Source organism: Musa acuminata, chromosome BXJ1-6, assembly GCF_036884655.1.
Source record: "Musa acuminata AAA Group cultivar baxijiao chromosome BXJ1-6, Cavendish_Baxijiao_AAA, whole genome shotgun sequence".
Lineage (NCBI taxonomy): Eukaryota > Viridiplantae > Streptophyta > Magnoliopsida > Zingiberales > Musaceae > Musa > Musa acuminata.
The window spans coordinates 16,837,302-16,909,390 of record NC_088332.1 but is presented as its reverse complement, the minus strand read 5'-3'; the positions used below and the strand labels follow the sequence as shown (position 1 = coordinate 16,909,390).

General features: G+C 35.2%; 4 protein-coding genes and 1 long non-coding RNA gene across 9 annotated transcripts; 3 read left to right on the top strand and 2 right to left on the bottom strand.

Moving 5' to 3' along the window:
- Positions 1-4,856: 4,856 nt before the first annotated feature.
- LOC103988549 (protein PAT1 homolog 2) lies at positions 4,857-14,702 on the top strand. Of its 2 annotated transcripts, none has more exons than XM_009407107.3 (5): positions 4,857-5,453; positions 6,244-6,361; positions 7,023-7,079; positions 10,904-10,973; positions 12,049-14,702. In XM_009407107.3, the coding sequence occupies exons 2-5, from the start codon at positions 6,248-6,250 to the stop codon at positions 14,079-14,081; spliced, it is 2,274 nt and encodes a 757-aa protein (XP_009405382.2). In that variant the 5' UTR covers positions 4,857-5,453; positions 6,244-6,247; the 3' UTR covers positions 14,082-14,702. The 2 variants fall into 2 exon arrangements, with proteins under 2 accessions (XP_009405382.2, XP_009405381.2); XM_009407106.3 differs by having other exon boundaries at positions 6,198-6,361.
- An 18,886-nt stretch (positions 14,703-33,588) lies between these two features.
- Positions 33,589-42,767, top strand: LOC135584546 (WD repeat-containing protein 26 homolog). 4 transcript variants are annotated; one of them, XM_065187838.1, is made up of 6 exons: positions 33,589-34,021; positions 34,120-34,211; positions 35,213-36,116; positions 38,980-39,081; positions 39,866-40,495; positions 42,291-42,767. In XM_065187838.1, exons 3-6 carry the CDS (start codon positions 35,322-35,324, stop codon positions 42,510-42,512), a joined length of 1,749 nt encoding a protein of 582 aa, XP_065043910.1. In that variant the 5' UTR covers positions 33,589-34,021; positions 34,120-34,211; positions 35,213-35,321; the 3' UTR covers positions 42,513-42,767. The 4 variants fall into 4 exon arrangements, with proteins under 4 accessions (XP_065043910.1, XP_065043911.1, XP_065043909.1 ...); XM_065187839.1 differs by lacking the exon at positions 34,120-34,211; XM_065187837.1 differs by having other exon boundaries at positions 33,589-34,211.
- A 1,206-nt stretch (positions 42,768-43,973) lies between these two features.
- LOC103988546 (3-isopropylmalate dehydrogenase 2, chloroplastic) lies at positions 43,974-56,358 on the top strand. The gene is made up of 11 exons (XM_009407100.3): positions 43,974-44,243; positions 44,344-44,473; positions 44,555-44,666; positions 51,523-51,598; positions 51,703-51,791; positions 54,444-54,530; positions 54,958-55,074; positions 55,176-55,283; positions 55,387-55,440; positions 55,532-55,684; positions 56,098-56,358. Exons 1-11 carry the CDS (start codon positions 44,024-44,026, stop codon positions 56,176-56,178), a joined length of 1,227 nt encoding a protein of 408 aa, XP_009405375.2. The 5' UTR covers positions 43,974-44,023; the 3' UTR covers positions 56,179-56,358.
- Positions 56,359-56,697: 339 nt separating this feature from the next.
- On the bottom strand, positions 56,698-59,314 carry LOC103988545 (uncharacterized). Its single transcript, XR_671958.3, has 2 exons — positions 59,179-59,314; positions 56,698-56,940 (listed from the first exon to the last, which is right to left on the bottom strand). It is a non-coding gene; the product is annotated as an uncharacterized LOC103988545 (long non-coding RNA).
- A 557-nt stretch (positions 59,315-59,871) lies between these two features.
- On the bottom strand, positions 59,872-65,094 carry LOC135676538 (uncharacterized). Its single transcript, XM_065187836.1, has 5 exons — positions 64,089-65,094; positions 61,425-61,504; positions 61,014-61,278; positions 60,602-60,909; positions 59,872-60,484 (listed from the first exon to the last, which is right to left on the bottom strand). Exons 1-4 carry the CDS (start codon positions 64,957-64,959, stop codon positions 60,623-60,625), a joined length of 1,503 nt encoding a protein of 500 aa, XP_065043908.1. The 5' UTR covers positions 64,960-65,094; the 3' UTR covers positions 59,872-60,484; positions 60,602-60,622.
- Positions 65,095-72,089: the final 6,995 nt, after the last annotated feature.

The following is a 72,089-nucleotide window of genomic DNA, read 5'->3' as shown; positions in this document are numbered from 1 at the left end:
CCGAGCCAAACCCACTTTTTGCTCTGATTAATGGGTGTTAGGAACTATTAATCTAATAATAATGTGCCCAATTCACTTACTAGATATCGAGGGTACGATGCAATTTAGGTTATAATATGAATACTCATGGAGATTACTAGGAAAGATCAAAGTTGATATGTTAGCTAGAGGTAGAAATCAATCAAGCACGGCTGGCAGTTAGGTTCTTAATCTTAGTGAATAGTCAAGATTAGCCAGTTAAATAATTGAAGTCAAAATTAATTAACCCTATATTTTGGTAGAATAAGCCAAATGCTGATGGCGCAGCACACATACGTAAACATATATGCACCTACATGCATGTACGTTAATGCACGTACGTACGTTGACATATAAATGTGCGTATATATATACATGCATGCTGCACTCAATTCATCAGAGAATGCTCAGAGTGGGAGAACCCCCCCAGAAGCTCCAACTCTCGTGAACCTCTCTTTGGCCTTTTCTCCTTGCTCGATCCAAGCTATTTTCTCTTTGTCTACAGCCAACTTCTCTCTCTCTCTCTCTCTCTCTCTCTCTCTCTACTCCTGTGGCTTTCACCCCCCCCCCCCCAAAAAGAAATCCTGTGATAACAGTATAAATCATCCACGAACACCAATCATTCTTGTTGATAGAATCTGCCAAACTGGTTGATTAGGCAATTGGCTCAACCACTGATGCATTACTGTGCATCAATAGGAATCCAAAAGATGTATGTTTACTAATATATATTTAGAACATGTCCCTGAATTTGGTATCTGTAACTCGCAGAACTGCTATAATTAAGCAGGATGAACATGACTGCTACAAGTGCAGCTCCAAAGTTGGACTGGTAGTGACTACCTTCTCCAGAATTCTAGGGTGATGTTATGATGCCATTGAACCAGGGTGCTCGATCATAACATCACCATAACATCTCTTCAGAATCTTAACACATGGCGGCATGCAGGTTATGTTGCATGTAGACAGATTTGTGGGAACACTTGCAGAACTGGAAGTGTAAGACACACATGTAGTAACAAAGGTTAGAAAGTGTAGAAGAATGACAAGCCCAATCGCTCTCCCCGCAAAGCTCAGCTCCACAGGACCACGGCATTCGCCACTCCTTAAATTCTTCCACAACTAGCAGTTGTTTCAGAAACCCAGCTCTCATATGTCTTTATCATTTTAACTGGGCAAATCTGTTCGATGACTACCAACAGCTCGAACACCAATCAAAGTCTGCAAGGAAGCTTCAGTTCTATCATCTTCTCTTGATCCGAGATCTTATCATCGTCATTTCATCCACACACCATCAGATCAGAATTAACTAATCTTAATGCATGAAAAGCTCCAAAAAAAGACTAACGCAAAGTTCTACAGGACTTACCTCTGTAATTGCATGCAGTGTATGCTTTTATGTAGCTTTAATTACGTTGTCCACAGTAATATGAAGAAATGGTACATTGCACTTGTGACCATCAATTGTTCTTTCCGTCGCCTTTGATGTAGCAATTCAAATAGCTAATATTGTTAGATTTGACAGCGACCAATCAAGAGTTGACATGTCTTGTCAAGTTGGTTATGAGAGTTCACTTAGTCAGGACACTGACGTAACACCATCTAAGAAGTATAATTATTAGTATGGTGATGTTATGATGCCACCTAACAAGGGTGCCCGATCAACCTAACATGTAAAAGGAGATCATTCTGCGCTAACACATAGGGGTTACACCTGAGGCCCTACAAACTAAGAGTCTCTCCAGATATATATTCACTGTAACATAAAACCTAAATGTTGCTAGTTTTAGTTTTATTTTTATATCCTATAACAGGAAAAATCACTCCTTCATGGATATCTCATTACTAGAATATAATTTTCTTACAAAAATATATATTCAAACTAAACAAGCATACAAGTGTAGTTTTGTAGGATTATTCGACCTTGAAAAGGTGTGTCATTAAGAAAGTGATAGTAGAAAAAAAATCAATTCCATCTTATCCAGAGGCATTCGATTCTCAATCATGAAAGGGATAGTATCCCAAAAAAAAAAGGATTATATCAAATCAAATTCGTCATATGGGGCAAAATCTGAGTCAAATAAGCGCCGTAGCTCGCTGAACATAATAATAAACCCACGAGTCTCAGACTACATTGGCTGCTTTCTGGATGGTTCTCGTATAATTAAAGCTGATGGGATGTGAACAAGGTGAGGTGGTGTCTTGAAAGAGACATCTTGTTTCTGGGTGGGGCTCCCAACCATGAGAAGGGCTGAGTTGTAGCATTCACTTCATGTGGACATGCACTTGCTCTGAACGTCTTTCTTTTAACTCTTCCGAGCAAGCCTGCATGATCTCCATGGGCCGCAGGTCCCTTTAATCATGCAGGAGGATCCACTGCTTTATCAATCCATGTCTTTTTCTGCTTAACGAAACACAAAAGACAGACTCGGTATCGAATGATAGATTGCACAATGCTCCAACAAACACAGTCATAAATAATCTAAACGTGCCAATGGCAATATAGTGAGAGCATCGACTCAGGGAATGGAGAAACTGCAAGGGAGGAAGGGAGGAAAAGATAAATGCTCTGAGACTGGGTTGAGAGTGGATCTAAGGTCCGGAGACCGAATCACCCATCAAAGATTAGAATTCCACCAAACACGATAAGTTTTGGACAAAAGATCATATCGATTTTGATATATCGGATTGAAGATGTGGATCAAATTTGACATTAATAGTATGGATGCTGACCAATGGATCATCAACAGCCAAGTTTCAGATTACAAGATCACATGATTGTCTGAAATTATTGTGTTGAAACAAAATCATCCTCTTTGAGTTTAACAACCATTTAATTTTTTTTTTTGCCATACTATTATAAGTTATGGATGTGCGCTGTTCATCAACTCTTTTATATATATATATATATATATTATTCATTCGACTCTTTTATTAAAGTTGACTATTTAGCTCATGTTCCCACATCAATTATTTTTCTAAAAATACTAACATGACAAAAAGTCGGAAGGTTTGACATTAGGCTTGTGAAGCATGCATCACTTTTCGAGTCAAACAAGAATACGAAAGTAGCTTCTTTTCTCTTTGGTTTCACTCTCATTCCTCTGGACACAAGGATTCAATCAGGCTCCTCTGATATTAGATCGGTTTTGACGTCATTTGTTATGATTCGTTTGACATGATAATATTAAATTTCCATTAATTTATAGAGCATGAAATCACTAGCTGAAGACGATATCTCCATGGGGCTCAGCTCGCGTGAATGCATGCAGTGGACCACGACCATGCCGATCCATCCTGAATAGAATGGCGAACGGATCGACTTGGCACCAAATGGTGGTTCCGAGTTCAGTGGCGTGTATCTTGCATGGACCCTGGAGGAGATGGTAAACCTGATTCCTCTACAGTTTCTCCAGTCTTCCGTCTCTCGATCTGCCAAATGCAATGAGTCGTGTCGTCAGAGAGTTTATGTGATCCATCGTTGACAAATGGCCATGAATCCAAGTCTCATATCCACGGACTGCTGCTGCAAAGTCTGAGAAGAAAAGGTTGCTTCAACCATCATTCATTCTTCTTCTGCTGTATTAAAGAAAGAGAGAAGACCTCGATGATCGTTGATTAGAGCAGCAGGTGTTTGCTTTCGGGCCCTCCTTCCCGAGCATCTCCTTTAATTTCCGTACTCAATTCCTGCGCTAGACGAGACGTGGATAAGAGGTTGACCTGAGCTGCGACATCTGGAGAACATCGAGTGCACCGACCTAATATATATAGACTTGTCCTCTTCCAGTCCATGAAGCCCACAAGATTTATCTTTCTTCTTCTTCTTCCATAAGCATGCATTACTAATAGTAGACGTAGGCAAGAGGCAAGTATTTAGCAAGTGGCATTTACTTTGGGATCTGACATTTAGGTTTCAAGCGAAACATTCTGTAGGATCTGTCCAGTGATTGGATCCAAGCCAGCAGCCAATTCAGTGACTTGTGTGGAGAATGCAGGAGGATGCAGAGGGCCATACTTGGGTTGGTGGATTATCTCATGTCTCATAAAATAATCCTACTGACTAAATCTTAAATTTATGTTGTTGAAATTAATAATTATATTTAAATTGAAAAAGTCTGTGCAAGATTATACCCACAGGAGAAGATTAAATTATAAATTTCATTCAATTAATATAAATAAATATGCTTATACATATTCTTTTATATCTTTTCTCTCACTTTCTGTAGAGAAAATCCAAGACTATTTTTCTCTTCATCTAGAGATATATAAAATATTTTATAAAATAATCGTATATTAATTTTTAAGATTTATTTCCTTAAAAAAATCATACTTTAATTTCTTCTCTTCCAAAAACACTAGTTTTAGGAATTAAAAAATACAACGAATTTGGTGATGCAATAATGATTATCTAAATATACATATGAGATATGATAAGAAAGAACTTAGGTGGAATTAATAACCCATCATACCTATTTTATAAATAGATCCATTTTGAATATATTATTATGTAATTAGGTACTTAAAATAAATAAATATATATATATATATATATATATATATATATATCATGCTACCATAGTAGTTAAAATTTATTATATAGGAATATATGACATATAAAAAAAGATACATAGAAAACTGTTTTAGGACCTTAAAAAAAAGGAATCATAAAAGTTTTGTAATAGGACAACCCAATTTTCTCACTTTTTTCCTTTACCTCTAAAAAACAAAAAAGCCAAAAAAAAAAAGACTATTATTATTATTATTATTATTATTATTATTATTATTATTTATACCAGGTTTTTTGTCCTCACGCCTCATGCCCACTCGATTCGTCCTCACCCTCTCCGCCACATAATCCCACATCTCTCTCTCTCTGGGATCCGATCATTAATCCTACTGCTAAAACCACAAGTGTTGGCTTATGATTGTTGGGGAGGCAGAGTTTAATCCAAAGATCGATGTCATTAGTCTAAATTAACATGAATAAAAATTAAGAATATTTTTCTCTTTCTCTCTCTTTCACCACCGCCACGGCCTTATATCTGTTCATCCGTCGATGGACATTACAAGCTGCATAAAGACGATCATAGAATTATATACCCATTAAAACCCTCTCACCTTCACTCTCCTTATAAATATTTCTTTTGGAGTAGTTTTAGGTTCTTATTCTGTTATTATTTCTTTTCATCGGACTTCTTTTTTTAGTCTTCCGGCCATCGAGGTTGGATCTTTTTTGCAGCCAGATCTCAGTTCTCGCCAAACAACCTTAGGGTAGATTCGAATTCGGGGCCTTGCTTTTTTTTTTTCCTTGTCTTTGTGGTCGTGATTTCCGATACTAGGGCTCTCGTTTATGGCGGTGATCGATGGAGAAGGCGGGGGCTCGGAGGACGCAGGCGCCGGTGATGGGATTGGAGGACACGGCGGCGGTGTCTCTGGTGAGATCTCTCTTTTCTTTTTCTCTTCTCGTTTTTCATCGAGATCTCGGTCTATATGGTGCTGTAGATTTGGTTTTGTGGGTTGATTTGGTGGAAAGATTGGTTCTTGATGGAGTCGTACTGTTGAATTGGGTTTAAGGGATGTGGGATGCCGCTTTCTCGTCGGGTTTTTCTTCTGTATCTTTTGCACGAGGTCTTCAGGTGATCGTAAAGTGACTTGGACAAGTGGTTGGCCTTCTAGTGGCGGATCCATCTTTTGTCTTAATGCCAAAATGACGAACTTGTTCTTTTTTTTTCTCGTATCAGGAAAACGATGCCTATATTATTTTTTTTAGTCGGATGTTGATTTCTGTTTCTTCCTTCTCTGGGTACTTGCTCTCTGATCTTGTTGGTCTACGTGGCCTTGGATTTGAAATGGTCAGCTAGCCCTCTTAGTGGGCACCTGGACATGAAAACCTGACTTCTTGTATATGGTGATTAAACTAAGCTAATTGTTCAAACTTAGAACGTTTAGTTGTGACTAGGTACGAGATCTTTCAAACAAGGCACATGCGACACGGTCTTCCCGTATTTTTTACGATTTCATTGAGTTTCAATGTTTGCATGTGTAATGCCTCCATGAATTCTGTTCCTTACTCTACGTCAGCTGTTAAGCAAGGATGATGGTACTGAAATTGCTATGTTTAGCTAATAAATCTTGGTTCGTATTTAACTTCATCTCATGCCTTCTTACTCTCGATGCAGATATAGCTCAATTTGATGCTTCACAATATGCATTTTTTGGAAATAGTGTCATGGAGGAAGTTGAGCTAGGGGGATTGGAAGATGATGATGTTGGTGACGATTCTGGCTTTCTTGGGATTGATGATGAGGATTATCAATTTTCTTACCTGGGGGATAGAATAGAAGTAAGTCTCTTCAACAGGAATACACAATTACTTGATATTGTCATCATTCATATCCTAATTATGCTTCCTAGTTTATTTTAATTTGGTTTATATCAACATTGCTGGAGTCAATCTTCACTACTGATTTTCACTCATATCTATTCCATTGTATCTGGTAGCTTGGTTTCGTCTGTTAACACTTTGATACCAATGTGGATTCTTATGTTTACCATGAATGTCTTGATATTGATATTTTGCTTTGTACATGCTTTCAAGCTTGCTGCTGCTCCACTCCATAGTTTTGTGTGCAACTTTAATATACAATATTAGCTTATCTTTATTATGTCAACATTGGATACATTATGATCAAAACTGACAGAGTATTAAATTTGTTATATTTTGGTTAAAGTCATTCTAATCAGCAAACTTTCCTGTTTCTTGTGCTGTTCCCTTTTAACCATTAATCTCTATTAAGCAGCTATTCATCTTTTTCCTATCTTGTTCTTCTGAATTATTGTTCTTGCATGCAAAGATGCATGAATATACTTTTTTATGCTAATATCGCATATATGAGTTTTGCACCTATGATGTTGGTTCATTTGAGCACATATCTTGCTCTGACAGTATGGAAGTGGTTTTATGAAGCCCTGTTCTTAATAAAACAATCTTACCATATTTACAGGGGGAAGGCATTGGATCCATCACTGATATTGATGACCTTGCAAGTACCTTTTCAAAGGTTAGTTTTTTTCCCCATGTTTTATTCATATAGATATTTTCCAGTAAAGTGTTATGGATCACAAGTCTATAGAATTACTAGATATAGTAAAGACCTAATGGGCCTGGAAGCTATTAGCTTCCTTGATGGTACGGGAAGTAATTGAAGCTTGAAGGTGTGGAGTATGCATAAGACATATGCATCATGTTACCTATGTTATCTTGAACTTTAAGAATCAAATACATGTTCTTGATCGACCGCCATGCTAATGCCTCTTGGAGTTGAGATATTTTCTTTTATCATTTTATTTTAGGACTTTTAATGAGGTTAGTTGGTGATGACTAATGATTTCATGACAGTATTGGAGTAGCAATAAGTGAAAATTGTCCAGTTAATGTCTTGGTAGAATATGATAAAGTACCAATCTGAGGCACATATTTGTCTCATTTGGTTTAATACAGGTGCTATCTTTCTGCTGGATAATTGACATATATAGTGCTATCTGAATTTACATATTCTTGAGTCAAATGCTTGCTAGACTGTTTGCCTATAGAATATATACTATTAACTTACAGTGGCTTTCCCTATCATCATGACATGAAGTAAGTTATTTTGGATTTTGAGGCTTATTATATCTTCTATTATTTCACATTCTGCCATTAGCTGGTATCATATTAATAGCTTGAAAATTCCTATATACCTTGGTTTCTTGGTTTTATTTGGCATTCTGATAACTCTATCATTAAGCTTTAGGAAAGAGTTATTGAAAGCAGGATAAGACTTGAAACAAATATCTCTGAAAGTCAATTTGGTTTTATGACACGAAGATCAACCATAGAATTTATTTATTTATTAAGATACTTAACGAAAAAGTATAGGGAAAAAAAGAAAGATTTGTATATGATTTTTATTGATTTAGAGAAAACCTATGATGGAGTTCATAGAGATTTATTATGGTCGGTTTTTAAAAAAGATATATCCATCAATTATATTAATGTTATTAAGGATATGCATAATAATGGAACCATTAGTGTTAGAACTAAAGGGAGTGTGTCTAGTGAGTTTCCTATTAGCATAAGATTACATCAATGTTTCGCATTAAGTCCCTACCTTTTCACATTGATAATGGATGACTTTTCTAGTTATTTACATAATAGACCTCTTTGGTATATGTTATTTGTTGATGAAATTGTCTTAGTTGATGAGAGTCTAGGTGAAATTAATTATAAACTTCAGTTATGGAGATGATTCTTATAAACTAAAGGTTTTAGATTAAGTAAGACTAAAACTGAATATACGAGACATAATTTAAGTAATATTAGGAATAGACAGGAGAATATGGTTAAGTTGGATGAACAAGAAGTTTCTTCAAGTAAAGGCTTTAGGCATATTTTGAATCAATTATTCAACAAGATGAAGAGATCGATAAAATATTATTCATAGAGTAAAATAGGATGGTTAAGATGACGAGGGACGTAAGGAGTTTTGTGTGATCATTGGATAGATACCTTTCAGATTAAAAGAAAGAAGACAGTTGTGAGACCAACAATGCTTTATGGATTTGAGTGTTGGGTAGTTAAGAAACAATATATACAAAAAGTTAGTGTTGCTGAGATGGATGTGTGAAGTTACTAGAAAAGATAATAAAGAAAATATTTTTATCCGTGAATAATTAGGTATCATTGTATTGTATTAATAGAGGATAAGATGAGAGAGAATTATTTAAGATGGTATAGACATGTGCTTAGGAGGCATATGGATGTCATAATCAGAAGAGGTGAAATGATTAATATTAGTGGTACGAGGAAAGGTAGAGGAAGACCTAAAAAGAGCTTAATAGAAATTATAAATAAAGATTAAGTATTCTAAAGTTAACATATGACTTTTTATAGATCTCAACGGTGGCAAAAGATCCATGTAGGAGACCCTAATAGTTGTGATTTATAGCTTTGTTGTTGTTGCTATTGTTGTTATTGTACCTTAGTGTCGTTGTATCTTCTGTTTTATTCTTCTTGCCGCATTAGATGCTCACATATGCATCCATATTTAGTTCTCATGATTGGTTCATTCTTATGCAACTTTTGGTAAACGAAAATTAATAAAGTGAAGATTGCGTATAACCTGGTGCAGTCTGATGCTTTCAGCATGCCTTAGTGTTGTTGTAAACCAGACTTTGAAATATCGATGACTAGTTGAGAGTTACAAGATTTCACCTTGAGGGCATCGATTTTTTGTAACGTGTTTCCTAAAAATTAACACCTTAAGGCTTTGTCAGTTGACCAAAATTTGGTCTAGGTTTCTAGAATCTATGACTTCCAACTAAAGGCTCCTTAGATATTGCTTCTCCTAAAGCTTTAAGATTTAAATTTTTCATGTATTGGCGTTCATGAATATGTCATATTAGTCAAGGGCCTGACGCATCTGCTTGATGCTTACATTAGATGTGTGCCTGGTGCATGATCTCATGCCTTAAATGGAACACAAATATGTTACATAGTCCTTCCACAACCAGTAGAGGGAAAGTTTGATTTCTTTTCTTTCTTGTTATGGACTGAAATGGCAAGCTTTCTGAATTTTTGCTATAGAAGCTCTTGTCATTAAAGAAGCTTAAGCATGCAATTTATGTAGCTCTGTTGTTTTTCTATTAACATGATCTTATATAATTTTCAAAGACTGTACGAGTTTGGGGCTTAAGACATAGATCTCACCTTATCAAGATACTGGATGTGATACCTTGGCCATCCTCTTTTTTAGAATTGTTTTCTGTGGTTGACTTTCCTATATGACAACATGCGGCCATTATATGATAATACAGCTGGAATATGTTGAAAGATTTTGCTCTCCACAGCAGGAAGGAGGAATGTTTTTTCAACATAATCTGTATAAATTTTTTTGCCTTTTTTTATAGATTAAACTGTACGAACAACCTCTTTTGCTATATATTTGCTTGAATGACTGTTTTATGAGGATGAGAAGGCACCACCTATCATGGTTTGATGTTTTGGGTATCAGGCCCATGCCTGTCCCCAAATGGACCGATACAGGTTCGGCATGTGCCAGCATACTGATACACGATATGCTGCACATGCCACAGAACTTTTTTTAAGATTCGAGAACATTTGAAGAGGTATGTGCCATGGTCCATGCCGTCTATCGTACAGGACATACCAGTCTAGGAGAAATGTAGAACTATGTACCTATTCTATGTTGAAACAAGCAACAATGCATGTACTTCCAACTCTTCTATGTTCAAAATGGAAGCATTTATGTTCCTTGGAGGCCTATTGTGGGTAATTTTTCTATGATTGGATATTAGCAAAATATTGTGATGGGTTTAAAAAGACTATGCATTATGGTACTCCACTTCTATATTTGCTACAAATTTTTATCTTGTAAGTTTCTTCCCCTTGTTTAGTTCTAATTGATGGTTATGACTCGTGGATTTTGGTTCCTTTTTTTTGTTTCTTTAGTGCCATATAGTTAGCACAACTTAGGCATGTTCAGATAGGCTACGATTCATTACATTCAGTTGTCTTGGATTTGAAGACCAATGAGATATATGCATTTCATTCGAATGATTACTTTTGCAAAGGCAGCTGTTTAAGAAACACATTGTTTGTCCTGGCAATACTCTAAGCATCTTGATATTGCAAGTTTCAATGGGTTGACACTTTGTTTGTAGAAAATATGTTCACTGTGCATGATCATAAGTAGTCTATTATTGTGCTATATTTGTTGTTATAGCTGTTAAACCTGGAAATTTATTGGTCCATGTATCATATGCTCATGGTTATATGCTGCTGCACCATATTTTGTTAATTATATTTATTTTTGGTTTCTTTTAGTTGAACAAGAATACTGTTGAACTGAGGAGCACGGGGGTAATTGGTGATAGGGGTTCTTTATCTAGGGAAGGTAAGGTTATTTCTGTTAATAAGATATTCCAATAAGTAGAGTGTTTATTTGAAAAAAATTTGTTTTGTGAAGATATATGCAAAGGGGAACATCAGTTTATAGTTGTGTGTGCCATGGTTTATTAGAATATAAGAAGTCATAGGCTAAACTTCTTGATGATTCTTAATTAACATGGTGGTCTGTTGAAAACTGCATGTTAAAAATATATGGCTGTGGTTCATTGGAAACTGCATGCTGAAAGATATATGGCAGTAATTTTTCACTGGATCTGATTGTTTTCAAATTTTTGGACGAGCATGATTGATGTTATAAATGGTACAACATGACTATAATTCTATTTGTGCTACCTCTTTCCTTATTGAGAGGTGTCTTCTAGAGTTATATCAATTGCAATGGAACTTGCCCATTTAGTCATCATCTTCTCAACTTCTTTTGATGACTGTATATTCCGTGACTACAATTTCACAAGGGTAACAGCAAGCTTCCAATTGCTACTCCAGTTAAGATTGGTAGAAAAATAGTAATGTTATGATGTTAAGGGGTCTTGTGATTGCCTTTTGTATAGAGGCATAATACCTGATACATGCTTATGCTTCTGTCTTGGCTTGATATGTACGACTTGTCTTTGAAACCTTCAATATCTGGTTTTTGCATGCTAGAACTAAGATGTAACTTTTTACATGAAGTCCCCTCCTTTTGAAGATCTTTAGCAAAATTTTCCTGTATAAGTTTCAGGCACATCTCTTGAGACCTGTGTTTTCAGATTTTGTAAGTTTCTGAAGAAGTTCCTAGAAACTACATAAGATGTAATGAGTATCATCCAAGATGTAATGATTAAATTCTCTCTCCTTGCATATATAGTGTCATATTTGCGACTCGTTTGCTTGCTTATGATCTCCTTTTCTTTGCATCAAGTTAAATTGTTGATTTACTTTCTGTGTGAATTAAATTGTTTCATATACCTGTTAGGACTTAATTTGGTAACATAATTCTTAATGAATTTGATATTCCAAGCTTGTTGACCTGTCCGACAACTTGGTCAATGAACACTTTTTGACTAATATTCTCTGTTTAGGTTCATCAACAGCAAACTGGGCACAGGAGCCAGGATTCTCAAACTGGCAAGATCAGCATATATTAGATGTCGAAAATGTCCAGGATGGTAGAAGGTGGTGGTCACATCCACATCCTCATTCAGGGCATTTTACGGACTCCAGACCTCTGTACAGAACATCCTCCTCTCCTCAGCAGCAACAACAATTCCAACCTAGTGAACCAATCCATATACCAAAATCTCATCACATTTCCTTTCCTCCACCTGGTGCACCCTCACAGTTTTTCCCACATCACACACACCATGGAATGGTTTCATCTCCTCCTGGTGTCCAGGTGCCTTTCTCTCCGCCAAATCCCTATCCTTTATCCCAACTTCGTCCTTCAGCAGCACTGGCTCAGTTTTGTCCACCTGGGCTCCCCGGTAATATCAGGCAACAGAATCATTGGTCAGAACGACCTAGTTTCCTTTCATGGGACAATTCAAATATGTTATCTGATGTCACCCAGCATCACAGGCCTCAGTTAAACAATTCAGTTCCTTCTCAACTGCTGACACAACAACAACAACAACAACATGGAATTCACCAACTTTTGCCTCCAATCTCACATTTTCCCCACATGCAGCCTCAGCAGTTCCACCCTGGTCATTCCCCATCACAGATGATGAATAGGTTTGAAGCTGAGTTTAGAGACCCGAGATTGAGACCAATGTCCAGGGGGAGACAGAGCTTTGGTTTTTCTCAACAGTCTTCTGATATTGGCAGCCAGAAGTTAGATAATGGGTGGCCAAAATTTCGTTCAAAGTACATGACAACTGAAGAGCTTGAAAATATTTTGAGAATGCAACACGCTGCAACTCATTGCAATGACCCCTACATAGATGATTATTATCACCAAGCTTGCCTAGCAAAAAAATCTGCTGGATCAAGTATGAAGCACCATTTCTGCCCAAATGTCACCAAGGATCTGTCTTTTAGAGCACGGTCAAAGGACGAGCCACATGCGTATCTCCGGGTGGATGCTCTTGGAAGACTTTCCTTCTCCTCAATCCGTAGACCTCGTCCGCTTCTTGAAGTTGAATCACAATCAGCAACAGTGGATAACATCTACGACCAGAAATCACCTATAAAGCCTCTAGAGCAGGAACCTATGTTGGCTGCTAGAATCACCATTGAGGATGGCTTTTGCCTTCTGCTTGCTGTAGATGACATCGATCGCCTCTTAAAATTCAGCCAGCCACAGGATGGTGGCTCCCAACTTAGGAGGAAAAGGGAATTCCTCTTACAAGAGCTTGTTGCATCACTTCAGCTAGTTGATCCATTTAGCCCTGGTAAATCTGGCCACTCTGGGCTAACCCCAAATGATGATATTGTGTTTCTTCGCCTAGTCTTTCTGCCAAAGGGCCGGAAGCTTCTTTCCCGGTACCTTCAACTCCTAATCCCAAGCAGTAGTGAGCTAATCCGTGTCATTTGCATGGCTATATTCCGCCACCTGAGATTTCTATTTGGAGTCCTGCCATTGGATTCTAGTTCACCTGAAAGCACAGTTAATCTTGCAAAGACTATTTCTTTATGCATAAATGGCATGGACCTTAGTGCTCTCAGTGCTTGCCTAGCTGCCATTGTTTGTTCCTCGGAACAGCCACCTCTTCGTCCACTTGGAAGCTCTGCTGGTGATTGTGCCACCGTCATCATAAAATCCCTTCTTGATAAGGCGACTGAGCTGCTGACAGACCGTAATACTGCTACCAACCATAGCATACCTAGCCGTAATATGTGGCAGGCATCATTTGATGCCTTCTTTGGGCTTCTCACAAAGTACTGTCTTAGTAAATATGACAGTATAATGCAGTCTGTACCTCTCCAGGCTCCAAATGCTGCTATTGCTGGGCCAGAAGTCACCGGAGCTATACGCAGGGAGATGCCTGTGGAGTTGTTACGAGCTAGTCTCCCTCATACTAACGATCATCAGCGTAAGCTACTGCTTGATTTTGCTCAAAGAACGATCCCTGCTACTGAACACAATGCTGATGGGGGGAACAATGGGCATTAACTTATCAATTAGTTCAGGGTTCATGTGCCACATAATGCTTTGAAGAAAAAGCAGTTGGTTATTTGACATTCTTCTCCCTCCAAACAACCAAGACAAGCTGTTGCCTGGGGAAGGGGAAAAGACTGTTGGGCAGATTCGCACGGTGTTATTATCCTATTATTATTTTTAACTTCCGCTTTCGCTGCTGTTTTTAGAAACCCGTAGAACTACTTCGTATATTGCACTTGCTTTTATGAACCAAAATATTGTTGGAGTTTTGACTGGAAGACTTCTTCTGGGGAGCTTATTTTGGTGCTCTGGATTGGAACTCCAGATAAGTAGGGATAGGAAATTGTACAGATTCTGTTGCATTCGGAAGCATTTCCTCATCGGCCGTTGTGTTGTCCAAGGTTGGTTCTGGTAGACGTAGGCGAGGCGTGTAAACCTTTTCTTCTTTTCTTGTTTAATTGCTTGTTTTGGAGGAGTTAGCCTTCAGCTGTACTCGTGAGGGAGTTGTGAAAACCATGCTACTGTTTTATGTTTTATCTGCATAAATTGCTTTTGATCATTTGTTGTTCTTCGAGTTCGGAGAAAACCATGAATAATTTACCTGTTTTCCCATATGAATTTAATTGGTTTCAAGTGGCTGGTTAGATGGCATTTGGTCAGGTTTTTACTGCACTTGGTTTTGGATATCAGCTGCACACATTGATCCAAATCTTGCCACTTGCATCACATATTTAAGATGTGTGTTCATTCCTGGTGGATGAAGCTTATTTGGTTGACTTGCAAGAAGCTTTCCTTGTATCCTGGTTATCATCTTTATGTTACCTCAGCTATCCCTACTATTGCTACCAGACTAAGTTATTTATTATCATTATTATATATTATATTTTTGGAATTTTGTATGATTTTTTATTTATTTTGATGAGTAAAGAAATAAATTGAGAGTAGAATTCATCACTAGATGTTTATACCTTAGTAAAATATAAATGAAAAATGAGCAAGCCTGCTGATCAATCTAAATTGGTCTTGTTTGATAAGATAAATTGAACCAAACACTTATTTGGTTGGTTCTGTCCATATTCTCCAATTACGTAAAAGTTTTTTTTAATATTATATTTTTTTTATTTATGCTGAATTCAGTATCGAAGGAGAATTTGTATCATAATAATTCATAGCCTTTATGAATTGGATCTCATATATTATATTAAAAGATCAATCTGGACTTGGCATTCTATGTTAAAAGAATAATAGTAATAAAAAGGAAGATATAGCTCTCATCAAATGGCCTCATTCCCCCGATTGCAAGAAAGAATAATAGTAATATTAGCAATAAAAAAAAAAAAAAGATATAGATCAACAAGGAACCGCTTTCCTTTTATTTTGAGTCCATTCTCCACTTATGCAAGTTTCATTCTCCTCCCTCGTCGTAATAATGCACACACAAATCCTACATTGCCCGATCTTAATTAGAAGATGTCACAATTAAAATTACAGAATAATTTCAGAAAGAATTAAATAATCTCTTTTCTTTTTATTTGTGTATATTTATGATATCCATATTGATTAATCCGATTGTGACGTAGCCACGTAATATAATTAATGATATCCATGTTGATTGTCATCAATTATCGCATCCACAATGTTTTCATAGACTATTTATCATTTCATTTTGCCTATACAATTGTTCAGCCCCTAGTTTTTATGTTTTCTCTTTTAAGCCTTTACGGTTTTTATATTTTTAGGCTAAAAATATTCTATGATTCGATGCAAAACATTAGTCATCTCAAACCCTTGAATAGGGCTTTGAGGTAGTGTTAGGCCCTGCATAAGTTTATATACAAAGTGTGCGCAGATTTGCCTAATACAAAGTTAGAGAAACTCAATGCAAGTTCCCCTCGAAACGAGCTTAGAGAAATATTACCAACACCATTGACAACTCTTTGAGATAGAGAACCCATAAGAATAGACAAAATCTTATATCAACAAGATGTAGTCCTGAGTCAATCGGCTGATAGAAGATATTAAAGAGTCCATGCAACACATATAAAAAGTAGTGCTGATCTCATAACAAGAATTACAATGCTCAAATGAGCTCTATATGTGACAGGGGATAACTCCGATGTCACTGCTAAGGATGTAAAGGAACTAAAAAATTTTCTTTAAACGTGGAGCAATACTTTTAGGCAATAAGGCCTAATTCTAAAGTGATCATTATTTGTTTTAGAAGAGAATTGAACATCCAAATAGTTTTTTCGAACTACATATGAGATTTTAGCTTGATAGCTCATCCGACTGCTTCCTCTTTGGAGGTTTGGGTAGACAAGCCAATGCCTTTGGCTAAAAGATGAAGTTGGTGAATATAATGCAATCGGAAGGCGATAGTCAATTGCAATCCAGTTTCTTTGGAGGTTTAGAATTCATTTTGAATATGCTTAGTTATCCTTTGCAAAAAGAGATGTATATTCTTAATTTATAATTTAATTTTAATAAAATATTTTTACTTCTTCTTCTCCTCCTCTTCCTCCTTTTAATCACCTAAAGTTATGTAATATAATTTAAAAAATATTAATAAAATAAGATAAATTGAAGATCGAAAAAGGGAAGATAAGAAATAATTTTTTTTTATATTTATTATAATAATTTAATATTTTTAGAGTTATATATATTTTGTAATAATTCAGAAGATATTATACTCATAATGTTTCAAACTTTTACTAATTACCTAATAGGAAAAAATAAAAATAAAAAACTAAATTAGAGGAGTTATAAATAATAAAATAATAAAATAATAAATGAATTTTAAAAATTATAAATCATAAAATTTGTGAATAATAAGAAGGAATTTTAAATAATAAGTTCCATAATAATTAGGACGATGCCAGCAATTTCTCCCACAAAAGCTCAGTGTCCTTTTTATTAAAAGACGAAAATACCCCCTTGATTGACCAATTGACTTTGGTTGATACTTATTAGCCAACCTCCTCTTTCCATTGCTGATTAGCTCAGTGGACCAGTTTTTAATATTGATCTGATTATTGACAATGATAGTAAATAATTTGATCATTTAATATTATCAATCATAATAAAATAATCTGATTATTTGACTCTTTCTTATATATATACATATAAATATAAATATATACATATAAATATATATATATATATATATATATATATTTATATGTATATATTATTATAATTTTTTTAAAACATATATTTGTAGTACATATGTCCACCTAAATTATCATATGTGGAAGAGAAATAAAAGAAGAAAAAAAAAATCTTATCTCCTATCAATAATACCAACCAAGTACAATAGAGATTTTTTTGTGTCAATAATGTTACTAAGATAATAAATACCCCATTTGAATATTTCATAGATATTTTATTTTTCTCTTTCTCGAATACTTTTTATCATGCATTCTTGAAGATGACAGGTTTCCAATCAATGGGGTCAATTTATCATTCTTGGTATTCAATGTTTCTATTCTTCTTCATCCAGAGGACATGGAAGAATTGATGTCTATCGATTATTATTTAAGAAGTTGCTTATGCCTATCATGGGTATAATGAATGAATTATTTTGTATGATAAATTTATTGAAGTGAAATGATATGATCCCTATCGGTTCCATCAAGTATGTTAGCATTTGCATTTGCTTTCGATAGAGGTGATTTTGTGAGCATGTGTGTCAAGCTTTAAGTTGATAATTGATGTAGAATATTCATGATTATCGAAATGGTCAATCTAAATATGGCATCGGAAAGCAATCAACAAAATGGGATTTATGATCTCACCTGAACACGTAAATATCAATACGATATGTGTTCGTATATTACCTTAACATCTCTTGATTATCCACCTTTTTTTATGTTGCACTCGAAGATGTCACCGTAGCAAAGCCAACTTTATGTGATACAACAATACCTTCCAAATGATACAACAATCTCATTGATATTATAAGAAGCTTTGGGAGGTAGGTCATTCGATGATACAATGATATTGTCGAATACATAAACTCTGTTATAGCCATTTCTGTACATTCAATGTACTCTACGGATAGAGAAATACATACAGTTGAAAGATTTCATTGAAATTATTCATTTGGAAATTTTCCGAAAAGCTAATTATAGATTATTCTCTCCATCGGAATAATAGGACCGTTATGTTTATTACTAAACTTGTTGAAGAGATGAAATATAACCAAGGTCTATCCTTTTGATCAGAGGTTGAATCGATCATCAGAAGAAGAATTAGATCAAAAATTAGGATACATTATGGGAAAATGAAACTTCCATGGAAGAGAAGCAAATGAAACACTTTCATAAAAATTCTCATAAAAGTTTTCATTCTATACATGCTAGATCATGAATTAGTAACTGCATCCAATCTCCGAAAAAGCCCCAATTGTTTCAAACTAAGTGATATTGTATTTGAATTCCTTAGTCGCAAAGAAAAATTAGAATAGAAACTAAATGGATATTCAACAAGTTGGCTAAAGATCGCAATCCCTGTAAAATGAGGAAGAAAATGAAAGAATAATATAAAGAGTGTTCACAGTAAGAAGAAGATTGAGTCGGATAAAACTAATTAAAATTTTGAGAGGGATAAAGCAGTTGTGAAAAAAAAAGAGTTATAAATGACCATCTTTCTATTTTTTTCAAAGATTAATAGATCAATTTGAGAAAATTAAGTTGAAATTTTTCTAAAATTTCCTATTTATGCCTTATTTTAAGGATTCAAGCGAATATTCTTTCATAGACCCCTTTAATATGATCATAGATTCTGCGTAAAGTCTTCACGTGAAAAATAAAAATAAAAATCACCCTAATTATACTATTTTTGAATGAGATCCAAAAATAATATAACCCCCCCTTCAAAAATCAGTATAACTAAGGTTAACTTTGAAAATGAGTTGTGGACACTTAAATAATCATATTTTCTATTTTTTAAAATATTGGTATATCAATTTGGAAAAAAAATCAGCCATAAATAGGCTGAAATATTTTGCAATTTCTACTTTAGGCCTTATTTTGAGGACTCAAGATGAGATTTTTATTTTTTTTTTAAATACAACTCTTGTATCACTAGAAATGTATTTTTTAGAAAATTATAGTTTTTAACCTCAGTTATACCATTTTTTTTTTTTATAAGCTTCAAAGTCTGAAATTTAAAAAAATTTACAAATTAAAGCATGATTTACAAAAATATTTGCATATTATGGCTTTGAGGTTTTTTTCTTCAATTTGATGATAAAATGCAAATAAAAAAGAACAAAAAATACATTGTCACAATGTAATATTTCAAATTACATCATAAATCACAAAATCATATATGGTTGCCAATTCTGTGGAAAATCTGCATGAATGATGATTTTGTCCATAATGTAATATTTCACCATTGAAGTGAAATGCAATATCCAAATCGAGACAAATCTTAACTATTGAAGCACCGATGGAAGCAAGGGATAACTTATCCCACATCAGCATGCCACTTGGCCGAGTCCTAATCCAACAAGGACTTGGGCCCCAACAAAGATGGATGGCCAGATCAATGCTGTACGGTAGGAGACACGTGGAACTCCTTGCGCGTCTAGGAATACCTCTTCACGCAATGTCAAAAGAGTCTCGATTTCTTCGTGACTCCAACCAATCACAACTATTTAAGGAAGGGAATCATAGCGTTGAACTTATAGAAGAAAAGTCAAATGGAGGAAGTAGCGTTACTAACGCAAAGGAAACGATCAGTCAATGATAATAAAATACATTATCTAAGTTTTGATGACAAGAGGTGATAATAGAAATCTCCTTTGATGATGATAAAATATACCGGTAGCCTCCGCATATAAATTTATATAGAGTTGAGCTTCTTTAAAGTATATATATATATATATATATATATATATATATGATGTTTTGATAGCTAACATGATGATAATAATTGAGTGAGAAGCGCATGGAGAAGGTCAAATGGAACCACCCGAAGGTTCAAGAGAATTTTAAGGATAGTAAAAAGTTCTTCATCAAAGTAAAATAATTTTTTATAAATATTATAAAATTATATGTCACTCCATACATAAGTGTTAGAAGGGTCATCTAGAACATTTCCTGAGGAAGTAGTTGAAGAACAATTAAAATTGGCAAATCGTGGCCACAATTATAGACAACGACTCCATCAACTTTTCATCGGTTCCTTATATGAATTTGATACTATTATTGGTGGCTAAACCAAAGGTACAAACTTGAGTTTGACCCCACTCTAAATATTCAAAAAGAGTTCTTCACTACAAAGATCCAAGTGAAAAAAGAAATCACTTAGTGTGATTTTTAACACTAAGTGTCAAAAGAATCTCATCTCGGTGAGCCCAATCAAGAAGCTCTACGTAGAGATAACATCACATTTGCAACCATATCATCTTAGACGGCTTTACGATGATGTGAAAATAAAGATCGATAAACAATACAAGATATACTTCACCATCACAAAAGAATTTATCGACGAGTGACATGCGAGATGGTCCCGTTTGACATATGCTAAGTCATTCTTGAGAGCCCTGAATCGAGATATTATTTACTTTTTGACCCCATAAGTATTAACTTCAAAAGGATAGAAGAAAGTTTCTCATTATTCAAGATCCAATTGGTTCAACAGAAGACTTGACGATCGCCAGCCAAGCAAAAAGGATGGTGAGTGCTTGTTGAAAGCTCGTGGCAATCACTTTAGCATACAGAAAACTAAAGTCCGCCTCTAACATAAGAAAAGAGAAAGAAAAATCAAGAGGTACAATCACAAAAAGAAAGTCCTCAAGTTAACGATGATCGGTAATAAGGAGAATCCCATTAAAATAACATACATAGATAGTATAATTGAGCATAGCGACACAGACCACATCGTCACACCATCGAAGAAAAACCTCCGACCTATAGATGGAGAGAGAAGAAACCTCAAAACAAGATACAATGGGATGTGAATCACCTAATTGGGGGAGTAGTAATCAGCGATGATCTTGTCGAGTCGAGATCAAGATCAATCTCAACCATTGAAGCAAGATGCAACTCATTCAGACCAAGGCAAATCTCAACCATTGAAGTAAGGGGTGACTTATCCATATCGGCACACCACTTGGCCAAGTCCTAATCCAAGTAGGACTTGGAACCCAATAAAGATATATATGACTAGAACAAAGTTGCATTGTGTCGTAGGAGACGTGCTCATGGAGCTCCTTGCATGCTTAGGATTATCTCTTCACCCAATCTCAAAAGGCGTCCCAATTTCTTCGGGATTCCAACCAATCATAGCTACTCAAGGAAGGGAATTGTAACCTTAAACATATGGAAGAGAGACCCAGCCCTGTGAGAAGCTAGATCATGGGAGAAACCTCTTGTTAACACCCTACAACAACAAAATTCTACAGCGAGGAGAGATACTTTTCGTTGACGGTCGGTCATAAAGGACTCGTACCTCAAGTTGTTCCAGCAAGTTCCCTCGACCACCAACCAGTTTAGAGGCTGCTCTAGCCCAGAGAACAAGAGGAGAAAGTAGACGAGGCATCGTTGCCCAGAATCAAGTCGCCAACATCCCTATTTTGGGCTGCCAACTAGTGCAGGCCTCATCCTTGATCCTCAATAACTCCCTAACCCTCTATCCTAGCTTTAGTAGGATGTCTTGATAGTGGAGTTCCCAGCATAGCGTAGTAACTAAGACAGCTTGGCCTTTTAACAAGCTCAATTCAACCCTTTTTTAAATCTAATAGTTTTTCTGATAAATGGGCTCTATTTTAAACCAATTCATTCCTTCCAAAATGATCTCCATCAAATATATTGACTTGTCAACTACTCATTTGGTACATCTTTGAAGTTTTCGGTATATTATCAACTCTTCTAGTACATCATCTAATCTTCTAGTACTTTACCCAAATCTCCTACATGTCGATCTTCCATCGGTAAGTTGACTTTCTTATGATATCTAATCTTTTGATATAATATCTGATCTTTTCGACACGATGCCCAAATCTATAACACAAAGTCTTACCTCGAACATGTTGACCAATCTTTTAACTTAACATCCAACACGATAATCTTTTGGTACTATATCAGTCTCTCTAGCTTAATATTTAGTCATTCGGTGATTCGAGTCCACGATCAAAGTATTTCTTGTGTCAATTATCTCAAAAAGCACATTAGTTCATCAAGATTATCAATTGATTTGATCATTAAAATATATGATTTAACAAAAAGATTGAGCTAACTTAATTACTGAATTATACACACTTATTTTTTTATTTATCTAGATTAACAAAAAAAAAGTCCTAAATAAAAACTAATTAAATGGGCATAAAAAATCTAATATTGAATTTTTTTTATTTATCTAGATTAACAAAAAAAAAAGTCCTAAATAAAAACCAATTAAATGGGCATAAAAAATCTTAAATTTTACTTACATATATAGTCTTTTTCAGAATAGCTTTTCTTAAAATTACAAAGTTAAATGGGCAAAGATAGGCTTATAGTCATTTTAAAATAGCCCTCATGTAGACTTTTAGAGGAAGCACTCTTTAAATTTGGATTACTTGTTCAAGCTTTTCTCTGTCATCATCTTTAAATTTGAAATAAATATAGTTTATTTCGAAACTTTTATAGCGTAATGAATCTTTTGCCCGCATTTATAGCGAGTAGGTTTCTCTCTTTCTATTAAATCTTTCCGAAACGAAAAAAAATTCTTTGCCCTTCCGATCTTATTCGGTTTCCTCTTTCTATCAAAAGGTTCAGAGCATTTAGAATTCCCTCTTCTATTTTTTTCATTTAAGTACATATTCTATAACAAAAATCTCAAAATTCCCTTTTCTCCTAGTAATATTTGGTTTTATGGTTGATCCCTAATTTTAAGGTGATTAGAAATTCCAGCTCTTATAAGTAAGTTGTTTATCTTGTATTATTATATTTCCCCATCTCTTCTAGCCTTGTTTTTGAGAATGGTTTTAACAATTTTCATATTATACTTTCATTTAAGCAAAAAAATAATGAGCTTTACAAAAAAAACATTGCATATATCTTTATTACTATTTATTATTATTATTTTTAAAACAATGTATCATATATTAGTGAAAAATTTATGATAGTCAAATTTTTAGTAGGTGTTTGAGACATAACTTATAAGGTCAAATGTCAAAAAACATTGCATGAGTGCATGATATTTTTTTAAACAAATTTAAAAATTATAAAAATGACATAAAATATAGGACTTGAATAATTCTGAAAAAATAAAAAAAAAATTCATAAAAGAAGAAAAACACTAACATATTTTCAATTCCAATTCAAAGGTATCTTAAAACTTTCAAAACATTTTGGGATGTCTTGCTATGCAATGTACTGTCTTTGAATTTTGGCTAAAAATAGTACATTGCATATTAGTAAAATCTTTACCAAGTATTTATAACCTAATTAGAAGGTTAAATGCACAAAAAAAATTACACGAGTGCATCATATTTTTGATGAAATTTGAAAATTTATTTGAAAATTAGAAAATGACATATTGTGAAGGACCTGAATAATTCTGAAAAATACTAAAAAAAATTAAAATAGAAAAACACTGACATATGCCCATTTGGATCTAATTCAAAGGTATCCAAAATATTCATTTTGATAAGTCCTACTATGCAATGCACTATATTTGTATTTTGACTAAAAAATAATATATTGCATATTAGTTAGTAAAACCTTTTTCTGTGACCAAATTTTTATCAAGTGTTTAGGATATAATTTGAAGGTTAGATGTTAAAAAATATTATATGAGTGCATGATATTTTTGTTAGAAATAAAAAAAAACAAAAAAAATAAAAATGAAACATTATGTGAGAACTGAAAAATTCTGAAATTTATAGGAAAAAGATTCCTGAAAAAGAAAAAAAAAACAAATATTTGTCCATCCATATCCCATTAAAAGGTATCTAAAAACTTTCAAAACATTTTGACAAATCCTTATAAGATTTACTATTTTATCATTTTGACTAAAAATAATGCATCGCCAAATATTTACTTGGTGTGTGGGATCTAATTAAAAGGTCAAATGTCAAAAGACTTACGTAAGTGCATGATATTTTTGTAAAATAAAAATAAAAATTTAAAATAAAAAAATAAAAAAAATGACACAATGTGCACGAGTTGAATAATTCTAAAAAATTTCGGAAAAATTACCTAAAATGAAATGACACTGACATATCTCCATTTGGATCAAATTGAAAGATATCCCTAAAATTTCAAGATATTCTAATAAGTCCTGCTATCTGATTTACTGTTTTTGGATTTTGACCCAAAAAAAAATAGTGCATTGAATATAAGGAAATGTTTTCTGAAGGTCAAGCTTTTACTAGATGATTATGACTTTTTTAGAAGCTCAAATATCAAAAATTATTGCATGAGTACATGATTTTTTTAAAATTAAAAAATTTTAAAATTAAAAAAATTTAAAATTAAAAAATGACATACTGTGCAAGAAGTGAAAATTTCTGAAAAGTATAGAAATTTTTTTTCTAAAATAGAGAAACACTAACATATGTTCATCTAGACACCATTAAAAGATATCCAAAAACTTTTAAACTATTTTGGCAAGTCCTATTATATGATGCATTTTTTTTGGATTTTAGCTAAGGATAGTGCATCACATATTAGTAAAACCTTTTTTGATGGCCAAATTTTTGTCAGGTGTGTGAGATGTAATTAGAAGGTCAAATGTCAAAAAAAAAAAAAAAAACTTGCATGAGTGCAAGATATTTTTTATAAAAAATAAAAAAATAGAAAATCACATAATGTGTATAAACTAAATAATTCTTAAAAATATCAAACAAATTCCCTAAAATGAATAGACAGATCAAATTCAAAGATGTCTCCAAAATTTTAAGATATTTTGGTAAGTGTATGTGATGCATTATTTTTTTAGATTTTGACAAAAAATAATACATTACGTATATGTGTTGAATCTCGGATTTTGATGATGAAATCAATTAATGAGTTTAAGATATAATCTGTATTTTAAGTGACGTAGGACTAACCTCGATTAGAAAAGGTAAATCGATTAAATCAGGAGGAATCGGACGTTAGGTCGGAGTAAAACATGTCAGAACATCGAGTTTGAGGATCGGTCAACGTGCCGACAGAAGGACTTCATGCCATGAGTTCAGGTATTGGGTCGAAGAATCGGATATTGCGCCAAGGAGATCGGAAGTTGTGAGAGTCAATATGTCGATTGGACAATACGCCGAAGGAGAGGACGATGCGCTGAAGGATCGGACGAAGCGCCGGATAAACCAATGACATACCGGATAACATAGGATTCATACTTGTAATCGTGTGTCTAGATCGAGTTAATTTAGGACTAATTGAGTCAGTTTTAGGATAAAATAATACCAACTTAATTAGGGACCAATTGGGCCTGCGTCAGGGTTGAATTGGGTTTGTTGTTTGTCCCATTCAGTAACCTGTAGTAGGGTCTGGCAGTGGTACCGCCCAGACTGGGTGATGGTACTATCCAGACATAGTCTCTCAACTATGTCAAGCGGTGATACCACCCAGTATTAGTGCTGCAGGCTGTGGTACCGCTTAGCATAGACAATGGTATCATCAGGACCCGAAAAACCTGAGATGATGACCTGGGAAGCCATTTGGTGTCTATAAATACCCAAGCTATTCCTACTTGAAGGAACACGAATTTTATCGAAATCATGATATTAAATTCTTGGAATTATAACTTGAGATTCTCTTTATATGAGTCAATATCTCTTACTCTTTATTCTCATATGATTCTTGTATTTTATTAAAGAGAATATTTATCCAAATGAATCTTGATTTTTCTCTTGATTTCTCAGAATTCATGACTTAAAATTTCTTTTGAAGATCTTTTGCTATTTGATCTCTTAAGATTTCTTTTTGATTATTTAAGAAGTGATTTATCAAAATAAATCATATCTTTTAGTATTTACATGATCTTGATTTCTCAATTTTAATGACTTGAGTTTTCTTTATGAATCAAGATCATTTCCTATCATTCCTTCTATTTACAAAAGAAGAGATATGTTAAAAATGACTCATGGTCTTTCGGTATTCATGACTTGATCTTTCATTTTTTATGATTGAAATATTGATGTAAAATTTTCTTAATATCTCATTTGTCATGATTTAAAAATTAATGTAAAAAGAAAAGAATTATAATATTATATTATTCCCTTCTTTTTTTATAATGACAAAGGATATTATAAAATTGCTAGGTTGCATATCTCAAAAGAGAAGCAAAGATTGCTAACTTTCACATCACAAAGAAAATCAAAATTGCTAGCTTGTATGTTCTAAAATGATGTAAAATTTGCTAGCTTGCATATTAAAAAATGATGTAAACCATGCTAAATATGCTAGCTTGCACATTGTAAAAGGAAGTAAAACTTATTAGCTTAAACATAGTAAAGAAAAGCAAATTTCTTGCTTGCTCATCTCAAAAGAGAAGCAAAGTTTGCTAACTTGTACATTTCAAAAAGATGCAAAAACATACTATCTTGCACATCTCAAAAGATGCAAAAATTTTGCTAATTTTCATATCTGAAAAACTTGCTAGCTTGCATGATGATACATGTTATGATGTTTTAAAAACTTAAAATTATGTTTATGTTTATAATGTAATAATTTAAAATTATATCTCAAAAACTTACTAGTTGCACTTCTCCTTTTTGTTGATGACAAAGGGGGAGAAGGTATCCTTTTTGTTGATGACAAAGGGGGAGAAGGTATGATAATGATCGTACATGATATAGTAAAATTTTATTATGTATAATGGTTTGAATATAATACTTGAACTTATGATGCAAGTAATGATATGATGTATTGCATATAATTCATGATTGAAATTATGGCATGTTGATAGGGGGAGTTTAGTGTAAACTTCATCATCAATTGGTTATAATTATAAAAAATAGGAAGATTGTTGAGTCTCGGATTTTGATGATAAAATTAATTAATGAATTTACTATCTAATCTACGTTTTGAGTGATGTAGGACTAACCTTGATCAGAAAAGATAAATCGATTAAAGTAGGAGGAATCATACGTTGGGTCGAAGTAAAGCATGTCAAGAGATTAGACGTCGAGCTGGAGGATCGATCGACGTACCGATAGAAGGACTTTATATCATGAGTTTGGGCATCGAGCCAAAGGATCGAATATTATATCAAGGAGATCGAAAGTTGTGGGAGTCAATATGCCGATTGGATAATACGCCAAAGGAGAGGACGATGTATCGAAGGATCGGATGAAGCGCCGGATGAACCAATGACATGTCGGACAACATAGGATTCATGCTTATAATCATATGTCTAGATCAAGTTAGTTTAGGACTAATTGAGTTAGTTTTGGGATGAAATAATGCCAACTCAATTAGGAGCCAATTAGGTCTGAATCAGGGCTAAATTAGGCTTGTTGTTTGGCCCATTTAGTGACCTGTAGTAGGGTCTGACAATGATACCGCCCAGACACATTCTCCCAAACTGTGTTAGGCAATGGTACCACTAGACTGGACGGTGGTACCACCCAATATCAGTGCTGCAGGCAGTGGTACCTCCTAGCATAGACGATGGTACCGTTAGAACCCCGAAAACCTAAGATGATATATTTTTGGCTCTATTTTTGAAGTCATTTGGGGTCTATAAATACCCCAGCTATTCCTGCTCGAAGGAGCATGAAATTAAGTAGAAAAGAAAAAAAAAATATACTTAAGAAAAAAAGTGTTGTAATCTCTCTGAGGGAGGAGTGAGGTATAAAAGAGAGTGGGTAATAAATGTTATCTCCTAAATATATGAAAATGAGAAAAAAAATTATAAAGGTAGTTGATCTTCGTCCGTTGGAAAGAAAATCGGTAGTAGACGTAGGTCACGATGACCGAACTATTATAAATCTGGTTTGTATTTACTTTATGCTTTTCATTCGTATTGCAAAGTGATTTACTTATTTCCAATACGAGATTTATCGAACGAGATTTTTGAATCGACGTAATTTTTACGAAAGTACTAATTCACTCCTTCTCTTATTGTCGACTTGATCCTAGCACTAAGGACATATTTTCTGAGGGCTATATTTTTATTAGGTATTGTGACTTTATTAGAAGCTTAAATACTAAAATATATTATATGACTGTATGATATTTTTATGAAAATTTTAAAAAGTTAAAAAATTAGAAAATAGCACATTACACAAGAACTAAAAAAATCTGAAAAATAGAAAAAAAAAATCTAAAATAGAAAAGCACTAGCATATGTCGATACAGATCCCATTGAAAGATATACAAAAACTTTCAAGACATTTTGACAAGTTTTCTATGCGTTGTATTTATTCATACTTTGATCAAAATTAGTGTATTGCATATTAGTAAAACTTTTTTTGATGGTCAAATTTTTACCAGGTGTGTGGGATTTAATTAGAAGGTTGAATGTCAAAAAACTTGCATGAGTGCATGATATTTTTATAAAAAATGAAAAATAAAAATGACACAATATGAATGAGTTGAATAATTCTAAAAATTATTGAATAAATTCTCTAAAATGAAAAGACATTGTCATATGTCCATTTGAATCAAATTCAAAGATGTTTTCAAAATTTTAAGATATTTTGAGAAGTTGATGCACTGTATTTGAATTTTCACCAAAAATAGTGCATTGCATATTATAAAATATTTTCTGGAGGTTAAATTTTTACTAGGTAATTATGACCTTATTAGAAGCTCAAATGTCAAAAATCATTGCATGAGTGCATGATATTTTTGTGAACATTTGGAAAAAAATAAAAAATAAATAAAAAACGACACACTATGAAAGAATGAAAAATTTTTAAAAAATATAAACAAAAAATTTCTAAATTAGAGAAACACTGACATATGTTCATCTAGATCCCATTAAAATGTATCCAAAACATTTTACGTTATTTTGGCAAGTCCTACCATGTAATGTATTTTTCTTGAATTTTAGTCAAGAATAGTGCATTGCATATTAGTAAAACTTTTTTGACAGCCAAATTTTTACCAAGCGTGTGAGATCTAGTTAGAAAGTCAAATGTCAAAAAAACTTACATTAGTGCATGATATTTTTGTAAAAAAATTAAAAAAAAAAGTAGAAAATCACACAATGTGCATAAGCTGAATAATTCTAAAAAAATATCGAACAAATTTCCTAAAATGAAAAGGCACTAACATATGGCCATCTCGATCAAATTCAAAGATATCTCCAAAATTATAAGATATTTTGATAAATCTTGTTATGTGGTGCATTATTTTTGGATTTCAATAATCAATAGTGTATATGACATATAAGGAAATATTTGCTGAGGGCTATATTTTTATTAGGTGATTGTGATCGTATTAGAAGCTTAAATGTCAAAAATCATTACATGAGTGCATGATATTTCTATTAAAAATAAAAAAATAAAAATGGCACAATATGTAAGAATTGAAAATTTTCAAAATATAATTTTTTAAATAGAATTATACTGACATATATCCATTCAGATCCCATTAATAGGTATAAAAAACTTTCAAAATATTTTGATGAGTCTTAATATACGATGCACTGTTTTAGATTTTGACCAAAATTAGTGTATCGTATATTGATGATGAAACCAATTGATACTGTTTATCTAATCTACGTTTTGAGTGACGCAGGAAGTTTCGATCAGGAAGAGACAATTAAAGTAGTAGGAAGAATCATGTTAGGCCGGAGTGGAATATGTTAAAAGATTAGACGTTGAGCCGGAAGACCGATCGACGTACGATAGAAGGCTTTGGGCCATGGGTTCGAGCATCGGGTCAAGAAGAACGAAAATTGCACTAAGGAAATTGAAGTTACAGAGATCAATTGGCCGATTGGGCAATAGGCCGCAAGAGAGGACGATGCGTTGAAGAATCGGACGAAGCGTCGATGAACCAATGACATGCCGGACAACATTTGATTCAAGCTTTGTAATAATTGTCTAGATTGAAGTAGGTTTTAAGTGTGCAGGATTAACTACGATAGTTTTGTTCTAAGTGTCAAATCTTTCCTATTCTTTGAAAGGTTGTTCTCATGTTCATCAAGTTTCATTCAATTCATTTTGTAGGTCATCAACGATCCAATCAGTTCTTCAATAGGAAAATGGTTCAAATTTTTTGATACTTGTATTGTTGTTACTTTCGAATCCCAAATTTTAGAAAGAGATCACAAAATTTTATTAACAAGTTCAAAATTTAAAAAATATTTACCAATAGCTTTTAGACTATTGACGATATTCGTAAACGAGTGTATATATCTCCAATAGTCTTGCTTGGCTTCATACAAAATAACTCAAAATCATGCATCAAAAGATTAACTTTAGAATCTTTTACCCTACTTGTGCCATCGTGTGTGATTTTGTGTGTATACCAAATGTCAAAAGCCATTTCACAAGTAGAAACTCGATTGAATTCATTTTTGTCTAAGACGTAAAATAGAGCATTTATAGCTCTAGCATTTAAAGAAAAAGTTTTCATCTCCAAATCATTCCATTCTTTCATAGGAGTAGAAGACTTTTTAAAACCGTTTTCAACAAGATTTCATAAATTCAAATCCATAAAAATTAAGAAAACTCTCATTCGAGTTTTTCAATATGTGTAGTCCGTCCCATTAAACATGGGAGGACGAATGAGAGAGTGACCCTCTTGAAAGCCGAAAAGAGCCATTTCTCTTGGGTGTTAAACTAAGTGAGAAATAATGTGGCTCTGATACCAACTGTTAGAAATGAGTCAACATTAAGAGAGGGGGTGAATTAGCGCAACGGATAAAACACATCGGTTTGAAAAACTTCATATAATAAAAAATGATTTCGAAAAAGTGAGTTTAACTTGAAAGCATATGAAAGCGTAGTGAAAGTAAAGTAATTTGTAGTAAAGGTAAAATTGCTTAAAAGAAATGACCAGATTTTTATAGTGGTTCAATCATCGTGACCTATATCCACTCCACCGATTTTACTTTAGTCGAGGCCACCAGTATCCACTAACGATCTTCCTTCAATAAGCGAAGACTAACCACCTTCTTACACCCCTCTTTCCCTTTTCACATGTTTAGGAGACAACCTTTTACAATCCCTCACTCCTCCATATATAGAATTCTAAATTTAGAACTTTAGAGGAGGGAATCTCTTAAGTAATTACTACAGCGTTTTCTCACTTTTAAATTCTCTGTGCTTGTGTATGTTAACCAAGGATGAGAGGGGTATTTATAGGCCTTAAGTGGATTCAAACTTGGAGTCTAAAAAGATCTCATCCCGGGTTTCCCGGGTCCTGATGGTACCATCGCCTGTAGCATTGATATTGGGCGGTACCACCACCTAACACTGCCATTGGGCGGTACCATTGCTTGACATAGTCTCGAAGACTGTGCCACATATTGACTCACTGTTTGAGCCTTGCACTTGGCTTAACACAGCCCAAACTTGGGCCCAATTGACCCCTAATTGAGTTGGCCCAATTCCAACTCAATTATGTGCTAACTACGAATTTTAAGACATTTAATAAGCTAAATAAGTTCGTAAGTCTAGGTTTCTTCCGGTGATTTTCTGGCGAACTTCCTATGATCTCTCGGCAATGTTCCAGTGGACTACTGGCAAGCTCCTGGACTTCACGACGATCTTCTTGGCGAGTTCCGGCAAGCTTCTTTGGCAAATTCTTAGACTTCTCGGTCAATTCCGATAGAACTTCTGATGAACTCTCGAACTCCCAACGAAATCTCATTCTTGACTCCGGGACTTCATTTTGCTTTATGCCTTGATCGCTTTCATAATTAATCCCGCACACTTAAAACCTACTTGGATCTAGAGAATTATTATATGGCTTAAATCAAATGTTGTTCGACATGTCATTTGTTCATCGACGCTTCGTCTGATTCTTCAGCGCATCGTCCTCTCTTGCAGCCTATTACCCAATTGGCCAGTTGACCTCCGCAACTCTGATTTCCTTTGTACAATTTTTGCTCTTCTTGGCCCGATGTCCGAACCCATGACCCAAAGTCTTCTGTTGATACGTCGACCAATCCTCCGACTAGACGTCCAATCTTATGATATGTTCCATTCCGGCCCAACATGATTCTTCATGTCTTACCCACCATGATCGAAGTTTTCTACGTCACTCAAAATGTAGATCAAATAAGCATTATCAATTAGTTTCATCATCAAAATATAAGATTCAACGATTAGAAGATTAAAAAGGTAAAAAAAAAAAAAATTACATGAGTGCATGGTATTTTTATAAAAATTTGAAAAACATAAAATGACATAATATGCATGAGCCGAATAACTTTAAAAAATATTGAATAAATTTTCTAAAAATAAAAAGACATTGACATATGTCCATATGAAACAAATTCAAAGATATCTCCAAAATTTAAAGACATTTTTGATAAGTTGTAGTACATCGCATATAAGAAAATATTTTGAAAAGGCTAAATTTTAAGTAGGTGATTATGATCTTATTAGAATCTTAAATGTAAAAAATCATTGCATTAGTACATGATATTTTTATGAAAATTTTTAAAAAACTTTTAAAAATTTAAAAAATGACACTATGCAAGAACTAAGAAACTCTGAAAAAAATATAGAATAAATTTCTTAAAATAGAAAAATATTAACATATGTCCATCTAATCCCTTTAAAATATACACAAAAACTTTCGGGGCATTTTGACAAGTCCTATTATGTGATGCATTGATTCTAGAGTTTGGTCAAAAATAGTGTATTGTATATTAAGAAAACTTTTTTAATGGCCAAATTTTTACTAGACATGTGGGATCCAATTAGAAGGTCGAATGTAAAAAACTCGCATGAGTGCACGATATTTTTACAAACATTTGAAAAAAAAATTAAAAAAAGAAAATGGCAATATGCATGAGCCGAATAATTCTAAAAAATATCGAACAAATTCTATGACCTTATTAGAAGATTAATCATCAAAAATCATTACATGAGTGCATGATATTTTGGGAAAAAATTAAAAAGCTTTAAAAAATTAGAAAATGTCACACTATACATGAACTAATTTTTTAAAAAAAATATAAAAAACTTTAAAATAGCAAAACACTAATATATGTTCATTCGGATCTCATTAAAAGATATCGAAAAACTTTTAGATTATTTTGACAAGTTTTACTATTTGATGAATTATTTATGAATTTTGATAAAAAATAATAATACATTGTATATTAGTAAAACATTTTTGATGGCCAAATTTATTCTAGGTGTGTGAGATCTAATTAGAAGGTCAAATGTCAAAAAAAAAAAAAAAACCATGAGTGCATGATATTTTTATAAAAAATTAAAAAAAGAAAACGGAATAATTTTTTTAAAAAATATGGAATAAATTTATAAAAATGGAAAGGCACTGATCAAATTCAAAGATACCCATAAAATTTTAAGATATTTTGATAAATTTTACAATGTGATGTAGTATTTATTTGCATTTTGATCAAAACAAACACTTCATCACCTATAAGAAAATATTTTGCTCACCAAAGCCTAACACACCTCGTCTTCCCCCTTCCTCTTCCTCATCCCCTTCCTTCCTCCTACCCTATAAATACCGTTATTGTCTGCTCCTATATCTCGTTTCCTTTTCTCTAATCTCTCTCTCTCTCCTTGCTTGCTTCTGTGGTTTAACCGCTGACCCATTTGGAACCAATTCCTTGCGGTTGCCCTGCGGGTGGTGGCAGAATCCAACCCAATCGCTTGGTGTGAGGGGTTTATCGTTGGGATTTGAGGATTTGGGGCTGGAATCGAGTTTCATACCCCGATCGCCGCTTGGGATCGAGGGATTTCCCCTGTTTGGGCCTCTAAGTCGGTGCTTGATTGAGGGTTTCTCCACCGATTTCTGCTGTTCCTGATTAGGTCCTAGATCCTCGAGCACTTGATTTCGTAGTAGAGTTGAAGGGTGCGATTCTCCTATTGATCTATTATTTTTCCCTTTGTTGTATTGTTGTGCTGGTGTTTTGATGCACCGGGTGTTTTTTCTTGATTCTGGATGCTTAGATTGTCGTAGTTCTTGAAACCTTTCCTGTTGATTGTTGGAATTCCGACGGAGGAAGGAAAGTTGATGCCTTGGGGGAGTTCCCTAGCTGTAGGTATGGAATATGCCCTGGCAACTGTGGATTCGTTTCTGCTTTGTTGTGTAGATGATGTTTTTGGGAGGAGATGGTGCCTATTTCTTGCCGTGGTAAATCTTAGAAGCAAAATGATCGTTTTATCTGAGAGATTGTGGCTAAGCTGCTCATTTTATGGGAACATCTTTAGATTCCCTTTGTTTCTTTGGATGATTGTGTGTTCTTTGTTCTGATGCAAAAAAGACGACTTCTAGATAACTCAAATGTAATTTTCTGAACCATAAATGGATCATCTGATCACTGCTACCCTCATCTGTTCAATGTGTGTGGTCAGTTGAACTTCTTGCTGCATAATTATTCTAGTGGATCTGGAGATTGTAAAGGATTGCTCTTCTGTTTTTGACCTGTCTCTCTATAGCTTCAGTCATTGTCTAATACTGTGTGGAACCTACATTCTGTAATTCTACATGTTTATCTCATTCAAACTGTAAAACGGAGCAAAAAAGTTAGTCACTTCGTCCCTGTCTTCTGCTCCTGCATGAAAAAGAGGTAAATAGAACATACTTTAAAGCTCTGCTTGATCTCCAGTTCACTGCTGTGTGCTCCATCTCTGTAGTTCTATAGTTGCTTGTTCTGTCTCTTTAATGGGGTTAATGACAGAAAAGCTTTCATTCATTGTATATACTCAAACACAACCAAGAAGGTTCTAGCTTCATAGAGAACTTGCTAATGAGAGAAATAAATAATCTGACTGGACCACAACATGGGATGATCCCAAGCTTGATCCTTTTCTGTTGTCATGTTGGTGACCCTAAGGATAAGAATACCCTCAATTGCTGTTGTGCATTTGCTGTCTTTGTGAAATTTTATAAATTTGTTTATCTAGGGCTTCCTGATTTTTATATAACTTCTTTTCCTTTTCTCTTACTTTGTTAATTTTTAGGTTTATGCATTTGGTAATGATTTTGATGAACTAGTTGCATAAGTTTCGGGATAACCTTTCTTTCTTTTTTTCGATGCAGGAATTCTTTTTCATATCAGTTTCTCTAGCTTTCCAGAACATTGGAATCTATGTTGTTTGCAGCTTATATCTTGTTCACTTAGATATATATGGGCTGATTCTGGCATTTCATGGGAGGTGTAGAAGACAATGAACCACCCTCAAAACGTGTCAAAACATCCTCACTAGAATTGGAGAACCTCTCAAATACTTCGTCTCTTTCTGAGTTCATCAATCCTTTGGGAGGCCTAATGGCCAGGCCTTTACCATCCCAAGGGAGAGAAGACATGGTCGGTTCTAAAGGAGTTATTAAGAAAGTAGAATTTGTGCGAATTATTACCAAGGCTCTTTATTCTCTTGGTTATGAGAGAAGTGGAGCAGTTCTGGAGGAAGAGTCAGGAATACCCTTGCACTCTTCTGCTGTCGATATCTTCCGGAAGCAAGTTCTTGAAGGGAATTGGGATGAAAGTGTGATTGCACTGCAAAAAATAGGTCTTGATGATGAAAATATTCTGAAGTCTGCATCCTTTTTAATTTTGGAGCAAAAGTTCTTAGAACTTTTGGGAAAGAACAGGGTAATGGAAGCATTGGACACATTGAGAAGTGATATCACTCCACTTAGCATTAACAAAAAGCGAGTGCATGAGCTTTCCTGTTGTGTCATATCTCCTTCACAGCATATGTTACTTGGGTTTGCTAGTTTGGAAATAGAAACTTCAAATGCACGAATGAGGCTTTTAGAGGAATTGCAGAAACTGCTTCCTCCATCGATCATGATACCTGAAAGGAGACTGGAGCACTTGGTTGAACAGGCACTTAGAGTCCAAAGAGAAGCTTGCTACTTTCACAACTCCCATGAAAGCTGTTTTTCATTGTACACTGATCATCAGTGTGGAAAGGACCAGCTACCTTCTCATACAACTCAGGTTGGAAATAATTTTTTAGTGATTTTTCTTAAACTCTCTCGCACATAAGCATGCTAATCTCCATGTCCACTTGTTTCTTCTTGCACATTTGTTCAAATGCCATTTTCAACAGATATAGTTGTTTGAAACTTCTTTGAGAAAGTTATGTTTGCATTCATGTACTGAAAATTTTAATGCACAATCTATACACTCACTTTTGGATGGCAAAGAAGATGATTCCTGGAAATGAGTGTGGGTGTTGGTACTTTGAATCATTTTCAAGAAGAGAATATTGAATGATTCCAATTGGATGTTTTCTTTGACTAACACAAGTATGCTACAACAGAATACTGATTTTTGTTAAATGGGAACACAGAGCATGGAGGATAGTCAAAGATAGGTGGAGAATGAGATGATGTAACTTGTGAAAAAGGTGCAATATTTAGAGTTTGATCCAAGAGTGGAAATCAGTAGTAACAATAGCATCATGATCAAGGTTATAAATTCTGGTTGGACCAATACCGATCGGCAGTTACTGGTCCAACCAAAGTTGGGTATCAAATAATATAGGCCAGTGCTTAATTTTTATTATTTTTTTGTGATACCAAGTGGTGCAGATCGGTGTACCAGTACTGCACCTTTCCAACTGGTTGCCAAAACCATAAGTAGGTGGACATTTAAACCCTTGGTCATGGTCATGATTCATGCAAAGTAGAAAATCCATTCATTTTTCAGAAAAGCCTGCCAAGGTCAAATATCTTGGAGGGTGGATTATATGTGAACTTATCTACCACAAGGATTTCTGGAAGAACATTTGTAGTTGTACATGCATATACAGTTGCAATATGTGTTGGAGTGATCAACATAGTTTTCATACATATTACTAGCATTAAAATTTCAGAAGAATGAAGTTTGGCCTTTTCAATTTTTGTCAAGGTGTTTCTGAAAGGTTGACATGAATACTGCAAGATTCCAACGATTCATAGTAAACCATCATATATTGAAAGAGCTGACATGAAAATGATACCTAATGTGCTATATCCTCAAAATAGAAATGCTTTCTTTCTTGCTTAAGCCTATCTCCTCTGCAGTGAATGACTTTATGGTCGATAGATTTGCAGCTTGCGAGCTATGTTATCTGTTCCCAGCATAGTTTCTAATTCTTACAACGTCTTTAACTTCTTAACACTTTACATGATAACAGTGAACTGTGCTATTGCTAAAATATTGTAAAACTCGGCATTTCCCATTAGAGGTGTTGTAAGTTTCATTTTTAAAGCATACAATAGGAGAACTATTCCTCATTTGTATTGTTTTTCAGTTTTCTGAGGCATCTGCAGGAAAATAGTTTAAGATATTTTAGCAATAGAGAAGCTAGGTAATTAGTTTACTTGATTATGTGTTCTTCGATGTTGTTTTTTCTGTCATCTAGGTTCCAACCTCATTGTATCTCACCAAGGGAATCCTTTTTTATCCTCTAATGAGGAAAGAACTTTGGCTGCTTGGAAACTTCATGTAATTACAATAAGCTATTGCATTGTTAGAGACAAGATTTCTTTTGCTTTTCATCACTCTGCTCTCTTCTCTTCTCACTTGTAAGGAGTTGAAGATATTGTTTCCATTTTAGGTTAACATTATCATAAAATAAGGGTAACAACCAAAGGAATATGACTAAAAGAGAGATGAGCCAGAGAGGAGGAACTAAAATATGTTTGTGAAATTTAATTATATTGAAAGCATACTTAGATTCAATATGATTCTCCAGCCATTATAAAATTGTAATGATTTGTGACCATTTTTTTGTTGTATGATAAATCTTGCCTAACGCTGGGCGCCCGTCAAAGCATATATATTGAATATCTTGAATTGCAGGGATGTCTTGAATCAAATCTTGTAGGATTCCATCTGATACTACTTGGAATTTAGAATTATGTGACTATTCATTTTTGAACTTTTTTATATAGTGCTCTACATGGATTTACCATCGCAATGCATCAAGTTAGGTTTGTAATCTATGCATCCAGTTATTTTCACAATTTTAATATATCCAAAGCAAGCAGAATTTGTCAACTATCATTAAATATGGATATCGGACAAGGAGTGATGTTTCATCGGATTGATACGAAAAGGCGGTACATACCAATCAGGATGTGAATGGGTACATGGACTGCCCCCATTTCGGATAGTATGGTCCAACTCATTAGAAAATAAAAAATAATAAAAAATAAATATTCTCGCCGATTAGGGCTCGTGAACACGACCCCTCTTCTTTGTGCACAAGGAGTGTGGAATCATCGCTACTGATCGACATCGCATACCTCCCTGCCGTGACCGTTCACCATTGCCTTATCTCATTTCCACCCATTGCATGCAGTATGCTTCCTCCTCTTCCTCTTCATCCTTCCTCCTCCTCCTCTGTTGTCTCCTCTTCTTCCTTCGTCTAACACCTTCCTCCTCTTCCCTGCTGCCTTCTCTCCTTTCCCCCCGTTGCCTCTTCTTTCCTCTTCCTTCCTTCTCTTCCTCCATCGCCATATGTTCTTTCCTCTTTTTTTCGCATTCGAAATAACATTTGGTGTATCGTGTGTCATTACACGTCGATGCATATTTTGGTCCAACAAGGGACTGATATGGATCTAGTACCCAAAACATCATTCCTTGATACTAGATATATGATATTTGTAAAGGAGGTCCTAGTCAATATGAACTTTCTAAATACTTGATCAGGCCCTAATTATTTTACATTTTTGGCCTTTGGTTTGGGATGGGTTTGTAGTGGGGTTCCAAATCATTGAAGCATTTCTAGTAATGTGTTTTTGATAGACAATTAATAAGTGAATGTAACAGTTTTGTGTACTTCTGAACTATTCTTACTGAATTTTTACAGGTATTGCGAGAACACCATGATGAAGTATGGTTTTTGCAGTTCTCAAACCAAGGAAAATATTTGGCATCATCGTCAATTGATAGATCTGCAATTATATGGGAGGTAAAGTTTCTTGTAATTTGATTTAATTGGTTTAGTTCCTCCATTTTAGCACGCTTGTTTGACATCAATGACAGTTGAGGTTTACTTTTTTGGATGCTTCATATGCTCAGCAGTGAATATGGCATTTTGCATTTAACTGATTGATCTTTTGTTTTAATATACACACAGATATATCCAAAGTGGGAATCATCATGTTGAATGAATAATGAATGAAGCTTTTATTGGAGAAATATCTTTTTGTCTCTGTGATAACTGGACCTTCCAAGTCTTATTTTCCTTGAGTATGGAAAATGATTCAAGATAATTTTCCCTCATTTGTTAGATAATACATTAAGATGGCCATTACAAGGTACAATTGGCATATCATTATTGGTGCTGTTGGTATCATATCATGTTATACTCGATAGAGCATCTAGTAAAATTGTAAACGAGCTTGATTTGTTTTTAGCTGTTGCAGGGAACATGAGACCACGACGTAGAAAAGTTGAGGCATCTTGGGAAATCTTTATTTACACATTGCAGTATTTACTTGTCTTTATAGATGGTCTGATAGATATTATTTGTCATGACTTGCATTTGTTTTGATTGTTTCCTAGTGACCCACTAATGTCTAAAATGTATTTTCATGCTTTGCAACATTACAATATTTCCTGATCAATGTAATGCAACTATGTAATGTGATAAAGGTAAACACTATCTGTTTAACGCGGTAAGAGTAATATTGGTTTTGCTGTAGTAGACGTTAACTTTTCTTTTCTGAAGTACATGTTATATATTGCATTAGGTTCGTGAAGATGGAGAACTAACACTGAAGCACAAGCTATCTGGTCATCTGAAGCCTGTTCTAATGGTTGCTTGGAGCCCTGATGACAGCCAGCTTCTAACTTGTGGAATGGAAGAAGTTGTTAGGCGCTGGGACGTTCACTCTGGTGAATGCCTCCATGTATATGAAAAAAATGGTGTTGGATTGATATCCTGTGGCTGGTTTCCGGATGGAAAAGAACTCTTTTCTGGTGTTACAGATAGGACTATTTGCTTCTGGGATTTGGATGGAAAGGAGCTGGATTCTTGGAAAGGGCAGCGAACAAGTAAAACTTCTGATGTTGCTGTCACAAAAGATGGTAGACATATGATAAGTTTGTGCCGAGAAACTGTGATTTTGTTGCTAGATAGGGAAACAAAGACTGAGAGGCTGATAGAAGAGGAACAGACAATTACTTCATTCTCACTATCAAAGGATGATAAGTTTTTGCTTATAAATCTGATAAACCAGGAGATTCATTTGTGGAACATAAAGGATGATCCAAAACTAGTTACCAGATATAAAGGTCACAAGCGCAGTCGGTTTTTAATAAGGTCTTGTTTTGGAGGAACTGAGCAGGCTTTCATTGCCAGTGGAAGTGAAGATTCACAGGTATGCAACTGCCACTAAAGACATTATGAACTGTATACATCTATTACCTTGAACTTGCAGCTGTGGATGTTGATAGAGTTGCTTTGCAAATACATTCTTCCTACTCTTACTGTATGCTTTAATAAGTTTCAAAATTGCTTAATTGCTTGAGAATCTTTATTTGATGCTTTTTGCTCTGCTCAATTTGTTCCTTAGGAAGTTAAATATACACAATACTTCGATTTTGTAAATTAAATTTTCACTTTGTGGACGCACCACATGAGAGTTTTGGAAAAGAAAATCCACAGGCTTTGATGACTTGTGACCAGTTCTTTTTGGCTGCTATTGTCCAATGTGACAATTAGAGGAAGTTCTGAACCTAGGAGATTTGTGATCATGTTATGTGTAATGCAGTCAGAAAAAGTTGTTGTTGTCTTGATGCTGGCATGTCTTAAAATGTCTGATAAATGACTAGTGTCACTATTGTTTAGTATGTATTGATACAAAAATCTATGATCAAACAATTAAGGAATCTGGAAATTGATGTTCTATTGATAACAGTCTTTTGGGTTGTGCGAAGCTGGCAAGGCATATGATCTATCAGCTCATGCTGCATAGGCTGAGAAATAATTGTATGTACTAGCCTGTCATATTAATACCATGCAATTCATTTGAGACTTCATATCGATGTCGTTTCTTCGATGTCTGCCTCTCATGTTTGACCTTGTATTTCATGTGAGGCTTTGGACCAATGCTAATGCCTCTTATCACCTGGCCAGATGATCTGCATTCCTGGGTGCAAGGGATTTAAACATGTTCCTGTCTTGATATTCTAAATACCTGTTATTTGCTTGAGATTGTTCTTGATGTTTTTTCTTTTTCTGTTTACCAATGGAAAATACAGTAGTAGTTATAACAGGTGACTTTTAAGCTGCATGTTTTGTACAACGACAAACCATAATGTCCTTTATATAAAGTAATACCTCTATTTAAATCAAAGACCATTTAGCCTTTTATTTTTTTTAGGTAAGCTTTATAAATTTGCTAACTTTTCTCGCAGCACTAGAATTAATAGATTTACCTCATTTAGTCGCAGTTATAAGTTTTCTTTAAATATTCTCATATTGTCTTAGATGATTCTCAATAATTATATCACTTATCAGTTTAACACAACTGTTCACAAATGGAAAGTTTAGTATTTTTGCTGTCTTTCCCAATATTTCCATATGTCTATCTAAACATTTGTATCTTAGCTGCACCAACTTTTTGTGCAAATTGTCTGTTTACTATTTTTTAGTTGATAGCTTGGTAAATGACTGCTTAGAAAAATAATAATCATCTCTACTGTCTAATTTAGGCCATCATGAAATATTAATGATTTGGACAATTCAAGCAATAATGTCTGTTGTTTCTCCTTTTCATATGTGCTTTTGAATTCATAATATTGAACATTGATATCTTCAGCAATATTTTATAAAAGTAGATCATCCTCTTTATGAATAACTATTCATTTTTCAGCTAAACCTAAGGGACCAGATATGCAAGAACATGAATAAATCAAATTTGTTTCTTTTAGGAACAGTTATATTTTCCGCTAGTCAACTTATAGTTTACTCTTCTATGCTTGCAAAAAACCTCAATCTGGGTTAGGAAAATATGTTTGAAATTCTTAAACTATACACACAACAAATTTCAACTTGCTACAAGTAAATGTCATCGCAAGGTATTGGTCCTCTTTCCTCAAGAAATACAGATATTTTTAGTGTTGAACTTCGATAACTTGTCTTATTGATTTTGGTGAGATCCCTATTATCAGGTGTACATATGGCATCGAAGTTCAGGAGATCTTATTCAAACTCTTCCTGGTCATTCTGGCACCGTCAACTGTGTCAGCTGGAACCCATCGAATCCTCACATGCTTGCATCCGCCAGTGACGACCACACGATCCGTATTTGGGGATTAAACAGGGTGAATCTGAAACGCAAGGAGATCTACAGCAACGGAACGGTTCACCTGTGCAACGGAAACATCAAATGAATTAAGATAGCAGTCAAGTACCTTGACTCTGCATCATCGACTGTTTAAATCCTTGTCCACGGCTTCGGTGGCAAATGCGCCTGTAATGACACAGTTGCTGTTTGCTGATATGAAGTCTAATGACTGTTTTAGTTTGGACGGTAATTTCTTCGATTGAAGCAGGATAAAAATTTCAGTCGTTGACATTGGTCTGTTAATTTCATGGCAATTTGCTGTTGGCCTCTTTGGAAATTACTTGTGTGCTGTTTATGCTGATTTATGAGGTTACCTAAATGTCCAAATAGATATCAATTTGCTCGTCTGTCTTGCTTCCTTCACCGAAAACGAAGAGAAGAAGAATTGTCTTTTAATTTCAGTGCTCCGCCTTGCCTTGGTTGCCATCATCATCCTATCCTCATTAAGGTGCGAGACAGATAATTTAGCGAGCTTCTTATATTTATATGATTGGTTTCTTCACTGTTAGAATCCATATCTATCTCAGGCATAGTGCTCTTCTCATCCACCAAAGGTATTAGAATGTTAACCGAAATTGATCGTCAGATTCACATATAGGAATTTATCCAACATATATATATATATATATATTTTTTGAAAATCTGTTGTATCTTGAGAATCAAGACTCTCTCCTTCTTTAGATGTTCTTACAATTAATTTGAATGTTACTTGCAAAGATAATGGCTGGGGTGCGTTGAGATCAGTCGTTAGTAAAGTTGCTGAGAGTTTGGAAAGTGTTTTAGATTTGGAATGTACCCAAGTATAGAAGATGGGAATGAGGCCGTGGAGACTTCTACACCCTACTTGTAAGTTTAGCATGCATTGCAAGGGAATAGGCCGCATTATTATCTGTCCCGAGGCGAATGGGATAATATGATTGATTAGCTGAAACTTGGATTATTTCTTTTTAAAGCCATTATTCTTAAAATTACTATTATGGAATAAAATAGTACTGGATATTAGTAATAGTTGTACATAATTTCTTATTAGAGAACGAAAAACAAACAAGATATCAATTAGTGTACATTAGATGCGATGTAAATTTAGTTATAATGAGAAGATCTTTTTAGTTATCATTAATTTTAAAATTGATCTTAATTTTTTTATTTTTTATTTTAATAAAAAGTCACACAGCTATCTAAAATTTTATACACATCAGCGACAATGTCCTAATCCACTTTAAATACCAATGAATACAATTGATACGTCTATTAAGGACAATAATATTATGATAATAAGAGGTGTTCTGATCTCCTTCGATCAACCATTTTAGTTTTTAAGTTGACTTATATAACTATATAAATAAATCAAATGAACTTTATCAATACCGAAAAGACCTATCTGAAAATTTTAATTTCAACATCTTCAATTTTTGTATAAATCATATATATATATATATATATATATATATATATATATATATATATATATTCTATTTTCCGTTCAGATAAAATTCGCATACCTGAGAATGGGCTTTCGTTTGCGTCATCGGGTCTCGAAGTCCTCAGGCACTGAGTATGGCGGCGGCTGTGCAGGCGAACCTTACCCGGCCCTTCGAGACCCTAATCCTAGGCTCGCGGAGACTGGTCCATCCTTGGCGGTCGGCGAGAATCCGCTGCTCAGCCGCCGCCTCGCCCCGACGGAGCTACAGCATTACCCTCCTCCCCGGGGACGGCATCGGCCCTGAGGTCGTCTCCGTCGCCAAGGACGTCCTTTCCCTCGTTGGCTCTCTCCAAGGCATTGGACCCTGACAAAAGATCCTTCCTTTTCCTAGGGTTTAGGGTTTTTGCGATCTAAGGGCTCAGAAGGTTGGCTTCCTTGTGCTTTTTCTCTGCAGGTATTGAGTTCCGGTTCCGGGAGGTGCCGGTCGGCGGTGCGGCGCTGGATTCTACGGGGGTCCCTTTACCGGATGAGACCCTCGCGGCCGCCAAGGAGTCGGACGCGGTCCTTTTGGGAGCCATCGGAGGGTATTTGCTGATGGGCCGAATTTTTTTAGGCTTGGACTTCGGTTACGGGGGTTAACACCTTTTTATGGGGGTTCCTTCTAGGTATAAATGGGATGCTAACGAGAAGCATCTGAAGCCCGAAACTGGGTTACTTCAGCTTCGCGCCGGTCTCGGCGTGTTTGCAAACTTGAGGCCAGCTACTGTGTTGCCACAGGTACCGTCGCTTTATACACGTTTAGATGACGTTGTAATTAAATTTTATAAAGAGTAAAAGTGGAATTTTTGGTTCATCATGTTCCATTTTCATCTTAAGGTGGCCTGACTTGGAAAGAGCAATTCCTATAGTTTATCTTCTGTTTTTGCAAGGTCTATATGCTATCTGGTAACTAACAAGGTTTATGAGAATAAGTCCTACTGCTACTTCTGTTCAAAAATAAGGACCAAGCGGATTCATGGGATGGAACACAGTTAACTCTGGTTGTCGGCCATAAAAAAAGAGCACATATTATCATGTGTCTTTTACGTATTTGACTGTTTAGGATATGAATGTGAATCAACTGTCCATTATGTTAAATTTCTGATGATTGCACTGAATTTTTCTTTGTGAAGTTCAATTAGGTGGTGTGTTTAACTGGTTCCAGTATTCTATGTCAATTGTCTTTTCATCCAAATGGCACTTCAATGGTGGATTGCACAAATGAGTCTAATATGCCTTGAAGATCTTTTCAACATACAATTTTGAGAAGACCAGGCTTGCCTAATTTGGTCTGAATTATTATAGAGAATATTTTCTATTGCATGTCTTCTCAACTTGGTCAGGTTGTCTGATGTAGGACGAATAATTGCAGGTTTTTTTTTTTGATGATAGAGGACTAGAAAGATGGGAAGAGAAAGATAATAAAAAAATAAAGAGATAACTACTACACTTGTTCTAGCTCAAGTGGAATACTCTTAGGATTAAGGCATTGTATCTCTGCACGTCTTGCACGCGAACGATGAAATTATACCATTAGAAATATAATTGTGATCTCATACCACTCATACACAAGGTGGGAAAAACTTTAATTCATTAATCTTTTAATTATTCTCATTATAATGTTTGTTAGGATCCCTTTATTTTCTAAGTTTTTGAATAATGTTTATGGAGTCTGTTTAGTTCAGTTAGAATCGGATAGAGGTTTATTTAATGTTTATTTATTATTAAGAGTCCAAGTCCTGGTGGACTCTAGGTGGAACTCTACAAATAGTAATGTAATCCTTTCTTTTTGGTAATCAATGAAATATTATTTCAGTCTGTGGATAAACCCTAGGAGGCCGATCCCCTCGAAGCGATCATTCCCTTATCTTCCTTCTTTTACGATAAGACTTTAGGGTCTTATCATTTGGTATCATTTGTTAGGATCCCTGAGGATCCTTTTATTTTCTGAGCTTTTGAATAATGTTTATTGAGTCTTTTTAGTTCAGTTAGAGTCGGATAGATGTTTATTTAATGTTTATTTATTATTAAGAGTTCAAGTCCTGGTAGACTCTAGGTGGAACTCTGTAAATAGTAAAATAACCCTTTCTTTTTGGCAATTAATGAAATATTATTCCAGTCTATGGACAAACCCTAGGAGGTCGATCCTCTCGAAGTGATCAAGGAGGTCGATCCCCTCGAAGTGATCGTCCCCTTTCTCTTCTTTATTTTACGATAAGACCTTAGGGTCTTATCACTTTGATATTCCAACACTGTAGAAGTCTGACGAATTTTGGCGAGCTGTCCATCAACATTCTCATATTCTAATGGGCCAAAGTGAACAAGAAGCCCTCTCTTGAACTGCTCCCATGATGGAACTCCATGACAAGTTTCATACCAATCATACCACTGGATTGCATCTCCCTCTAGTTGCATTGAGGCTATTTCCACCTTGGATACTTCTGGAGTTATATGAAAGCGGAAAAAATTTTCTGTCCTAGAGATCCAACTGGTCAGATCTCCATCTTCCCATCTCGGGAATTCCACCTTCATGTGTGAGTAGTTTGTGTCACAATCTTGGGGTCCTTTTCCTGTATTTCTATATCTGTGCAACGTAGAACTTGAGCCCCCATCTTGTTGAAATTTGTTGAGGCTCTCTAGCAGGCTCTTTTTGAAATCATTAAGTGTTTTTTGTAATCAGTTCTCAATTCTGATTTCCAATGCTTCCATTTGTGCTTTCACTGAGTTATTGGTGGCCATTACGTAAGATTGCAAATTTGTAATCTCAACTCCTGTTTCTGGTGTCAGGACTAGGGCATCAATCACTGCCCTATTCGATGCTACTGATGTGACGCAGTCGATGGCAGCACTGTGGGAATGAAGAGTTGTTGCGAGGATGTGGGGATGTAGCTGCGGTCGCTGCGTGGGAGGCAGTGATGCTTGTTGCGGTTGCTGCGTGGAGGGATCGCTGCTACTGAGGGTTGGGAGGTAGCGATAGTGGTGCGGCTGGGGGCAGCGCCACCGAGGGCTCGCCGCTGCGGTGGTTGCAATGGCGTGGATGGAAAGCAACGTTGCTCTGTCTTTGTTGCACTGCGGAAGGAGGCGCTGGTGACGCTGAGAGATCGCGAGCGGTTGAGAAAACGACGGTGGCTGCGGCGGTCGTGGTTGCCTTGTTTTGATCAAGGTATGCAATACCTTACCGTATCGGTGTTTTGAGGTTGACTCGGTATGGTACGGTATCGTGTACCGAGCGGTACACCAGGGCGTATCAAGCGGTTTTATATATTTCTTCCTCTTTACTGTAGCACTGTAGCACGACTACAGTGTGTACTGTAGCACATTATGTTCAGTAGCGGGCAGTCCACGTACCGGTATACCGTCGGATCGGTACGTACTGCCCATACCGGGCGGTACCATTCGAAATTGCATACCATGGTTTTGATCGTCGCAAGGAGGGATGGTCGAGCGACTGTGGCTGCGACCCAAGGGGAGGCAACGATGGTGGCGCGGTTGGGGGCAGCGTCGCCGACAGTAGAAGCGACGAGGGGGTGGTCCGCTGGCTACGAAGTAGCGACCGTGGTCGTTCTCGCTCGAGCGAGATGGGGCAGCGAGGAGGCGAAGGTCGCTGGTTGGGGAGCAATGGTGGCAGTGGTCGAGCGACCGAGAAGCAACAGCGACGGTGGAGAAGGAGTTGCCTTGCAACGACGGTGGGGAAGAAGGGAAGGAGGGGTGCGGGCTGTTGGGAAGCAGGGGCGGTGATGCTGGAGAGGGGGAGGTTGGTGGCCGGGGAGCAGCGGTGGTGGTGGAGAAGGAGGCAGCGAGGGTCGCGACAAGGATCGACAGGGGGCTACGACAACAAAGGGAGCTCTGTTTCTGTCGGACCGCAGAAGGAAAGGTTGTTGCCGGGGTTTAGAGGCAGCAGTGGCGGTGCGGCTGGGAGCAAGGTCGTCAAGGGCGAGGAGCAACAAAGGGTCGCCAAGGCTAGGCGCTGCCAGGGGGTGGTCCGCTGGCCGGGAATAGCGGCGGCAGCCCTTTCTCGGTTGCCTTGTTTTGGTCGCCGCGAGGAGGGGAGGTCGAGCGGCTACGGCTGCGATCCAAGGGGAGGCGGGCGGCGGTGGAGAAGGAGGCAGCGGTGGTGGCGCGGTTGGGAGCAACATCACCAACGATCACCGAGGGTTGGGATCGACGAGGGGGCTGCGGTAGTAGGGCTAGGATGGATGCTGTCAGCGTCGTCTCCTGGCAGCGGTGGTGTCTCGGGTGGGAGGCGACGGGCGGCGATGGACTCGCGCCAGGAAGCGGGGCAGAGTAGGTCGCTGGCCGGAGAGCAGCGGTGGCGGGTGGGCTGGCCGGAAGCAGGGGTGCGTGGTTGCGGCTTCTTCTTCTCTCTTTTTTTTTCTTAAGATGAAAATAACTATAGCGAGAAGGCTGAGGTTCGCTGCTCTGATACCAAATGATAAGACCCTAAAGTCTTATCGTAAAAGAAGGAAGATAAAATGGGATGATCACTTTGAGGGGATTGGCCTCCTAGGGTTTGTCCACAGACTGGAATAATATTTCATTGATTGCCGAAAAGAAAGGGTTATATAACTATTTATAGAGTTCCACCTAGAGTCCATCGGGACTTGGACTCTTAATAATAAATAAACATTAAATAAACCTCTATCCGACTCTAACTGAACTAAACACACTCAATAAATATTATTCAAAAGCTCAGAAAATAAAGGGATCCTAACGTAGAGCAGGTTTGAAAGATTATCAAATCAAGCTAGAGATTGGTCTGAACGATAACTCGTGTGTACATTTATCGAAGGACTTAATCCAGATATCCGATGTGAAGTTAAGGCTCGTCAACCCCGCACTATGATAGCTGCGATCTCATTCGCACATCTACATGAGAAAAAAATTAGCAAGGAAAATCATGGAAACATAAGTGACAACAACCAGATGATCAGCAAGCCACCTGCCCCATCTATTCTCAAACGAAACCCTGACACTCGAAGACTAACCCAAGAAGAACTTAAGGAAAGATTAGAAAGGGGTTTGTACTATGATGAAAAGTGGAGTATAAAGCACTGATGTAAACAAGGGCAACTTCTAATAATGGAACCAATTAAAGAGGAACCGGAAGCTAAGAATATGGACTCCGATCATGAAAGTATAGATTCTAATGAAGATGTTGGACCTACCATACATACAATGCATGCATTAATCGGCTACTCTAACCCGCAAACTATGAAAGTTGGCGGAATTCTAGAACATCAACATATTATAGTTTTGATTGATACTGGTAGCACTAACAATTTTATGGACAGTGAGACTGTTGACCGATTGACCCACCACATTGAAGGTTGTGACAGATTCGAAGTAAAAGTCGCTGATGGATGGATTTTAACTTGTGATATCAAATGTTCAAAGATAAAATTGATTATACAGGGCTAGGAGTTTCTTTTAATGATTACTACATTGAAAGACCGACCTATTGCTTACACTATAAAAAAAAGGAGACCATACTTACTTGATCAACGGGTTGTGATGCATTGCAGACAGTCTATCACTAATGTGCTGAAAGAGAAGCTCCCCGAGTTTGATGCTGCTCAGTCTTGAGGACAAGACTAATTGAAGGGGGAGGAATTGTTAGGATCCCTTTATTTTCTGAGCTTTTGAATAATACTTATTGAGCCTGTTTAGTTCAGTTAGAGTCGGATAGAGGTTTATTTAATGTTTATTTATTATTAAGAGTCCAAGTCCTGATGGACTCTAGGTGGAACTCTATAAATAGTGATGTAATCCTTTTTTTTCGGTAATCAATGAAATATTATTCCAGCATGTGGACAAACTTTAGGAGGCCGATCCCCTCGAAGTAATCATCCCCTTTTATCTTCCTTCTTTTATGATAAGACTTTAAGGTCTTATCAATGTTCTAACCCCTTTTATAGGTTCAAGTATAAGAATAAAAAGGAAAATACAGAAATAAAAAATTACAATCGTATCAAATTAAATATATAATATGTTCCCTTTGAAGAAGATAATAATTCAGACTTTATTTGAAAAATAATCTCCTTCTCTTGATGATATTCTTGACTGATAAACTTTCGTCTTTATGGAGTCGAATCTTCAGTTAAGATTTTAATTTTCAATAAAGATCTAATCTTTTTTTTTTTTTTTGCATTTGCTTCATTTTTCTCCTTGTTTAGTTGATGTTGTCATGTGATAATTTATTCCATATGCAAAATATATCTAAATCAATCAAATTTGTTTTATTAATAAACCAACTAAATTGCTCCAATATCATATGCTTTTGTTGCATTAAAACTTGTCTCAAGTTCATATAGTGGATATATAAATCAACCTTGATTATAAATTATCTTGGCTAAACTAAGATTTTTGATACCAAATCTAATATAAGACGAATAATGGTGGTTTTTTTATTTTTATGATAGAGGACTACAAAAATGGGAAGAGAAAGATAATAGTCGAAAGATAAGAGAAAAATAAAGGGACAACTACTAGACTCACTCTGACTCAAGAAAAATACTTAGAGGATGAATGTCTTGTACCTTCGCATGTCTCACACGTGGATGATGAATTCATACCATCAAAAAGATAATTGTAGCCTCACATCGCTTAGTGGGAAAGAACTCAATTTATTGATTCATCTTCTAATTATTCCCATTATAATAATTTAGTCCTTTTTTATAGGTCCAAATACAAGAATAAAAAGGAAAATACAGACGTAAGAAAGATTACAATTGTATCAAATTAAATATATAATATATTTTCTTTAAAAAAGTAATAATATTGACTCTCTCTTCATGATATTCTTGATTGATAAACTTTCATCTTTATAGAGATTAATCTCAGTCAAGATTTACAATTTTCAATAAAGAAATAAAGTTCTAATCTGATTTTTTTTTTTTGCATTTGTTTCGTTTTCTTCTTGTTGAGTATATGTTATCATGTGACAACTTATTGCATATGCAAAATATCAATAAACTAATCAAATTAATTTTATTAATAAACCAATTAAATTGCTCCCGAATCATTACACTTTGTGGGCGACTTGCATTGCATGTTTCTCAAAGAGCAGATAACATTCTTATTAGTGTTTATAATGTTATCAAGTGTTTATTATATTTTAGGTTTGATCAGGCGATATTTCTTTGTATTTCAACCTTCTATTTAAATATTTTCTGATGTACTACCCCTTTATATGTTTCCTATCATCGCATCACTTCTGAATTTATTTAATTCAATCTTGTGTTGGCTTTCATACATACTTGTGGATATCTTGCAGCTTTGTTAGTAAATTAAATCGTTCTTTTATTTGTTTCCTATCACTGCATCACTTCTGAATTTATTTAATTCAATCTTGTGTTGCCTTACATTGAGACAAACTTGTGGATAACTTGCAGCTTTGTTAGTAAATTAAATGGTTGTGTTTTTCCTATTTGCTTTTTTTCTGATAGTATTCTTGATTATATATTGTTTAACTTAGATGCACTGATTCATTTTTGCACTTCTACCTTGTCCTAAAAGTATCTGATCTTATAATAAGCATAGTGAATTATTGATGTTCATCTTCCCTTATCATACAGTATTGTCTTCTTTTCATCAGCTAGTAGACTCGTCAACTTTGAAGAAAGAGGTGGCAGAGGGAGTCGACATAATGGTTGTGAGAGAGCTTACTGGAGGTGAACGTTTAATGTGGTTTATTTTTAATTTTAATTGTAAAACTGGCATGGTGCCATGATTTTAGAGAATGTGAGATAAACCATAACAAGTTGGTCACTCTTAGGAATTTATTTTGGAAAACCAAGAGGTTTTGGATCCAATGACAGGGGTGAGGACATTGGATTCAACACTGAAGTCTATTCTGCTTCTGAGGTGCTAAAAATCAAACTGATTCATTTTTATGTATTCTAGTCTTATTCTAGATTTTTCTGAGCTTGCATCATTAATTTCTCTGTTCTGTTTTTACATGTGCTTTTGTTGTTCTCTGTAAAGAAGACTTTCATTATTTGTGTTCAGGTTCTTTGAAATATGTCTTTCATAAAGATTATATATGCCCACCAAAGACAAAGTACTTAAAGGTCCCATGATCCCATCAACATTTTAGTTGCTCATAAAGTAATGATACTTTGCTGGTACACTTGAGCAAATTTAACAAAGATTGCGACGGTTAATGTTGCTTTTTGAGTTCTTTTTCCCACTTGTAACCCTTTCCCACCCCTGAAAGAAAGAAATGAAAAAAGTTATAACGAAATAAGGTATATCCTGTGGCCACTCTCATTGCAAGTTACTATAAGGAAGAATGATACGAGAAAAAAAGGGTTGGATGTTGTGACATAAAAATAAATGCTCATGACAAACACCTTGTTAAAGCTTAAGGCTTAATATGCGAAGGTTTCTTGGCGATTAGAATCATTGAGCACATAACTTTGTAAACTCACGGTTCTTTTAGCATGAAAATATATAAAAAACTGATCTTAAGGATTAACAAAAACTAGATGCATGTACCATTTACAGAGAGTTTAATCAAAACTTTGCTTTTGCTTATTAATTGCAAATTTAAGTAGCAGAAAGATAGGTAAAAATCTTCATTAATTAAGAGAAGCAGATTTTATGGATAAGTGACAATAATAATAACTAACTCAGGACATCATTTAGGATTATAGTTGTATAATTATATAAAAAAAATATGTCTCAAATGAAATCATTGAAAATCCAGCATTATAAAGATAATGGGATCTGAACATAAACATTAAATCAAAACAACTCATAAGCTCAATGTTCAAAAATGAGAATACTTAAAAATGAGAAGTTTTTATAAGGAATTACATAGGGCATGCCTTTTCATTGTGTGGGCTTCTTGGAAAAGCTCACTAAATGTGTCTAAAGCATATGCCTCACAAAGCCTATGGGCCTCAGTTGAAGTGAGGGTAAAATTGTCTTACTGCCTCTTGTGCCTTACCGTGCTTCTAAACATTGAAGATTAAAAAATCTCTTCTATTATACAGTTTCCTTTATGGCTATTTAGTTAAATGAACCAAAGAAAGATCAAGGTTTTCAGCACTTTGCAAAAGCAGCATCAAATGTAATAGAAAATTTAGTGTTATTGTGGACAACTTATTTTGCATGTATGATTCTGAATAAAGCTTTGGCAATATCATTTTCAGACACCAAATTGTACTATGGAAACAGATACATGGATCAAAATGAAAGGCTCATTCACATTCTAGTCAGGTCGATTAAGACCAGATAAAATACTATGTAAATAATTGTTTGATATGTTAACCATATGAAAATTATATGATATGCAAGTTCTCCATTAATTTATTGAGAAACAAGGCAGAAACCTGGTTTGAACTCTGGTTACAGCAGTTGAAACCAATTTTAAAAAGATAGTTATCAGTCTCGAGGAGACCTGCTTAAACTGATTCGTTTTAGATATACTTTCAGCCATCTTAATAAACTCAAAAGTTGCAGTTGATTTAGTCTTAAGTGGGGCCTGATACAGGCTCTATGTCAGTTATTGAAGGTGAGCGGTAACATAATATACTCCTCATGGTCCTCATTTACCCGGGACTTACTCCCATCCTGACAAAACTCATTTCCTGCTTTCTTTATTTTCTTTCCAAAACTGTCATTTTCCAGATTCCACATGGACAAAGGATGTAAAAGCAAAGATCTGCTTGATGGTCGGTTGCTATGAAAATTTTACAAAATGGGCATAAAGAACTTACATGTTTTAACTTTTAAACATGATAAAATTATACTTGTTATTGACCATTGAAAAGCATGTGAGTTAGACTACTGGCTGGACCTGAAACTGGCAAAAAAAAAAGAAAAAAGAAATCTGAACTTTGAAATAAAACAGTATTGAAGTTTGAGGATTTTGAAATTTCTCCAGTATAAGCTCATTTAAGCTTATACAACTGGATATATGATAATTGTGAAGCAAGAAAATGAATGTTTATGCACCAAGAGCTACTAAATGACAGAGAGTTCTATCAACATGCTGCAGTTAGCTTAGCCTAGAATATCTATTGATTCTAGAAACTGTCTTAAAAGAACCTTTAGTTATGACACTTGGTGTCTGTGCCTGGACTTGCATTTTCTTTCTTGTTCACATTGTGCAAGATGGATTTCAGTTGTCTGTATATCAACTTTTTTCTTGTATTTAGTTATCTTCTTTCAACAAACATATGATTAATGATTGAACTGTAGAATTTGTTAATTCACAATATTGTATGTTCTTTTCAAAAAAGGCTACTTATGCTTTCTTCATATTGTAATTTTAAGTCACAGCCTCTTGAATACAGTAGGTTATAAAACTATGCTTTGCAAGTACCAAGGCACTAATAACAAGTCTATAATTAGGAGGTGATAATAAGTAGAAACAACATGAAAGTGTATCTTTTGATAATTAATAGGAAACATGTGCTCTTGTGTCATCTTTAGATTGCCTTTTCTTAAGTTTATATGCATTTTGTTTCTTGCAAATATTTTTGACTATTTCTAGCAATTCCCCCACAGATTGACCGAATTGCACGAGTAGCATTTGAGGTTGCTCGAAAACGACATGGCAAGTTGTGCTCTGTTGATAAAGCCAACGTTTTGGAGGTACTCTTGCAGGAACTCATGATACATAGATAGGTTAACTTCCAAGTGAGACTTGCATACTAACGATAAGAATCATAATATCTGTTCCAAATAATTTTGTAATTGCCACTCTAACCTTACACCTAAATGACTGCTACTAATATTGAAGATTTATAAAAGTTTTTTTTTATTTTTGTTTTTCCAGTTTAAGTTTGTAAGTAATACCTCAAATGTGCATTTTGGAACAGCCATTGCAACATCATTCATATTCATACCACATTTTTTTAGCACTTCATGATATTTACCAGTTCATGATATTCTTAATTATTGTTCAAGTCAAGTACAACTTCAATAAAGAGTTGCAGTATTTGGTTGTTTTGGATTAGAATAATTTTTGTTTTTGTTGGATTAGAATTATATTCCAATCTAGTATGCTATTGAATTTTAGGCTTCGATGCTATGGAGGAAAAGGGTGAATGGGCTGGCTTCTGAGTTCCCTGATGTTGAGTTGTCCCACATGTATGTGGACAATGCAGCAATGCAACTTATTCGAAACCCAAAACAGGTATTTTCTTTTCTTCATGAAACTTGGGTATTTGAGCTCATAGTGCACATGATGCTACATGATATTTACCATCAGTTAATATTTTTAAACATAATTTGCAGTTTGATACTATTGTGACAAATAACATATTTGGTGACATACTGTCTGATGAAGCATCCATGCTTACTGGAAGCATCGGTATGCTTCCATCTGCCAGCATTGGTGATTTGGTATGCGTAAATCTGCGGTTTCCTTAGTTTTCCAAGTTAATACGCTTACATGGATTCATGTAGACTAATGTTTATTTCATTATTTTTGTTCCCCAATTCTTAGGGTCCTGGGCTTTTTGAGCCCATCCATGGCTCTGCTCCAGATATTGCTGGCCAGGTTAGATTCATAACCCATCTCATCTTGCTCTATATTCTACTCTCTAGATTTAGTGCATCTTAATACAGAATCTTCCTTACCTTAATTTTAGGACAAAGCGAATCCTTTAGCGACGGTACTGAGCGCTGCGATGCTATTGCGATATGGACTAGGTGAAGAGGAAGCTGCAAAGAGGATCGAAGCTGCAGTTATAAATACCTTGAACAGAGGGTTCCGAACTGGTGATATTTTTTCTGGCGGAACGGTAAATGGATCTATTTGAATTTGCAATTAATTTAAGTTTTATTTTCTATAAACCTGAAAACAGCTTCTTTTAACACTTGGGATTGAGTTTTTAAACGATTGATTTACAAGAAATACAACTTGCAAGCTTATCCTATACATGTGGATTGGCTTCTGCCTTGGACAATTAGTCATTTTATGTTAGCCAGCAATTAATATCTTCAAGACAGGCGTTACTGCAAAATCCTGAGCATGCGTTACTCAGCTAAATACTCATTTAGTTGAACCAAGTCTTGGAAGCTGGTCAAAGTGTGCTTTAGTGAAGTACTAAAAGTGGTCTCATTGATTTCTACAATCAAATTTGAGCCTGGTATGTTATGATGGAAAACTTGATGTTCCATCTGACAGTGCATTATGTGTTCCTTTGTTTTGCAGACGTTGGTCGGCTGCAAGCAGATGGGACAAGAAGTGCTTAGATCTGTCGAAGCTGGGAAACAGGTGGCTGCCTTGCACTGATACATTCTGTTGTTCTATCCATCATCATTTTGCTAGTGATACATGGTGAGGGGCACCCTAGTACAATGAGACAGACAAATCAAGATAATTTCTGAACTGAGGACCGAATTAATAAGTGGTTCTATTTTATTGTCATGGACGAATTCTGTTGTTCTATCCATCATCATTTTGCTAGTGATACATGGTGATACATAATGTCCTTTGGATTAGCAAGACATAAGACTCTCTGCCAAGATATGTATGTCACTCTCGAAAGCTTTAGATAAATAACTCTCGACGGTGAACCCACTAATGATGGAGTGCAAAACTACTCGATGTCATCAAATAGCTTCACCGTTGTCGACACTACTCAACTTTATTTCAAGATATAATTTTTTTTGGTTTTTGAACTCTCTCTTCATGTCACGCTTGTCGCTCACATACGTATAACCAATGTAATCTTATACCAATAACACCGCGGTAAAAAGATTACAATCGATAACAGGAAAGTAGACATGACTAACAATTTAACACACAGCATAAGAAAAAACAGAACATCCATAGATACTGATAACATACTGGAAATGTTTAATCATCCCCAACAGTGAATAAACCACAAATATGGTTTCTAAGCCAACATTAGCAATTAGGGAAATACTAGGCCTTGGATCTCTGGTCAATAATGGGCAGGTGAAGACTATCCCAGAGACAGCCACCTTACTTGGATCTCTGCCTCATCTTTCGTCGCTTCCTCTTGAGTCTCCTCATTCGCTTCTTCTTCCACTGCAGTCACGGAAAGTAGCTCAGCTATGTGAACAAACAAAAATACAGCAGAATGGAATCGTCAATCTGGACTAATCACAAACTTTCACCGAGAACATTTAAGTAGCATCAGTAGTTCAAGAAACACCAGATCCCATACTCCAGTTATTGATGAACTCAGAAACTTGTACAAAAGTTTAAGTAGCTCCGGGCTGGGGGACTACACCACTAACCGTGGTCGCAATGGCCCTATTTGCAATATTCCGATCTGTTATTTTGGAAATCTATAATTCTTCCGTGATGGAATTACAATAAAAAAATTACTTTAGACTCGAATTTCTAGACCATTCTAGTACTTCGACTGTGGAATTTATTTATTTGTTTCTACAGAGTAGATAAAAACCCTTGCACAATAGGTAAATGCATAGTTATCAGAACCTAATCCAGAAGCCTTGGGTCACTTGGTTAATTAAAAAGTATTTTAAAATATATTAAATGATTTAAAATTATATATAATAAAAATATCAAACAAATTAAAAGGAAAAGTTGTATAAACAAATAATACCAATCAACATTATAAACATAAACATCGGTGATAAATATACTAAACAGAATCGGTTTTAATTTATTTTTAACTCGATCATAATTTCATGATCGACATAAACATCCTCTTACACAAACGATTAAGAAAATTTTAAATTACAAAACGAGACCAGTTTTATAGAACTATCATGATTTGATTCGGTCGATCGGGTTATTCTAATTTTTCAGCACATCACATCCAATCGGACCAATTAATCGATTTCTTTTAGTACGACCACCCGGTTCGATTGACTTCTGATAACCATGGGTAAATGAACCCCTATATTACATCAAGTATCACAAGACAGGAAAAACACAAACAATGCTTTCGCAAGGATAACTTTCTAACCTATGTTGTTTCCATAATAACCATGGGTAAATGAACTCCCATATTACATCAAGTATCAATTTCTTTTAGTCCGACCGCCTGGTTCGATTGACTTCTGATAACCATGGGTAAATGAACCCCTATATTACATCAAGTATCGCAAGACAGGAAAAACACAAACAATGCTTCACAAGGATAACTTTCTAACCTATGTTGTTTCCCTAATAACCATGGGTAAATGAACTCCCATATTACATCAAGTATCAATTTCTTTTAGTCCGACCGTCTGGTTCGATTGACTTCTGATAACCATGGGTAAATGAACCCCTATATTACATCAAGTATCGCAAGACAGGAAAAACACAAACAATGCTTCACAAGGATAACTTTCTAACCTATGTTGTTTCCCTAATAACCATGGGTAAATGAACTCCCATATTACATCAAGTATCAATTTCTTTTAGTCCGACCGCCTGGTTCGATTGACTTCTGATAACCATGGGTAAATGAACCCCTATATTACATCAAGTATCGCAAGACAGGAAAAACACAAACAATGCTTCACAAGGATAACTTTCTATCCTATGTTGTTTCCCTAATAACCATGGGTAAATGAACCCCCATATTACATCAAGTATCGATTTCTTTCAGTCGGACCACCCGGTTTGATTGACTTCTGATAACCATGGGTAAATGAACCCCCATATTACATCAGGTATCGCAAGACAAAGGAAAAACACAAACAATGCTTCTCAAGGATAACTTTCTACCCTATGTTGTTTCCCTAATAAAACCCTATGAGAACCAAAAAGATGCGTGCGACAGGGATATGATCAAGGCAAAAGCAATCCAAGAACACTGCCAAATCCTACGAACAAGATTATATATTCCGGTGTTTGTTTTCGAACACAAATTATACTTTCGACCAAATTATAAAAGAGCCCACATCGCATCCGAAATACCCCCAAATACCACTACCGGATGTCGACAGCAACCGTCAGGAATCCAAATAAGAGGCCATGTCGTTCACAAGGACACCGAATAAATCCTAATCGGTACGAGTTCAAAGAACATGCAAAGAAGCCATCTTTACGAAGAAAATCTTTCAAAATGACCGAGTGCGGGATCAGAAACATCAGAAAATCGGACCACTTCGATGATCAAGATCCTGAGCGACAACGAAACTTTAAGAAAACCTGATACCAGCTCCGAAAACATTGCTGCTCCATAGACACCACAAAGCGCAAGAAAAGAGAAGGGTAGGAGAAATAGTTTGGATCCTAAAACAGTAACCACGAAACGAAATATAGAATACGATAAGAAGATACAACTCGGATCAAAGATTTCACCTTCGCCCTCATCTCGTTGGACCAGCCAAGTGTGCGACAACAACTCCCCTCGCGATCTCTCTTCCTGCCGTGCGGCGCCGGGTCTCGAGGTGTGCAGCGGACGTTATCTTCTTGGATTTATAGGGCTAGGGTTTGGACGCGATAAAAGGAGCCGAAGCCGCTGGGTAATTTCGTCATTATAGGAAAAAGAGTGGACGGACGTGATTTGATGATTAAATTATTCTTAAAGCTTTGTTATCACATAAGAGGTCATCATATCAATAATGATCCAAATTATTTTGGCTAAAAGAAATTAGAATGTTGTTTCATAGATATCCCTGAAGAAATATTAATAATTCCTCATTTATTACTTTATATATATATATATATATTATTTATTGCAAAGATAGGAGATAATTTAATCTTTTAGATAAATTATGTCGAGGAGATCAATTTGAAATGTCCAGTGTGATAATGATTATAACAATACATGCATGCAGCTCAAGTAGAAGCCCTCTCTCTGTGTGTGGAGCGAGTGTTGATTTTGGACCAAGACACATCGGAGGGGAACAAAAAAAGGTGTTTCTGTATAGAACATTGAAATGGGTGCCTGCTGTTCTTGACATGGAGGCATGCATGCCCAATTGTTGTTTTTCATACTGACCATCTCCTTAAGATGTTTCGAGTCTCAAATTTCAGAAAACAAGCAAAACTTATCATGGAATTTTAATCGACACTGCTTCTCTAATCAGCTCTCTACTAAGCCTCAGAATATTCCCATGTTGGATGGGGTTCAGTTTCAGATCGAGCTAACCTGTAATGGCTCATAAAAGGTACCCATATAGAGGATGACAACAATTTCTGATGTATGAAGTGGAATAAGTTGGCATATGGAGAGTGAGCATTATCACATCCTATACATATTCTTTCCAGCATCTGTTTTCTCAGGGGAGACACGAAACACATCTTTATAAACACCACCATTCTTGCATGTGTAATTCATCTCCTTGTTAAAAAGAATATGGTTTTGGGAATTCAAAAACATTCCATGATGGAACTGATGAGATCACCTTTATTAGAAGGAGATGGTGTTCTATGATCCTCGAACAATAATGAATAACTAATTCTCAAGGACTACAGCATAATGATCTTTGTTTCCATTGATAACTGTACATCAGCCGCGAACCCTTTCCATGCTTCCGATTTGAGAATTATGCTTCTCGAACAGTTTTATTTTTACAAATAAATTCAAGGAATCTTTGTCTAGTTATTCATGCCGAAGAAGTGCTAAGAGAGCACCTCCAAGAGGCTGGAGATGGAAAATTCACTGCAAAAAGATCAAATATGCATTAGTCAGCATACAAGGTATTTTTAGAATCTCAAATTCGAAGCATAATTTGATTATTTTTTACTGGCAAGAATAATTAATATAGAGATAGAGTACCTCAAGGGCTCAAATATCTTTCTAAATGGGCAAGTAATCACTTCTCCAACTTCCATTTGCCGAAATCCTTCGAATGCCATTTGGAGGATTTCTTCGCAAGAATGATTTTCCATTGATAGACCAACTCCATTTCAAGGAATGTTTTCTTTGCCAAGCAGATATATGTGCATAAAGAGATGGGAAGATGAAGCATAACAGAAGAAGAAACACTACCATGGCACATAGGATCATGACATTAATAAACCCATCCTGTAATTCAGGATCTCTTTGTCCAGTCCATGGTACACCTCCTACATTCATTCCAAAAACTGCAACAGGAAATGCAAAAAAGTTAATGTACCACTTCAAATAATGTCTTGTTAAAATTGAAAGACCAAAGTGAATTACTAAACAAAAGGAAAAATATACTTACTTCCAGTGACTATAGACAATGGAAGAAAGATGATTGAGAGAAAAGAAAGATAGTACAGCTTTCTGTTTATCTGTTCTGACTGCCAACTATCGAGACCTGCCTGAACTGCTGTGACACGATTTACAATAAATCCCAAGTTCTCTTTTAGCCTCCTAAGACGACTAATTAGCTCTTCTAGAGCAATGATATCTTCATTTGCAAACCAACTCTTGGTTGCACACTTCTCTTTAACACGTGGGAACACTTGCTCCCCATGAGAAACTACCTGAAATAATAGCAACTTTAGGATTTTAATTTTGACCAGCGCGGATGGATCACAAACAAAATACTACAGTCACTATAGCAAATTAAGTAGTATTTTTTATGACATCACGAATTCTATATTATTCATCATAAATAAAATTAAGGAACCTGTAGAAGACGTTGCAAGTTCAGATGCATCTTTGGGAATCTTCGGTCGTCCAGCATTTGTTTCTTTAGTAAGGAACCCCCTGCAATTGAAGTGACAGCATAGCACTTAAGTAAACTGTGCATAAGCAACACATTGAGACAACAATAGAAAATTAACCAGATATTAATTTTCTTTTAGCAAAAGCAAAATTATTTTCTAAATCTAACAGAAAGGACACCGTAACATGCAAGTACAGATGTTGTGTATATTAACGTAAATTGTGCAAATTATTCGTTGATGGCATAAAAGAGACTTGAAGAATTATATAACTGGGGTCATATTTTTCACATACACCTCAAGATTCTGTCTTCAAACAACAGACTATTGATAACTAAGATGAAACAGTTTATCTAAATTAGCTTAACAAACCAAGACATATATAATCATGTTCAAGTATTGTATATGAGCATGTATGAATAACTTGTTCAAAGAAATTTGACCACCAATTTGTAGTCATAGTTCCTCATCAAATCATACAAGTTTAATACCACAAAGTTAGTTGTTGGTTGCTATGCATGTCAGGGTTTTGAAAATGTCAACTTTAAAAGAGAAGTGGCCAACTACATTGAGAAATGAAGTATGACAATGTCAAACCAAGTTGAGCAGAAGCTACAGCTTCCAACTAAAAGGGATAATACTATTAAAATGTATGAGAAGTAATAATATGATGTCCACTAGATGACAACATGAAAGTACAGTAATTATTGTTTATATTTGATTATTTATATTATAATGAAAGCGTATTTGTTGAATAATGTAGATAAAGGTCAGACAGGAATACTATGGCCTACTTAACCACAAACAAGGAGTGCTGCAAACAAGCACTTAAAAAGTTAACCAATTTCAGAATTTGGTAATGTTTGTTATAAAGCAGATAAAGGTCAAATAGGCATATTATGGCCTAAACCATAAACGAGGAGATCTTGTTACCCACAATCACTTGAAAATAGTAGCCAATTTCAGAACTTAGTAAACTCATTATTCTTGATAATATCTTCATTGTGCAGAAAAAAATAATTTGCTTGGTATACATACAATCTTTGCAATATCTTTCTGAATTCACTATCATGGTTTGCAATTGCACCATGCTCTGACAGCATGATGGAGTAGCCAACAGCTAGGGTTCAGGAATTTAACAAACTATTATCTATCTGAGGTCAGAAATTACATCTTTTTTTCCCATGAAAGTGTTGGATTTTTCACATAGGTCAATAGTAACTGAAAAAAATTTGTGAAAAATAAGGGAGAATTTTCAAAATAATGTTCTCGCTTTTGTGACTAGAAAGAGATATACTTAGTTGAAAGCATGTTAATAAACATGGCAACAAAGACAAAAGTATTACAAAATTGATTGTAATCTACCCATTAGAAGCAATCCAATAAAGTAAGAGCTGCATAAAGTTGTGAAAGTTAGGGAGATTCCAAACCAGTCAGCCATGAGAGGCCTCCAGAGGGTGCAAGAGAATAGGGTTTCACATAAGGCATATACTTCCTAGTAATGTTCACTTGTTTTTCTTTGCAAAATTCAGCATCTCAATTGAAAACCAAGACCTCAAAGAAGGTTATAATCCTTAAGATAATAACAGATTCCATTAACAAACTATGAAGTCAAATTAATGTCATGATATGAGAAGACAGGCATAATAAAAGGGACTCCTGAACAGAATGATATCAAATAAATGACACTGCCTGATATCAATTCAAGTTGTGACATCTCTAAGATGAGCTAAATGTTGCAATTATCTGATTTAAGGACATAGCAAGTTCTTGAATCCATTGTAGGTAACTAGTTTTTGAAGCTTGGACTCATTTTTCATCTTATATACCATCTTAAATTGTCTTAACCTATTATAACTGTCACAAATTATTGAAAGAGCCTTCTTTTCAGGTGAATTAGTTCGACCAACCGGATCATGTGAGACTGCATGATATAATATATACTAATCATCATTATGATTGAAAATCAACATATATGAACCCCACAAACCAGATGAATATACATGTCTTGATGTACATCTTCAGTACCCAAACTGCAAACTTACCATGAATTTGCTATCATTCACCATGTATTAGGCACCAAAATTCTATCCAAGATGCACCATAACTGCACACACACACACACACAGAAAGAGAGAGAGAGAGAGAGAGAGAGAGAGAGAATGATGATAATACGCTTGATACAAATTATAATCTTAATTTGTAAATTCTCCCAACTTTCCATAGGGATTTTTTCTTTTTCCTAAGCTATATGAATTTCATTTGTCACATCATTTTAAGATTCATAAAGCAGAACAGTCATTCTAAAATCACTAGAACTAATATTTTCTTTGGCATGGGAACAATGTCTGTCAAGTTTGGTCAACCATACATTATGATTTACCCCAAACATAATGAACAAATCTCCTGCTAGCTTCTGTGCGAAGAACCCAACCTTTTTCTTCACCTATGTCTAAAATTTTACATTACTTAGCTCTTAAAGTATTAATGCCTTAGCGTTCAACAATGCGTTCCCAATTAAAATGTATAATAATAGGTCAACAATATAGAAATTGCAAGAAAAATCAAGCTCATTGCAGAACAACCAGCTATGATTCAACTAAGATCAAATAAGTTGCAGCAAATACCTTTATCCAATTCAAGCTCGACCGAATCCAATTCCATCTCAAGCCTGGTGACAATGTCCTGCAAATGATCCACATGAGTGTCGACTATATGCACCAGCAGATTGGACACGCTCCGGGGCACCGGGTTGTCGGCCTCCTCCGAATGGTTCATGGTGAGCAAGAACTCGAGGACGTGCATCGGAATGACGACCCTGCCGGACCCGCCGTCGGCCTTGTCCGAGGCGCCATCGTCGTCTCCGCTGCAACGCTCGACCTTGGGAATCTCGGAGAGCAGGGACTGGCCGGTGGGGGAGAATCCGAGGCGGGGCACGCGGCCGAGGGAGACGGTGATGACGGAGGACTCGGTGACGCGGGCGGCGAGGCGGAGGGTGAAGTCGGAGGCGGCGGGGCCGGGGGAGTTGATGCGGAAGATGAGCGCGCCGTCGACGTGCGCGCAGAAGGGCCCATTGCTGGAGAGGGCGAGGATGTCCTGCAACTTGAGGGGCGGGCAGAGGGCGTCGATGAGGCACTGGGTGGAGACGGCGAGCCGCGGGTTGCGGAAGCCCTTGACATTGCCGCGAGGGAGCTCAACGTGGTACCAGTGGAACTCCTTCGGGCAGGCGGCGGCCTCGGAGAGGTCCCAGGCCTTGTCGACGTAGTTGCCGAGGCCGTCGAATCGGTAGGCGCGCTGCTTGACGGCGTCCAAGGAGTCCAGGGTGCGGGCGCGGTAGAGGAAGGGGGGGTCTTTGCTGGGACTGCCGGCGGGGGAGTCGCCGTTGACATCGGCCCCGGCCGGGAAACGCTCCATGGAGGAGGAGAAGGCGATGGTGGAGTTGTCGAAGAAGGAACGGGAGATCGATCTCTTGTTGTTTGTTATGGCGTGGTGGGTCATCCAAGAAGTAATTAACGGCGAGGGACAGGTAATTAAGTAATTAATGGATCAGATTAATTACGTGGAGATGGATAAATAGAGGAAGAAGAGACTAATGATGATTGGATTCGAACTGTTCTAAATGGATGAGGAGTTGGATTTAGATTTGGGTTGGGAGTAGTTTCGTTTTGGTTAGTTCCGATCCGTACTTCCCTCCACCTCCTGCGTCGAATTTGGGAAAGACTACTTACCCGAAAATTGTTGCTCTGCCCAAAAGAAAAGAAAAAGGAACGATTCTCAGTGGGACCCGTTCTCTCCACCGGTCGTCTAAGAGGTAGGTGTGTTGTCGTGTGACGGAGTGGTCGGGCAGGACTGGTTCATTTAAGGAACCGGATTTTTATGTGGGCCCACGGATAAAAGTGGCCCCCACATGTTTATGTAGGCCATGACAGCGGTCTAATTACTGTGTGTGTTGGAAGTGGGTATCGGCTCGTTGGGGTCATGTCCGGGAGAAGACGGAGTTCAACACGCAGCAGGATGGCCGTCTCCCTCTCGCCTCGTGGATGCTCATGCCTCGAGCGTGTGGGCACGACGAATCCGCTCTTCTTCGCCTTGTGTGGATGTTCATTGCTGGAGCATGAATGCACCGATGAGAGAGAAGCATGAAGCAGACATGGCCATTGCGACGACCTCACGGCCTCTTCTCCCCCGGACGGAATCTGCGCCACAGAGCTACTCGAAGCTTTTCAAGTCGACCCATCTCTTCATCCTCCTCATGCCGTCCAAAACCGCACCAGCTTTCTGATCGGACTAGAACATGTTCATGACTGTTAACTGTCATCACGTTCTTCAACAAAGAACCACTCATGCTAGATAGCGTAACATCGACCTTATAGACAAAGTCGCTTGCTTCCAGTACAAGATAAAGAAGAAGCATGTTCTCATCTCCTTGGAACTTAGTATTCTGAGCATGTCCATCAAATGGACAACCACTTCATCAGCTAAAAACACGTTCAAGTCTTAATCTGAGAAATTATAGTTGGCTGGAATGTGCTTTCTGTGAAGTTGAATAGTCAGTCAACCCATTTAGTAGCACCTTCCGGGCAGCTTCCCTGAAATCATATCTATATAAAGTGCCCTGTTCATGCGTAGATTGTTTACGAGGTAGATGCCAAATATGTCTGAGATCCATTGCGGTTTCTTGTCAAGTTGGAAAAGGATATAGTGCTAGCGCACCAATAAATTCCATCTTGAAGACAAAAAGAAAAGTAAAAGGGGAACAATCTTCCATTTTCTTCCGAAAAAAACACTCATGACAGATTCAGGGGCAAAATGAGTCACAGTGCACACAGTATGTTTCAACTTGGTACAAGGAAGAGAAAAACAAAGAAGCTATTTCTCTCAGGTTACTGTCTGAAAGATCATTAGATCTGGAACCTTACTATGGAAGAATGACATGGATGTCAGCTGTGACGAGTCTAAGGAGATGTAAAAGCATGGAGAACCATTAGATGTCATGTACGTATATCCTGCAGCAGTTTCTTCAAGTGTTTGCTTCACAAGTTACATTGGTTAGAGCACTTGATAATGATGAAGAAGACAACAAGTTCATTCACAACCAAGTTAAATCCATGTTATATCATGTGCAAAATTCTCATCCCAATGTATATATATTATACATCAGTTCCTGCATCAAAGCGTCGAGTTACCACCATCAACATTTAGGGTGGAAGGTTGAAGGTAGAAACACAGCACTCAAAAGAGAATTCTGACAATCTCTCAAAACAGGTGGTGGGATCGATTTGCTGCTGTCTTTAGTTGGATAGTTTCTACTCTCACTTCGCTCTTTTCCTTGTGTTGTGCACAGCATTCCTTATATGATCGGATCAGATAATTCATCAGAAAATATTACTTTTAAAAGAAATCATCCATCAAATCTAAAAATGATGCATGTGACGTCTGAATCGATCTTCCCTACTTAAAGTTTGAAGTTCTCGTCAAGAAACAATATAAACTAAAAATCAAATCTTAGCGTGATATACACTCTGGCTCCATCTACAGGTATCTTTTCATCATGATCATTGACTCTGATAATATATGATCAGTTCAAATCTTTACCACTTTACTAAGTTTGAGGCATTACACATACCGTGCTCAAAACTCGACAGCCATTACACATATGATGGTGTCCATCAATTCTCCTAACTCCTGGGTTGAAGACTCTTTTTGATCCTCATCCTTATCAGCTTCAGCACTCATGATAATGCTCGATGCAAGTTCTTCTACAACGCAATGCAAACTATTAAGCTGAACTCAATTCACCGATGATCTGGGAAGCTGACGTGGAACCTTCGAGCTCCACATCTATGCCAACTACACAGGGTGGCAGCTTCGATCGTCAAGGAGGGTAATGACGGTTAAGGTGGTTGATGACAAAGATGGGTAAGTGCTCGGGTTGATAGGCCACGTCGGCCACTTATTCTATATGCATTGTATAATGCACACTATACTAGATTATGTAATGTTGACTTGCACATTATTGTGCGAAGTCAGATAGTATCACTCTTGCACTCTTAGGTTTAGTCAAGTAAGACATCTGTAAATGGAACGTATACTCTTAGATTTGGCTTGTCTTGGCTTGCATTTTGACTTAAGCCTGTGCATAAATGTTGGGTCATGTGACACTTGACTATAGTTGTATTATCATTATACAAGTGTAGACCACAACTACTCCAATGCACAAAGCAAATTGCGGTAGCATGTACTCGACTAATTTCAAGGTAGTTAGGTTGTCAATGTTCTATAACCCTTAAACATGTTCTATAATTAGTCATGCATTCTGATCTTATATATGATAACTTCTCGCCAACAAGGTTTTACCATGAGATCGTGGAAGAGGTTTACTAATGCATTATATAATAATTGGATCATATTGAAAAGTGGGAGCCAAGCTTTATAAGGTCCCCTTACCCAAATTACATTGTAAACCTAAAAATTCATAATATGTTATTATTATGTAAAAACTTTAATGTCATAATTAAAATCAAATAACAATAGATTAAATTTATAATGCATACATTTCAATGCTATCTTATCTTCTCTTAGTCATAGTGATGTTGATTTACAATAATTAGACTCACCTTCTCCTCTCATTCTATTTTTCATAAAATTACTATGAACAATAAATAAGGGACAGGGGAAATACAAAAAAATATGTAATATTTCAATAACTACTCACGTGACTAAGAGAAGATAAGAAAAAAAATCCATAATCACTCGATAATGTCACGTATCCATATTAAGTTTTTAAGAGATCATATCTATTTACAAGCGAGAGTAGAGGAAAGGTCTAACATAAATAATTAGGAAAGTTCCTCCCATCAAGTTCATCTCCTGAAAAAACCTATCATAATTAGATTTCATTTCAATTGGCTAATAAACATCATTAGAATTCAATTATATCTATAATATATTTTATCTAATTAGATAAAACCACATAATATAATAATCTTCCATTTGAATCATTAATTCATAAGATATAAAAAAATAAAATCAAAATAAAAATAAAATTTATTTGAAAATAATTTTATCCAATTGGATTCTAAAAAAATTTAAAAATTATTTTATACATGGCTAAGAATTTTAAAATATGTCAATAAATCTAATAACCACAATAATACTATATTAAGTCTAACTATCAATACGAGTTAGAGCGATTGTATGTCATTAATGTCATACTCTTCTATATAGACCATAAAACTATCAATGTTTCCTAACATAGTCCATAATAACCCTCATAATTTATTTTATTAAGATAATCATAGTATTACATTCAATTATAATATACATAAATATAAATAAGATAACAAAAATAAATAACTTTATTTAAATAAAAAATTAATAATATCATCCATCTAAATATACATCAATATATCCTTGATAGTTTACTCACAAGCTCTATTCTACGAACATATTCGTTAAATATTTTAAATTTTAAAACTTTAGTAAATTAATAAATAATTATTAAGATAGTATTTAGGTTATCAAATGACAAGTTGTTTCTAAACTCTTTCTCTAATCACCAAGTATTTTACTTTGATCTATCTAAAGATACTAGAGTACTTGCTATTCTAGAGAAAAAAATACTATAATATTATTATAAAACATCTTTAATAGCTTGGTAATTGAATCGATCACACCAAGTCCTAAAATAAAATTTCGCAATCATAAAACTTAATTTGTGACCTCATTATAAATTTAGATTCCATTATTGATGATATAATAAATAATTACTTTATATTTTTTAAAAAAATTATCCCTCCAACTAACATTAATATAAATCCTAAAGTGGACTTTCTACTATTAAAATAATTTATAAAATCAATATTTGAATATCCTATCACTACAAGTCAATCTGATCTCTTATATATGAATATATAATCTTTTATCCCTTATATATATATCATTAATTTCTTTACAACTTTCTAATATTTTATTCTTGGGTTGTTTTGATATCTACTAAGTACTGTAACTATAAAATTAATATTTAGTTTTGTGTAAGTTTGAGTATATAATAGACTTTTAACTATACATGCATGAGGAATATTCTTCATTTGATTCTTTTTTAAGTCATTTTTCGGATACTAACTTTGATTAAATCTTTCACCTCTAATAATAGGTATATCATTAGCTACACAAAGATGCATACTAAATCTCTCCAAGAGTTAGAAAATATATCCTTGCTGAGACACAGTCCTGATAATCCTTGAAAACTATCCCTGAATATCTCAATACTAATAATATAGGTTACCACATTCATATCAACCATATTAAAATTTTTAGTGAAAAATATTTTAATTTCGTGCAATAAACCAAGATCACTACTAATAAGCAAAATATATTTATATATATGATAAATATAATAAACTTACTCCTACTAATGTTCAGATATATATACTAATCAATAGTATTTTTCTAAAGTCCGAATGAAATAATAATATCATGAAAACTTATTTAAGGTCATAAATAAATTTACAAAGTTTACAAGCCCAACTTTCCTTTTTCTTTTCTATGAATCATTCAGATTATTATATAAAAATTTCATCCAAATCTCTATTTAAAAATACTATATATATATATATATGATGTAATCAAGATTATAATGAGCTACTATTATTATGATAATCCTTAATAAGTACTTTATATAAATTTTTAAAAAAATCTCATTATAATCAATGTATTCTTTCTAAGAAAAGTCTTTCATCACAAGTCTGACTTTATATCATTCGATATTGAGTCACGTTTTGTCTTAAAACCTCATTTGTAACTAACTCTTTTACAATTATCAGATAATTCAATAAATTTTCAAACACCATTCTAATTTATCAATTTTAACTATTCATTCATTGCATCGTATACTTTTCAAGATTGCTACATTTTATGAATTGTAAAAATGATAAGGAGTTTCTTTTCATTTCTATGTCATAATCTGATTCTTATAGATATACCACATAATCATCAGAAATATCGTGTCAATTTTTTTTTTGAGATCTTCTCAAAACTATTGATTATAGTTGTTCTATAAGATCATTAGCGATGATATTAATATTATATGAGAGTTTATCAATATTGTTTTATTATTCATCCTCATTAGTTCTCTCAATGATTTGAGAAATAGTAATCTCTCGAATAGGAGATGAAAAGAAGTATTAACTTGTATCTCCTCAATGTCAAAATTGATCATTCAAACTTTTTTTACTCTTACTGGTTTTATCCTTTTTTTTAGAATCTTACATTCTTTTTTTACTCTTATTGGTTTTATCCTTTTTTGAGAATCTTACATTGACAAATTCTACTATTCGCATACTATGATTAGGACAATAAAATTTGTATCCATTAGATTTTTTTGGATAATAAATAAAATATTAAAAATAATTTTTGGATCTATTTTTTTTTTCATGTGGATTAAATATTTTTTATAAGACACCCTCAAATATGTAGATGTCTCAAATTAGGTTTCGGAGTTAATGCAATCAACTTACTATGAACCCTGTTTAAGATATAATTTCACTTTTTAACAATGTCATTCTATCGTAGAGTATTTGTTAAGACATACTAAGCATAAATACCTCATTTTTTAGTAATCTAGTAAAAAGACTAATATTCTAATTGGATTCAACATATCTATCATAAAATTCATCATCTCTATCAAATCTAACAATCTTGACTTTTTTTATCTAATTATCTCTCGACCTCATTTATGTATATTTCAATAGTGTCAATAATTTTTTAGACTTTTTATGTATTAGATATATATGGTCATATCATCTATAAATGTGATAAAATATCTTTTTCTATTCAAAAAAATATATGGAGTAGACCATAAATATCAATATGAATAATCTTAAGGAGTTCTTTACTTCTTATGATATTTTTCTTTACATGTTTAATTTACTTTCTCATAATATAATCTATGCAAACATCAAAATCAATAAAGTCTATATCCTAAAAAATCTTATTCTTTACTAATCTTTTAATTTTTTCCTTTAAGATATGTCCTAAACGTCTATGTCAAAATATCAAAAATATTTTATTATTAAAACTATATTTCAATTAAATATTTGATTATAGTGTTAAGATTCAAACTAATTCTATATAAATCATCACATAAAATTTTAGAATCAACTTTTATTAAATCATAAAATATAATGGTTTATAGTTATAAAAGAAAAATAATATCCTAACACATCAATTCTAGATAGAAAAACTAAATTTTTAAGAATAATATGAACATAATATGTGTCAACATGATTATCCATCAGAGAAAAACTAAATTTCTAAGAATAATAGGAACATAGTATGTGTCAACAAGATTATCCATCAGATGACTTGTCTTGAGGCATAGGCGATAAATTCTCATTGTTATTACTTTTGCTTTGAATTGATTTTCTATAATGACGAATCTATCATATTTAAGACATGTTAACAATGATATTTAAGACATTAATACTATAACTTGTACCGGTGCGTTAATCGCTTCTTCCGGCGAGCTTCTGGTGAACTTTCGGCGAATATCCGACGAACCCTCGGCGATATTCCGGTGGACTTCCAGCAAACTCCTGGACTTGCGACGATCCACTTGGTGAGTTCCA

Excerpts from the sequence above, each read along its gene's own strand:
- LOC135584546 (XM_065187839.1), top strand. The coding sequence starts at position 35,322 with ATGGGAGGTGTAGAAGACAATGAACCACCCTCAAAACGTGTCAAAACA. Across the intron at positions 36,117-38,979 it reads TACCTTCTCATACAACTCAG|GTATTGCGAGAACACCATGA; the intron begins GTTGGAAATAAT and ends GAATTTTTACAG. Across the intron at positions 39,082-39,865 it reads GATCTGCAATTATATGGGAG|GTTCGTGAAGATGGAGAACT; the intron begins GTAAAGTTTCTT and ends ATATTGCATTAG.
- LOC135676538 (XM_065187836.1), bottom strand. The coding sequence starts at position 64,959 with ATGACCCACCACGCCATAACAAACAACAAGAGATCGATCTCCCGTTCC. Across the intron at positions 61,279-61,424 it reads ACTTGCAACGTCTTCTACAG|GTAGTTTCTCATGGGGAGCA; the intron begins GTTCCTTAATTT and ends CTATTATTTCAG. Across the intron at positions 60,910-61,013 it reads ATTGTCTATAGTCACTGGAA|TTTTTGGAATGAATGTAGGA; the intron begins GTAAGTATATTT and ends TTCCTGTTGCAG.
- LOC103988549 (XM_009407106.3), top strand. The coding sequence starts at position 5,369 with ATGGCGGTGATCGATGGAGAAGGCGGGGGCTCGGAGGACGCAGGCGCC. Across the intron at positions 5,454-6,197 it reads ACACGGCGGCGGTGTCTCTG|ATATAGCTCAATTTGATGCT; the intron begins GTGAGATCTCTC and ends CTCTCGATGCAG. Across the intron at positions 7,080-10,903 it reads TTGCAAGTACCTTTTCAAAG|TTGAACAAGAATACTGTTGA; the intron begins GTTAGTTTTTTT and ends GGTTTCTTTTAG.
- LOC103988546 (XM_009407100.3), top strand. The coding sequence starts at position 44,024 with ATGGCGGCGGCTGTGCAGGCGAACCTTACCCGGCCCTTCGAGACCCTA. Across the intron at positions 51,792-54,443 it reads AAGTCTATTCTGCTTCTGAG|ATTGACCGAATTGCACGAGT; the intron begins GTGCTAAAAATC and ends ATTCCCCCACAG. Across the intron at positions 55,075-55,175 it reads TTATTCGAAACCCAAAACAG|TTTGATACTATTGTGACAAA; the intron begins GTATTTTCTTTT and ends CATAATTTGCAG.